Here is a 62758-nt window from a genome sequence, read left to right on the forward strand (position 1 = left end):
ACTCTAAGAAAGAGTAAACCTTTGATTCGTAAAACTCATAGTTATTTTGTCCGGGTCTTGACTAACCTTCAAGACTTAGGAAGCTCGGGTCGAGTCGAGGGTAAGATCCGTCGGAGATCTCGTCTTTTCGGGATTTTGAAGTAAGAGCTCTTTAGGAGAGAAGCACGCGTCAAAGGTATAAATCTTATCCTTAATCTTGTTTGATTAAGTTTATTATGCTTGTTTAATTGCTTTAATTTATGGGCGGGTCTTGGTGGGTTTCCTTCCGCATAGTGTCCGGTCACTACGAAACCCTACAATTGTGATTCCAATCAATCACTACTAAAATGTGCTCAATCAATATGTAATCAATAATATGATCGTCATCAGGTCGATCCTCAATCAAATCAATTTGTTTATCAATCGCTCATCACGAGAGTTAAAAAAAATTAATTGCTCATCACGGGGCTCAGAAAGATCAATTGCTCATCACGAGGCTCGAGTGGATAATCATAGGCAACCAATTCATCTTGTAGGACCCTCAAAATGCTGACGTGGAGACATCAGGATTCGTCGCGCATTGATAGGAGTATCGCCACGCGAAAGGGTTATCGCGGCGCGCTGGAATCGTTTTTCGGGTTTTCTTGTTCGCCATTTACGCTGATGTTCGTCATTCGCTGCTCACTAAAATCGTCCACTTTCACTCGTTTCTCAACCAAATAAACTCAAATTTGCTTCAAATCTTTGCATTTTTAATCCCCTACACTAATCAATGTAAGTTACCTTGAAACTCTCTCAATTTTGGCCTGAATTCGAACATGTTTGGTGCGAAAATCCCAAAAATCCGAATTGGGGTTTTCTTATTTGCTTAATATTTGTTGAAACTCTAGTCATGATTGCTTGTATATGATTGTACGTTAGTTTTTGAGCAATTTGAGACTATAACTGCTTGATTTGATGAAGAAATGAGTAATTTGTCATTGTTAAACACTCTTAGTTTGTAAGTACAATGCGGTTTGTTCTCGTGATTTTTCTTACTCCTCTGCTCTTGATTTGTTGCAATAATTGTCATAGACTTGTGAGAAATCATTTTGGTATTCAAGATCTTTGTTTTTAGTGCAAAGTAAAATCATGCTCTGTTTTGCATTTTTGTACTCTATTTTCACGAACATAGTATCATGCGGATAGACGAACTTAGATACTTTTAAACAAATAATTTATTATTGTTATATCAAAATAGCATGCCTTCACGTCGTCGTGGCTCAAGTTCACGTTCTCGCTCTACTCACCGAGAGGATTCCCTTATTCGAGAGGGGGAAGGCGATGAGGGTTGTGCTTCTACTAGCCGGGGGTGGACTCTTCCTGTTTGAGACAAGCTCACTTTGGCTTTTGAGCCTGCTCACCATATTTCCCAGCGGGTCTTGCTTGGTTTGTCTGAGGAGGGTATGCATTGCCACGGCTCGGGCAATGAGATTATCTCGTCTCTATACCTCCGCATCACTAGGAATGATGCAGTTAAGGGTCATTGGGAGTCATGTGCATTCACTTCCCTGCTTCGCGCTGCTAAGGCTTTTCAAACTTTCCACGAGAGTCGTTTCATCGTTTGATGCATCTTAGAGTTTTTATGGGAAGCTACGAACACTTTCCACTTTCTGTGGAGTGAGATGACTATCACCCCACTCGACTTTTCTACCATTAGCAGTTCCTATGGACGATCCACTACTCCTGACGTCCCTAGAGAATGAGGTTTTGTTGGGTCCTATTTTACATAGGGCCATTGCTAACGCGAGAGAGAAGAGTTCAACCATGAGATCGGTTCATACTTGGTTCCTGGCTCGCGGTTTTGATGACCACAAGCCTACGCTGGAGAAGCGGGTCCGCATTTTCATCCTTATCTTCTTGTCGGGGACTATCTCTCCTGATAGGGAAAGCCATGCTTTGTAGTGCTACCTGCGCAATCTTCCGTGGGTTAGCACCTTTGACTGGGTCGACATTGGTTATGGAGACCTTCTCTTGAGTCTTTGGCAGCGATGGCGTCAATCGAGTAGTAGATCGAAGGTCACCATCTGTGGTCTCTGGAAGGTAGTAAAGGTTTATTCTAATCTTGTGATTTCAACTCAAATCCTGTTATTTACTAGTTCTTAGAATTCTTGAATTCTTCTCATGTTTGGCTCTACGAGTATTTTCCTTCGCTGGCTCTAAGGAGGCCTAGAAGTAGGGCACTCCCTGTAGCCGCCAGCTGGCAGGAATGTGTTGCGGGTCCAGCTTTTACTACAACTGTCATCAAGGCTGCTATTCATGAGGTAAGGATGTTTCTTAGTTCTTATTTTCCTCAGTTTCTCACGAATTCTGACGTGTCTTTATATTTCAGCGCTCTAAGGTACAATATCGCCCTTGGCTTGAGTAGGGCGATTTTCGACGAGCTTCTCTGCTGACGGCTAAGAGGCGTATTTTTTGGGGCACCTTTCATGCAGTGTGGTACTTGGGAGAGAGGGTGGCCCTCCAGCAATCTTCAGATGTGCCTCTAGTTTCTGAGGATCCTTCTAGCTCAATAATGAGTCAAGAGGCGCTCCGGAAGTATAAGGAGGCGGTGCTCCCCAGATTGGCTCATATGCCTTAATGCGAGGAGGTTTATAGTCTTTATCATCTTCCTTTGACTTTTCTGTAGCCCCCAAGCAGTGCTAATTATTGGATAATCTTGTAGAAGGAGAGATAGCCTAAGGTTTTCGAGCCCCCACGCATGTCTATTCGCTACCAGGGGGTTTCATGGCCCTATTGATAAGATGATCCCTCCAGCTCCCGAGGAGTGGCAGATGGTGGAGCGATCCATTCCTCGTTCGACGAGATGGGTATGTTTGCATATTTTCCTTAGTTTCATGCATATATCATTTTCCTTCTTGACCCTGTCTGATCTTGCAATTCTCTCGAGAGACCATGGTGCAGTTGGCAGGTGGTGTCAATGCATGTCGATATCAATTGGTGTCGATGCATGTCGATATCAATTGGCGTGATGTCTTGCCGACTTACGAATGGTATTCAGCCGGTATATTTCCTTATTTATGCACATTTGTTCTATCTATTTGCTTTTGACTGACTTACAATTCTTTACCTTTGTTTCAGCCGGGTCCTTGGTTATGCCCTCGCTCGAGGCAGGGCGGCTCGAGGGAAGAAGGAGCGAGGCGTCGCAATAATTCTTTGAAGATCCCTGGGAGACTAGAGACTACTGGCCAGGCAGAGGGCAGCGATGGTGATAGCTCAGGTCGTGAGTCCTGCTTGACCGAGGTGTTTCCACTAGGTTTTGGTCCCTCGGTGGGCGATCGCATGTTGTTCTTCCCCGTGACAGGTGTTGCCAGCTCGAGTCAGGAGGTTAATCCCTGGACATAGGATTTTAACGAGTTCATAGGTCTTTCTTCTCGAGATCCTCGTCTGCCAGAGTCTTAGCTGTACGTGCATTTTATTGTTTTGGACTTTTGGACTTTGCTTGATGTTTGTACACTTTATTGACACTTATGATATTTATGTACATTCATTCAGCCTCTTATGTATGTATCTATTGACTCTGTTTATTTGCTTTATGTGCGTTTGAGTGAGTGCTATGAGTGTATGATTTTGTGACAAATTTTGCACAATAATTCTGTCAGTTTATTATTCATTGGAGGGTATCTGACTTTCTAGCCAAAAAGAAAAATGAAAAAAATGGAAATGAGGGAAAATAATTGTGTAATTATTTAAGGTGAAATTCCTAAAAAAGAAATTTCAAATCATCAATGGATTAAATCAAAGAGGCTGAATTGTCATAGGAAAAGGTGAATAGTTTTGGATAAGATGGGAAAGGTGAAAATAATTTGGATCGAAAATTAGATAATCAAAGTACAAGTTTAATTAGAAATCAAATCAAAGAGCAATTAGACGCGACAGTTACACACAGACGCCAGGGATCATCACGGCGCGATAGCCTTATCGAGGTGCGATGGCATTATCGCGACGTGATGATCCTATCGCGGCGCGCTGGTTTTGAGAAATCAGACTCCGAATAAAATTTAGCATCTGCATTGATTTTGGTTATAAAGAACCCCCGAATACATCACATTCAGCATAATTCAAGTCTTTAGCTTTCATATTCTTCTAGCCTCTATATTCTAGCGATCATAGCTAAAACTTTTAGTGAGATTACTCGTGAGTGGTGTTGATCTTTGACTAATAGTGAGCGAAAAGTGCTTGAATATTTCAATGTGAATGGCCTATTGGGTCTCAGAAGTGTAGAATTTGATAGCGATTTCTTTCATGCTGCAATAGAATATTGGGATCCCAACACTAATTGTTTTAGCTGGGAAACGATGAAATTAGCCCCCTGCTAGAGGAATTTGGAGCTATTTTTGGCTTCCCTCCTAGGCATCTTGCCGTAATCCCTACCATATGCGAGTATTATTATAGAGATTTTAAGCGTTTTTATAATCTTAGGGAAGCCCATTTACGTTCTATAGTTCATGGAAAATAAGTAGATCTAAGAAAATTTGCATCTTTTTTCTTTAATAGACCTAAGTCTAGTTCTTTTCACATATATAGAAGAAGGGCCTTTTTATTTTTCATGTTTAGTCAACATTTTTTCACTAATGGTAGTAATCATGCGGGTCAAGCTATATTAGTATCAATTATGGAACAAGTTGATGCTGGAAGAAATCATATGCCTACAATTGTTGGAGAAACAATTATGAGTTTAAATGAATTGAAAAAGGATCCCAAAGCACCAATGCGAGGATATCCTATATTACTACAGGTATAAAATCAATACTTTGGATTACAGAAATCAAAAATATTTAATTTTGTAATGTAATAATAAATTTATTCCCAATATATAATTTTTATTAGAAATAATTTCCATTGTACCGGAAGTTGGAAGCAATGGAAAAAATTTAAGTGAATAAAAAATAATCTGAGTACTAAAGTCGAAAAATTTTCGAACCAATTCGAATGCAAAATAAGTCGCAATTGTTCGTAGTTAATAAAAAAAACCGAACTTTTTTTCGCTGCGTGATGATACTTGATATGATGCGATACTGAAGCGTCGACTTTATTCTTCCTGATTGTGATTCCTTTATCGATTTAATTTTTCCAAAGGCTAGGTTTTAAATTTTTAAGTGGCCGCACCCTACAGAAGCGTTGCCTACGTATCCTTAGTATTTAGGAATTAGACTAAACGTAGCTCTCTTGAGTACGGAACTCATTAGATCATGGGTAGAACTGCTTGAGTTAGTCAAGGTTTGTCATATTTGAAAATTCATTGCGGTCCATATCTGTTAATTTTGCTGGGCCTCTAAACAAGATAGTTTTTACGATGTATGGTCCAGTCCAATTAGGCCTAAACTTGCCTTAGGGATCTTTTGATCATTTTTAAGTAGAATTTTCTATTTATATTGTGCTCTTATCCATTCAACCTCATCGAGTTTACTTTCCAATGATATGCGCTAGGAAGGTATTTCTAGCTTTACAGGTTGTACGACGTCCATTCCATAGACTAGGGACAACGATGTAATTCCTATGGATGAGCGGATTGACGTGCGATGACTCCAAAGAGGGAAATGGAGTTTAACAAGCCAATCCTTGTAATTTTTCGTCATCTTTTTTATAATCATCTTTACATTTTTATTGGCTGCCTCTACCGCGCCATTTGCTTGAGGTCTATATCGAGAAGAGTGGTGATGTTGAATACCATACTTTTTGAGTAGGTCTTCACACTCTGCTTGAAAGTGAGTATCATTGTCACTTATCATTTCATGTGGGAGTCCATATAGACATATGATATTTCTTTCTATGAAGAGTGCCACATGTTTTGTAGTGAGTTTCGGGGAGGATGTCGCTTCAACCCTCTTGGTGAAATATTCAATGGCAACAAGATGTATTCATGGCCTCCTAATCCAGGTGGAGTGATTTTTCCAATGATATCTATTCCCCAGGTTGAAAAGGGCCATAGAGATGTGTAAGTGTAAAGGAAGGAAGGTGGAACATATTGCAAATTGGCATATATTTTGAACTTCACACCTTTTCACATAATTGAGGATGTTTATGTACCATGGTTCTTCCTCATCCTCTTGGACTTCTTGTTCATCCTCAAGGGCTTGGACATAGGCGGGCTTATGCCTTTTCTCTATGGTTGGAAGAATTTGCTCTGTTTCTGTAGGAATTCTAACCATTGAGGCTAGTCTTGCTAAGGCGTTGGTGAATTGGTTTTCTTCTCTTAGTAGGTATGTGTACTCTACCTATTCGAGTTGAACGGTGAAAGTTTCCAAGTAAGTTTGGTATGGAGCTAGACTATTACTCCTCACCTTCTATCTTATGGAAATCTGGTTGATGATAAGAGATGAGTCTTCAAATATTCGAAGCTTTTTTACTCCAAGTACTTATGTTATCTCGAGGCCTACCACACATGCTTCATATTCTGTAGCATTATTGGTTACATTGAAGTCAAGTTTTATTGTTATTGAGATGTGCTCTTCATTAGGTGACACTAGTATGACTCCTACGCCACATCCTTTTAGATTGGATGCATTGTCAAAGTATAATATCCAAGTGTCATCCTCGGTGACCATTAATTCTTCATCCGAAAACTCATTTTCTTGCACTGGCGTGGAGTCTTCAAGTGGAAAGTCAACCAAGAAGTCAAAATTTGCGGATCCCTTGATAGAATTTTGAGGCACAAACCATAGGTCAAATTGAGCCAAGGTGACTATCCATATTGATATCCTTCTGTTAAGTGTGGACTTTTGGAATAGATAATTGAGAGGATCCATTCGAGACACCACATGGAGTGTGTGACCAAGCATAAAAGCCTCAGTTTCTTTGTGGCCCAAACAAGTGCGAGGCACAATTTTTAAAGTGGTGTACAACAAACTTCATATTCAAGCATCTTCTTGCTTAGATAGTAGATGGAGTTTTCTTTACCTTTTACTTCTTGTGCAAGCATGGCCCCCATTGTTTCCTTGGCGACTATCAAGTATAAACCAAAAGAAATTTCTTGTAGTGCTAGTGCTATTACAGGAGCATTTGCAAGATAGGCTTTGGTCCTATCAAAGGCTTCTTGACACTCATCGTCCCATACTACTGGTATATTATTTTTGAGTTTCTTGAATATTGATTCACATATACTGCGGTGAGTTTTGATATGAACCTACTTATGTATTGCAACCGGCTAATGAATCCTCGAATTTGTTTCTCGGTCTTAGGCGGTGGCACGGACATGATAGCCTTAATTTTAGTGGGGTCTATTTCAATCCTTCTAGAGCTAATGACATAGCGTAGAAGTTTTCCTGATGTTACCCCGAATGCACACTTAGCTGGATTTTGCCTCATGTTGTAATTGCGAAGTCTTTCGAAGAATTTTCTTAAGGCTGTGTGGTGACCAGGGTGATCATTAGATTTTACAATCATATCGTCTACGTACACCTCAATTTTTTTATGCATCATGCCATGAATTAAGGTAGTTGTTACTTATTGGTATGTGGCACCCGCGTTTTTCAACTAGAACGGCATCAGCGTGTAGCAGTAAGTGCCGTATGGTGTTATGAAGGTAGGCTTTTCCTTGTCTTCTTTTTCCATGGGAGTCTAATTGTAGCCTGCGTACCCATCCATAAACGAGAGAAGTGCATGATTTGCTGTATTATCTACTAGGATGTCGATGTGAGGTAGAGGGAAATCGTCGTTTGGGCTAGCCTTGTTGAGATCCCTGCAGTCAACACACATTCTTACTCTACCATCCTTCTTGGGAACTAGTACCACGTTAGTGACCCATTCTGGATACTTTGTTACCTTGATAAAACCTGTAGTTATTTGTTTTTGGATTTCTTCCTTTATTTAAGTGCTACGTCGGGTTTCATTCTGCACAACTTTTGTTTTATAGGTTTCATTCCCGGAATTAGAGGTATAGTATGTTGAGATATTTCTCTGCTTATACCTGGCATATCTTTATATGACCAAGAAAAGACATCGATAAACTCAACAAGTAGATTTATTAATTCAGCTCTTTCATCTTGACTTAGAGTTAATATAATTTTAACTTCTCTTTTAATGGTGGGATCTTTTGAGATGTTAACATTCTCAGTTTCTTCAATTACTAGTGTTTTATTCTCAAGTGCTTCCATTGCTTTAATTATTTCTTTGTTATTTTCATTATTAGCAAAGCAATACTCGTCATCATTGGTAAGGGAATAACACGAAGAGTAAGCGGAAGAAGTCATATTATTAAACTCTAGAACCATTACATAAAAAAGAGAAAGGTCAGTGGGGACCTGGCTATTAACTATTCTAGGGGTAAACTCTCAGCTAGGATTGATAGTAGGGGGTGAAACAACAAGGGATTTGGAAGACTCAAGAATAGAAGACTCTAAAGAAGACTCGGACTCAGACTCATATTTGGACCCAAACGACTCAAACTCATCAAACATATGGCCCTCTCCCGTAGTTATGTCTATCTTCCTTCCGCTTGGTGTGGTCAGTTTAGTTGGGTTTTGCGGACATGCTAAGGGACTCATCATTCCTATCAGGCTTATCCAAGATCCAACACCTGAAAGAGGTTACCTAACTAGAATCCTAATGCCCACTGCAAGTACCATCAAGGTAGGGGCCACACTACTTAGAGTTGTTGGAAACTGAAAGAGGCCATCTAATATTTGATTGATAACAATAAGCTCCTAGTGCCTCTTGTAAGTAAAAAGCCAAGTATCAATACCTCTCCACTTTTTGATGCATTGGCTATATCTGACGATCAAGATCCTTTTGATCCATCACTTCTTATCATGCCTATTAAAGTACTTTCCATGGAAGTTGTTGTTGTTGAAGAAGAAGAGGAGGTCTTCTTCAATGCAATGACCGATTTCCAAAGTGAGACTACCAATGAAGACATTGCTAGTCTCCCTAAAAAGGTTACCAAAAAAGGATGTTGCTCGCCTTTGTGATTCTCTTTATGCAGCCAATATTGAACTTCAATAACTTCTTAAAAGAGGAGAAACCTTGAAACTCGGCCCGTCCTCAAAAGAAGGTGTGACCCTTCTTCTTCTTCTCATTGACTAAATACCGTTAGAAGGAAGCCATTTATTTTCAACATTATCGAGCCATAAGAGAAAAGGAACAAGAAGGATTACACACCTATAGGCACCACTTATGAAAGAGCATTTGACATGCTATGTGATATGGATATGGTAAAGCCTCTTGAACCAAAGCCATTTGAATCCCTTACGAGAGTGGACAATCTCTATTGCAAATACCATCAATCTGGAGTCCAAACTGTTGGGTTTCGTGATGTCTAACATCACGCGGAAGGAAACCGACCTAAAATCCTCACACAAATTAAAGTAATTAAGCATGTATTAAAACCATAATCACATGATTAATAAGAATAGAGAGAAATAATCATTACCTTTGACGCGTGCTTCGCTCTCCCTAGAGCTCGGACTTGAAAGCGTAGAGTCCCGCTAATGTGCGAACCTCTCACGGCTAACACCCTCACTCCCCGAACTGACCCGGCCCTTACCCCGAAGCTTAGTGGAGGTTAGGTCAAATATAACTTAGAGTATTAGGACGAAGGTTTTCTCTTCTTGGAGATCCCTTCAAGTTCACAACTCAAGTGCTCTTTCCCTATGCCAAATGATTGGTATCTATAGGGAAAGGAGCCCTTGAAATCTCTTCTCCCATCAATGTGGGAGAGTTGGAAAAAATGCAAAATGGAATTTAATTTAATTCTAAATTAAATTAAATATCCAAATGAATCACTAAATGACAAGTGGCAAAGGGAAAACAAGAAGTTAGGTGAGGACCACATGGGGGGGACCATCCACCCCTTGCTCCCTAAGAAATCCTCACAACGGGTCCTCAGAAACACAATGCACCACTCACGGCACACCAGCTAGGCGTGGCCTGCCTTGGGTGCCAAGACTGCCTCGCTGGCAGCCTTGCTCCTTGGCTGGGCCCACCAGCTGGTCGCGTGTGCTGGCAGCCCAACAAGCACACCACGCATGCATGCAGGTTGCTGCTGGGCGTACTGAGGCTCCTATCGCAAGCTCTTGTGAGCTGATGCTGATGTTGCGCTGCTATCGCTAGCATTCCCTAGCTAGCTGCTGCTATTACTCGCAAGGCCTAGCTAGCATATGTGTGCTGCTGGCCTTGCTTGCAATGGTGCGGCTGGTGCTTGCATGCTAGCATGTGGGCCAGCAATGCTGCCCATACTGCGCCAGCTAACTAGCAATGCTAGCATACGATGCTAGCATGCTAGCTAGCTCGGCATTCCGCAGCCTAGCCATATTGCTCTAGCAACGACTTATGGTTTGGTCGATTTTTCCGTCTCATCGGTTCCTAAATTCGACTCGACTTACGACGCTCGATTTCGACGCTTTAAGCTCGAAACCCGACGTCTTTTTTCGTAATACTCTGTTGACTCATTTAATACTATGGATAAATTCGTCGTTTCGGTATGGTTACATGATTAGGTGTGACCCGAAGGTTTCAGTCAAGATTAAGCTGTAATATTAATTATGAATTAATATTACTGATCGAAAACGGCCTCCAGCTAGGCATTCCTATCACTTGACCTCACTGAATAATTAGCTTTCTAATTAATTCCGAACCCTCTATCGGAATAATACACTTATTCAAAGGACACCATTCCTTTCAAGCTCCCATTTGTCCTTCTGGGCAAGGGTGCTTATTTTGTATAGCCTATTTCCCATGTCACTTAATGTCTCTTCATGGACTATAAGGTAAGATTCTTCATCATCCTTATTACGTCTAGAATTGTTTCTCGATTTCCGAGTTCGACTGTCAATAAGTAGATGATTCCTAAAATCTATCTTAGCACGACCATGCATTATCACAGTCTCGCTCTTCGAGAGGCCTTGTAAACAACAAAGACATGTTCCCTACTATTAATAGGGGGACATTCCCAATCTTGCATTGTTAGCTTCCCTTACTAAGGCCTTAACCGCCCATATGTTTGAAAGGAATGGTGTCCTTCCAACAAGTGTATTATTGCGATAGAGGGTTCGGAATTAATAGAAAGCTAATTCTTCAGTGAGGTCAAGTGATCGGAATGCCTAGGTGGAGGCCGCTTCCAATAAGTAATATTAATGCATAATTAATATTACGGCTTAATCTTGACTGAACCCTTCGGGTCGCATCCCAATCAAATAACCGATCCGAATCGACGAATCAATTCGAAGGATTAGATGAGTCATTAGAGTATTACGAACAAAGACTTCGGATATCGAGCTTAGAGCGTTAAGACCGAGCATCGCACATCGAGTCAAATTTAGAATTCAACGAGACGTAAAATCAAGCAAGCGACAAGTTTGAGCCTAGTCTTAGCCTCGCATTGGCCTAGCCATGCAAGTGCTAGGCTAGGCGAGGTCACCAACCCATGCGCATCATGGGTGCCTAGCATCCCCCAACACACGCATATCGCATGGCATAAGTGTCGCAAGATACGTGCATGCGTGGCAAGGCGTGCTAGCATAGTAGCTCTAACCATTGCATCATGCTAGGCTAAGCACAAAGCCCTTCGCTAGCCCGTAAGCATCGCAAGGCCAGCAGCATTCTAGGCTTGCTTGGCCTTGCTATCGCAAGCAATGCAGGCATGCTGCCTTGCATGCTTACTAGCGTGCTAGGGCCTGGGCCTAGCCCATCATAGCTTTGCACCAAGCAGCAGCATCGCATAGCAGCGTGCTAGGCATGCTGGGCTATGCATGCGTGCTAGCAAGCAGCATCACGCAATAGCATCGCAGCGATGCATGCGTGCTAGCTGGCTGCGTATGTGCTGCGCGCTGGCTACGATGTGCTGGCTTGCTTGTTGTGCATGAGTTGTAGGCTGGCTGGGCTGCCTAGCCTTGGTGCTAGGCGCCAGCTGGTAGCCTTAGCAGCCAAGGCAGGTTGCCAGCCAGACAAGTGGTGGAGTGGTCCGGTTTTGAGTGGGGACCGGTTTCAAGGGCCTTACTTGATGAGCAAGATTATGGTCCCCCCCTTGAAATTGTCCTCACCTAATTCTTGCTCTCACATTGCCACTTAGAGCTTGTTGATTGATTTAGCATTTTATTTTGTTTTTGATTAAAATAAAATAAGGGAAAATGCAAATATCCCACATTGATTGTGAATGGGAAATCAAGGTTCATTTCCCTATGAATACCCAAGTTGGATTTTGGGAAGAACACTTGAGTGGAACTAAAAGGAATCTCCTTAGTAAAGTGAGAAAACCTTAAGTTCTTAATACTCTAGTTTCGATTGGTCAAGTCCCGACTAACCTTCTGGACTAGGACCGTTTGGGGCGGGTCGAGGGTGCGAGCCGTAGGAGGTCGTCGCACTTGCGAGGCTCGGGCTTTGAAGTAAAAGCTCGTGAATCGAGTGAAGCATGCGTCAAGGGGAAGAATGTCTTTTCCCTTTCTCTTTTTTATGTGTTAATTATGTGATTAAATATTTAGTGTGGAATTAAAAAGGTGAAATCAGAATTTGTAAGATTGACACAGATGATAATGTGGCCGATCCTTTGACTAAACCGCTACCTCAGGTGAAACACAACAAGCACATTGAGGCAATGGGAATCAAGCATGTTGGAGACTGACTTTGAAATTTCCTGTACATGTGTTTTAATTAAATAGGATGTTTAATGTAAGACACTGTAATGAAACCATTCATTTATGGAGTAATTAATTTTTGTGCAAAATTATCATTCACTCCATTACTATTTAATTGTGGTTTAGAATTAAATAATGAGTCCGTTCGATTTACGAAAATATTCAAAACAGGGTATCAAGACCATGTTTTGGATAAAGAAACACCTGTTAAGTGAACATTGAATATTTAAATCGAAAATTGTCCCTAATCGAGGTCATCTAATGGATGGACGATTGATGACCGCCATAGATTAGTGTGTAGTATGATTTACAGCACCGTTTCTTGTGCTGCGAGGACGTGAGAGTCATAAATCCTTTGCACAGGTACAGTTTCAAGCTGTACTGGATAAGACCTATGAGATTACTTTAAGGAATTTCAAAATAGTCATAAGTACATTTCTCATTATGACTATCGGAACCTGTTTCCTCCGATCATGAGTATTGTGAAGTTTTCTTGTTTGAGTACTAGACTCTTTGATGTTTCCTAATGTCTTTCGTAACTGGGGATCATAACGGGAACACTCGGGAGACTAAGTCCTCTTAGTAAGAGGAACTTATAATGCAAGACTGGGATTGTTCCCCTATTAAAAATAGGAAAAATGTTTTGTTGTTTACAAGGACGCTCGAAGAGCGAGACTGTGAAAATGCATGGCCATGCTCAGATGGATTTTAGAAACCATCTGCTTATTGACAGTCGAACTCGGAGATTGAGAAACACTTCTGAACATAATAAGGATGACGATTAATCTTACCTTATAGTTCACGAAGAAACATTAAGGACAACTGGGAGATTGAAAGGAATGGTGTCCTTCCAACAATTGTATTCTTCCGACAGAGGGTTCAGAATTATTACAGAGTTAATTCTTCAGTAAGATCAAGTGATCGGAATGCCCAAGTGGAGGCTGCTTCCGATCAGTAATATCAAGGCACAATTGATATTACATCTTAATCTTAACTGAAACCTTTGGGTCGAACCCAATCGAATCACCGATCCAAGACAACGAATTAATCCGAAAGGATTTAATGAGTCGACAAAGTTTTACAAATACAGACGTCGGATATCAAGCCTAGGGCGTCGAGACCGAGCGTCGCAAAATCACAAGCGACAAGTACGAGCGTAGCTGTAGCACCACAGTGGTCTAACCATGTGGATGCTAGGCTAGTTCGAGCTAGCATGCACCTAGCATCGCCCAACACGCATGCTAGGCCCTTGCGTGCGTAGGTGCACTGGCTGGGCTAGCAATGCGTGTGGCGCATGTGTGTGGGGTGCGAGGTTGGTGCGTGGTGCAAGGCTGATGCGTAGTGCGAAGGTGGTGCGTGTGGCTGGCGAGGCAAGGGGCTAGCATGCGTGGCTCGCTAGCAGCACGCATGCTGGCTATGCAAGCATGTGCGAGAGAGGCGAGGGCCTGCACCAGCATCAGCACGCACCAGCGCCAAGCATCGCCCAGCCTTGTTGATTCATTTGCAATTTAATTTTTTTTTTTTGAATTAAAAATAAATTGAACAAAATGCAATTCTCCCACATTGAAGGGAGATGGAAAATCAAGGCTCCCTTCCCTATAAATACCCAAGTTTTGGGTTTGGGAAAAAGCACTTGAGTTGAACTCAATAAGGCATCTCCTTGAAAGTGAGAAAACCTTTAAGTTCGAAATACTCTAGTTTTCTTGGGTCTAGCCCCGACTAACCTTCGGGGTAGAGATCGCTCGGGTCGGGTCGAGGGTGCGAGCCGTCGGAGGCCTACGCACTTGCGAGGCTAGAGCTTTCAATTTTAAGAGCTCGTAAGTGAGCAAAGCACGCGTCGAGGGTAAAATCGTCTTTTCGCTTTCTCTCTCTTTTGTTGTTAAATTATGTGATTGCATGTTTAGTTACATTAATTAGTGTGCGGGTCTTGGGTGGGTTTCATTCCGCGTAGTGTCGGATACTACGAAACCCTACAGCGGTATCGGAGCCGCGCTCATTTTAATTATTGTAACTAATAATTAATTGAGGTGATTTAAAATGGATTGAAATTTCTGGTTTTGCTTTCTAATTAGATTAGAAGCTCGTTTTAATTAGTTTTAATCTCGTATTTATACTAATTTTGGCTCATGAACCCAAATTTCGACCCAAAAATAGTGAATTTTGGGTGGAATCGATGTTCTAAATCATTTTTTACGCTTGTAAGGACTGTCCAGAAGCCAAAATCCACCCAGAAACATGTTTTTCGATGAGTTTTTCGTTTTTGACGAAAAATTTTAAATCTTTAAACCTTGATTAATTATGGCATGTTAAAGGTAGATTATATGTATGGTTGTATCACTAAACTATTGCAATAATAAACCTTATTAAGCATGTTTATGAAGTCATATTTGGTGCTTAATTTGGTGAGTTCATTTTTCACATAAACTTGTATTTTCACAATTTTGCAAATCAATTGCTTCAAGTATGAATGTTTATAGTGAATTTGTAATTTTGAAATCCCTTAAAATGTTAAAGATCCAATCTTTAATTGTTTATTTAGTTTGAACTTTACTTTCTAAATTCCATGTTGAACTATTTTTGGATTTAATCATTTTTGGATTGATTAAAATCCTAAAAGTTCAAAACTTGTGATTGAAATTTAATTAATCTTCATATTGGAAGATGTAATTTTTCAATTATACACGAGTTGTTGTTGGAAATTTTTCATTAGATGAATGAGTTTATTTTTCCAACCCCTTTAATTTAGTAAAATCTCATTACTAATTTATGTATGGTTAAATTAATTGTGAGTATAGCCCTTCAATTTCTAGCATCAAGATGAGCCTAAAAAAATGTAAAGAATGGTTCTTGAATTTATTTTGGTTTGTGCACTAAAATTGAATTTATTTAAGTTGGACTTGTTATATTTTCATTTTGCTCTAAATTGTTTCTAAAATAAATTTAGAATCAATTTTTTATCACACATAAATCGGGATTAAATCCCGAGACAAGTGCACGCAAATCAAGGCAAGGACCGCTAAAAAAACACCCTTGGGCTAGCCGGGCTGCTCATGCAACCCACATGTGGCTGCCAAGGTGCGTGTGTAGGCTGCCTTGCCCCCTTGATTCGCTAATGTGTGGTGTGTGCAAGTAAGTGCACACTTGGTGCTGCGGTGTGTGTGCATTTGCTGCGGTTTTGTGCGACACAAGGGGCAGCAAGCCAGCAATGCTAGCAAGCAACCATAAGCTGTCAGTGCCAGCAGCATGCAAGCATGCGTAGCATGCTGCGAGGCTGCTGGTGCCACCAGGCGTGGGGTGCGCTGCTGGTGCCAGCAGGCCAGCACCCAAGCACGCAAACCAAGGGGCCTTGGTGCCTAGCAAGCCTAGCCCCATGGCTTTGATGCTAGGCACTTGGCCATTTTGTGGGCTATCATTTTGCGTGCCGTTTTAATTATTTAATTTAATTATTTTAACGAGGCTAGGCCTCGATTCCTCCGGCACTTGCAAAATTATTTGGCAAAATATGGGTTAATCGGCAAAGTTAATTGGATTATTTAAGCTGGATGCGGAATTTAGTGGGAGCTTCGTTATTACTTGAGCTAATTTATTGTGTTTTATTCACATAATCAGTAAACAACTTTGACTAGTTTTAATTAGGCATGTTAATCGGATTAACCACCTAAGTTAGTTACTAGTTTGCGCGTTTTATGCATTGTTACTTGTTTTTCGTTGTAAAATGCATGGGTCATTCACACATAGTGAATGGATGAATGGAATGTATATTGTATCACAGGTTTTTGTGAAAGTGGCAACTAGTGGGGCCGGATTAGGATAGTAAATACGGACTACAATCTGTTATGTATTTTTGTAAATCTAAATACGGTCTACGTACTGTTGCGTATTTTTGTACCTTAATATTTAGATTAATCCTAGTCATAATAACTAGTAATTGCATATTTGGTGGAGATGTCTCGAAGACGGCGTTTCTAAGAAGACAAGCCAAGAAGTTGCATCGAAGACCCTTGAAGACTCGAAGACTCAAGGGGTCATGCTAGTTGCCAAATGCATCTTTTACTTATGTTTTCTATATATAATTGTGTTTATATATGAATGAATGGTATGTTAGATGCATGTTTAGGATTTCAAATGTTGCGATGATTAATTAAGTTCACTTAAATCAACCAACATAGAAACCCTAGGTCCCTATAATATTGAGCCAAATTTGTCATTCCAAGAACAACACTTGCCGAACTAATGCGCGTAGTGATGGGCTACGCCAAAGCAATGCATCACTACTTCCCTAGGCACATAAGGTATACTAGGTATACAAGTTGGTCTTGGTTAAGCTCAACGATATCAGTAAGGAGTCCTTAGATATCATGGCAATGTAGATAAAATGTCAAGGAAGCATTAGATGCGACGTTTTATCGAACCAAGAGTAGCTTAGAGCTATTAGCAATTGGATTGCTTACCCTAAAATATTAAGTGTTAAGACAAGCCAAAGCATGCTTAATAATTTTTTAATTTTTGGGATCTTGGAATCGTTTTATTCTCGCCTAAAAGGGACAAATTTTAATGCGTGGATAAGACGTGTAATAAGATTGAAAATTTGCATGTATGCTTTAAATTTCAAATTTATTATGTTAGTATCTTGATAAATGGTTATACTTTGCACTTATATTTGTAGAATTCTAAATCAAATTATATTGTTTTCAATGATTGGTAAAGGAAATCTTTGAGGATGGTCCTCAAAGAAAGGAAAAGCAATTCTAAAATACAACTCTCATAAATGACTTTTATAAATAAAGTCCGAAAGGATGGTTGATAATCATGTATTCAAAATACTAGGTAGTTTTGATGAACATGAAGTATTGAGTTGAAAACTCAAATTGTCAATAGTTGACAAACAACATATCTTTTCGCTTCATACACTAATGAGTAGAACTCATTGATGTAGTAATTCAAGCCTAAATTAAGGAAAAGATGGAACTTTGTTTTACGGCGCATTAGATGCTTAATTATGCCTAACAAAGTATAAAAGTCAAAACACTTAAAGAAATGGTTCTTAAAGTTATGAGATGATGTATGATAAGAAATATAGGAAACAAGGAACAAAGAAAAGGGATAAGATTCCTTTTCTACCCATGAGTTCATGTTATTAACTTAGCAACTTGTTATCTTCACAAGTATCGGATACTGCTTGAGTGTTCCACTTTGAAAGTGACCTTAAACAATTGAAGTTAAGCTAAGTTATTGACTTACAATCTTATAATAAAGCAAGAAATGCTACATCAGTTATAAGGTCATTTGTTCTGTTTAAAGATCTTTTAAGCTAAGGCTGGAACGAAGAATGGTTATTATGTTCCATAATCAGCAAGCGATCCGTTTACACACGGAAAGACTCACATTTAAAGTAAAAGAGCAATGAGTCTAAGCTATGAGTCAAGAATGCTAGATTATAAATAAATATTTCCCTAACATGAAAACTCACAAGGTTCAAGTCATGGACATGATTTGTGTTCCAAACATCTTTAGCAATATCACATCGACAAGAACATACTCAAGGATCTATTAGATAGACTCTTGATAGTTGATCGATTCGAAATCTTTCTAAGGCAAGCAAGTCTTACTTGTTGAAATCGACAAAGAAAGGAGCTATTGTGCTTGGTATAGACAATTGACTCCGAAAGCTAAAGAGAATTCCATTACTTCAGTGTCTCACAAGAATTTGAAAGAATATGGCTATATTCATCAAATGTGAACAAACTGGACCTTGAGTAGCTCAAAAGTTCAGTGAAGTATAGAATCGACTTGGCAAGATATCAAAACGTCTAGATTAGATAGAGCAATGTTTGTTTGATCCAAGAGTGATCATATCAAAGTTATGAAATTGAAATTTCATAATTAGCTCTACAAAGAATATAGTATGTCTTGACGGAGACCTCGATGCCATTTGGAAATGACTCGAATGATGATGGATCAAATCACTTCCTATAAAGTTCTTAAAAGATTTGCACAAATGACTAGTGTTACACTAAACAAAATTGTCAAAGCTAAAAAGGACACCATAGTTAGTTATGGATAGAAATAGTGTCTAGCGTCTTTTTAGGTATATGTCTAGGGCTCTTAGCTCAGTGAGAGTTCACTGGCTCAGTAAGGGCTAAGGTAGCTCGAGTGGGAGTTAACTGTTTGTTTCATAACGAAATTTTACCCAAAGACCATATACATGTCTCTTTGTAAGCATTCAAGTGAGACTACGGGCATTATTTCCACAACCCAACTGAGAACATAGTATTTGTTGCTCTAAGTGGTGTCTTTTTGGAAAGTAACACATTTCCAAAACGACAAGTGGGAGGTAAATGAACTCGATGACTATCGAGATTAGAAACAAATTTAAAATGAGAATCTCTGAAGACTTTAGAAGGGCTTCATGAGAATGATTGATCAAGAATACTCAAAGGACTTCACAAGTGCCGTAAATGAGAATTCAGTCCTCACAAAACTTTAGAAGTGTTGGAGTAAGATCAATATAATCAAGGGCTTTAAAATCACCTTGAAACTCAGTGTTTAATTCAAATACCAGTATAAGTATAAAATTCACCAAAGGCTTGGATTGAATCCTATAAATTTCTATTAAGTTAGAAATAAACCTAAGACTTATTTACTATTGGATGGTAAGGGAATAGTGTCTTGTAAATTAGCTAAGACAAATCCAAATTCCGAATAATAGTTAGAGGCCATATAATCCGAAATAGACTCCATGTTTGAAAATCATGTTTGAAACTTGATTAATTTGCATGAAGGGTGAGACCCATCAATTGCAAATAAGTTTTCAAGGAGAAAACTATCAAATGTGGAAATGTATACGCATACATAGCTAGATTAGTTAAAAAGGTTACAATTAAATTCACAGAGTTGATTTAATAAAACCTATTCACTAATCGGAATGCTTAAGTCTTTTCGTGATTATTCTAGCAAAATTCCGCATATTGAATATGGCAAAATAGACAACAAAACCGCCTTCCTAAAATGGGATTTTGGAAGAGACTATGGATATAGTCTAAGGGTTTTGTAATTCTAAATAATGCTAGATTTGAAAGCAAGCTCAAGAAATCCATTGTGGGATTAAATGAAGCATTGCATGTAGGAATTGGAACGTGTATTCTCATAAAGTTAATAAAAGGTTTGGCTTATGGAGAAACATAGAAATTCTTATGGATAAGAAGTTTAGTGGGAGCAAGAGTCGATCTTGTAAGGTCCAACAAGAAGTTTATGAACTCTATTGTGAAATGATTATCAAATGCTAAATGCTTAGATTTGAGAGTATTTTCGACAATGGACCAAGAGAAAGACGATACTTAGTACATATTGGGAACTAAGATCTATTGTATAGACTCAATAAAGTGTTTAAACGAGTAAAGGAACTTACCGTGATAAACATGAAGGACCTGAAAAGACTTTCGACCCATATGTATAAAACTAAGTAAATGTTTGAACTAAGTATAATCTAGGCTTATACTAAATCAAACAAGAAAGACTCTTAGAGAGACTTTCAACCGTATCATATAGCAAACAGTTTAGCAAGAATCGGTGAAACTAGATGAGCTAAAAGGTCACATGAATGGAATAAATTGGGAATAATTCTGCAATTGAAACCATCATGTATGCTATGATATGGAGTCGTCACTCAACTTACATGCTTAGAGCATGATAAGTATAAAATACCAATCAATTTAAATCTAAGTAATGGATAGTTAGATTATGATCAAGAACATCCAAAGTACTTGGATAAGTAAAAGGGATGAGTTCTTGACGCATGGAAACAAATGTAATTTGAGAATTGATGTTGCAAGCACATCCTTAGCAAGGATCGGATCCTTAACAAGGAAGCCATTTATGAGCACGAGCTAAAATGCTCCGTGGCTTGAGAATGGTAACATGGACGCGAATCCATGTGTAATGTGCGGAAATTTAAGGTAAATTTTCATGATCACAAGTGATTATGGTATCCCAAATCTTTTGTGAGCCGTTTGGAATGAAATCCAAGCAAAGCACCATCAGGAAGTCTACTAAAGTATATGTTGAGAATATTGTTGCCTTAAAGGCAATAATAAGAAAGTTGTTCAATGGAAAGTTCGTTGTTGAACGTTGATGATTGTATGTCAAGTTGAAGATCTCAAATCATGAAAATGAGTGGGAGCCATCACTTGGACAATAAATCCTAAATCACATATAATCCATAACACTCTCAAATTTTATCATCTTATTATGAAAGTGTTCGATAATGAAGATGCTAAGATTTGCAAAGTAATTATAACTAAACCTATGCGATAAGTGTACGACAACATTCACAATTGCATAAAAGAAATCAAGCATATTACATATGGGTATGATTTCTATAAATGTTTTGTCAACAGTATTACTCTTAAAACATTTGGGGAAAACCATTTATCATAAGATGAAACGTTGAAAAGTTTCATAGTGGAATAAATTTTTTTACTAATAATTTCACAAACTAATTAATTGTGGTTTAGAATTAAATAATGAGTCCATTCGATTTTTGAGAAAATTCAAAATAGGGTATTAAGACCATGTCTTGGATAAAGAAACACCTGTTAAGTGAACATTGAATATTTCACTCGAAAATTATCCCTAATCAAGGTCATTTAAATGATGGACGATTAATGTTCACTTGAGACTAGTGTGTAGTATGATTTATAGCAACGTTTCTTGTGCTACGAGGACATGATTGTCATAAATCATTTGCACAGGTATTGGTTTGGAACTATACCGGATCAACCTATGAGAACACCTTAAGAGATTTAAAATCGTCATAAGTATATTTCTCATTATAGCTATCGGAACCGTTTTCTTCGACCATGAGTATTGTAAGTTCTCTTTTTTGAGTACTAGTCCGTTTTGATGTTGTCAAACGTCTGCCTTAAATGGGGATTATAACGGCAACACTCGGGCGGCTAGGTCCTCATATTAAGGGAAGCTAACAATACAAGATTGGGAATGTCCCCCTATTAACAATAGGGAACATGTCTTTGTTGTTTACAAGGCCTCTAAAAGAGTGAGACTGTGAAAATGCATGATCGTGCTCAGATGGATTTTAGAAATAATCTGCTTATTGACAGTCAAACTCGGAAATCGAGAAACACTTCTGGACGTATTAAAGGATGACGAAGAATCTTACCTAATAGTTCATGAAGAGACATTAAGTGACATAGGAAATGGGCTATACACTAATTGCACACTTGTTCGGAAGGACAAGTGGGGGATTGAAAGGAATGGTGTCCTTCCAACAAGTGTATTATTCCGATAGAGGGTTCGGAATTATTAGAAAGCTAATTCTTCAGTGAGGTCAAGTGATCGGGATGACTAGGTGGAGACCGCTTCCGATCAGTAATATTAATTACAGCTTAATCTTAACTAAACCCTTCGGGTCGCACCCGAATCGAATAACTGATCCGAGACCACGAATCAATCCGAAGGATTAGATGAGTCAATAGAGTATTACGAACAAAGACGTCGGATATCGAGCTTGGAGCGTCGACACTGGGCGTCATAAGTCAAGTCAATTTAGATATCGACGAGACATAGAATCAAACAAGCGACAAGTACGAGCCAAGCCGTAGCTCTAGCCATGCGAGTGCTAGGCTAGGCGAGGGCACTAACTGTAGGGTTTCGTAGTGACCCGACACTACGCGGAAGGAAACCCACCAAGACCCGCCCCTTAATTAAAGCAATTAAACAAGCATAATAAACTTAATCAAATAAGATTAAGGACAAGAATTATACCTTTGACGCGTGCTTCGCTCCTAAAGAGCTCTTACTTCAAAATCCCGAAAAGACGAGATCTCCGACTGATCGTACCCTCGACCCGACCCGAGCGTCCTAAGTCTTGAAGGTTAGTCAAGACCCGGACAAAATAACTATGAGTTTTACGAATCAAAGGTTTACTCTTTTCTTAGAGTTGCCTTTTTAATTCCACTCAAGGTTGTCTCAAATCCCAATACCAAGCTTGGTATTTATAGGGAAATGATCCCTTGATTTTTCATCCTCCACCAATGTGGGAGAATGTATTTTGCTAATTAATTTATTTCTAAAATAAATTATTAAACAAAACTAATCGCAATGCAACAAGTGTCAAATAGAGAGAGAAGGTTAGGTGAGGACCATAAACCTTGGGGGGGACCATTGCCTTGATCCCCAAGGCATGCTCTAAGCCAATTCGTCCCCACTCCCTCAAACCGCCACATACAAGGGGCATGCTGGGCTGCTGCCAGCTAGTACGCCAATTCGTCCCCACTCCCTCAAACCGCCACATACAAGGGGCATGCTGGTGCTAGGCCATGCTAGGCGCTGGTGCTGGCCAGTGCTAGGCGCTGCTGCTGCTGGCAGCCTAGCACTGCCTATCGCACCATGCACACTCTCTCTCGCATCGCATCGCTAGCACAGCCAGCATTGTACGCACACGCACCAGCCCACACGCATCAGTGCACCTATGGTGCGAGGCTGCTTGTGCGAGGCCTAGCATCAAGCTGGCGCGCAGCCTCTCGCATGTGCTGCGATGCTTGGTGCTGCCATGCGAAGGCTAGCACACAAGCATACGCACATGGCGCGCCACTGCCAGGAAACCAACCATGCAAGCACTTGGTGCTTGCGATGGTGCTGACAGGCCAGGCACGCACGCACGCAGCACCAAGTGCTTGTCATGGTGCGCCTGGTGCGGCCATTGCCTGCGATAGGCGCCATATGCACCCAGGCACCACGCTAGCATGCTTGCTAGCTGCTATAGGTTGCCTGGTGCCTGTGTGGCTTGCGATAGCTGTCATGCGCACCCAGGCACCCATGCTAGCATGTTGCTAGCTTGCAATGGGCTGCCAGGGCGCGCCTAGGCTGCGATGGTGCCTAGCACACCATGGTGCGCCTAGCACACACATGGTGCACCTAGGCATGCTATGAGCTAGCCTAGCCTAGCTACGGCTACACTCATACTTGTTGCTTGTGATCTTGCGACGCTCGGTATCGACGCCCTAGGCTCGATTTCCGACGTCTGTATTCGTAAAACTCTATCGACTCATTAAATCCTTTCGGATTAATTCGACGTCTCAGATCGGAGATTCGATTGGGTTTGACCCGAAGGGTTCAGTTAAGATTAAGCTGTAATATCAATTGTACCTTGATATTACTGATCGAAAGCGGCCTCCACCTAGGCATTCCGATCACTTGACCTTACTGAAGAATTAGCTCTGTAATAATTCTGAACCCTCTACCGGAATAATACACTTGTTGGAAGGACACCATTCCTTTCACTAACCGCATGCATGGTAGCAAGGTGGGCATCGCACTCAGCCACTCGTAGCACGCAGCAGCTGGGCATCGCCCAGCACTCGCACATCGTATCGCATGAGCATTGCAAGCAGCGTGCTATGCGTGTATGTGTTGTGGTTGTGCGTGCTTGCTAGCATATAAGCACCAGCCACTCGCAGGCCTCGCCTAGCACTCTCGCTCAGTAGCACACGCAACGCATCGCAGCAGCAGCCCGCAATGCGTGTGTGGCTTGCTGCGCGCATGCGATTGCAGGCTAGCCAGCCAGCCCAGCCTTGGTGCTAGGTGCCAGCTGGGCAGCCTTGGCAGCCAAGGTAGGCTACCAGCCAGCCATGCGTTGGGGCCAACTTTCAGTCAAAGGTGGACCGGTCTTAGTGGGGTGTTTAGTCCTCCCCCCCCCCCACGTTAATGGTCCTCACCTACCCTTGTTCACCATGTGCCACTTGGAGCTTGTTGATTCATTTGCAATTTAATTTGTTATTGAATTAAAAATAAATTGAACAAAATGCAATTCTCCCACATTGAAGGGAGATGGAAAATCAAGGCTCCCTTCCCTATAAATACCCAAGTTTTGGGTTTGGGAAAAAGCACTTGAGCTGAACTCAATAAGGCATCTCGTTGAAAGTGAGAAAACCTTTAAGTTTGTAATACTATAGTTGTCTTTGGTTTAGCCCCGACTAACCTTTGGGGTAGAGACCGCTCGGGTTGGGTCGAGGGTGCGAGCCATCGGAGGCCTACGCACTTACGAGGCTAGAGCTTTCAAGTAAGAGCTCGTAAGCGAGCAAAGCACGCGTTGAAGGTAAGATCGTCTTTTCTCTTTCTCTCTCTTTTGTTGTTTAATGTGATTTCATGTTTAGTTACATTAATTAGTGTGCAGGTCTTGGGCGGGTTTCATTCCGCGTAGTGTCGGACACTAAGAAACCCAACAGGCTCTAACACGATTTCCGCAAAGTTAGAAATATTTCATTAGAAAAAAAACAAAAAATTCACAAAAAAAATGAAAAAAATGGCATTTTCAAGCACAAATCAACAAGTTGTTCCACTATTCAATGGTGATAATTACGAATATTGGAGCATTCGGATGAAGGCTGTTTTACGTGCCTTTGGCATTTGGGAAGTTGTTGAAACCGGCATACCGGCAACACAACAAAATGAAGGACAACCAGCTTCAAGAGAAATTGATTGGAAAAAGAAAGATGAAGAAGCATTAGCCAAAATTCATCTTTCTACCACAGACTCGATATTTCCTCGAATAATGAATGCTACCTCAATAAAACAAGCATGGGATACATTGAAAAATGAATTTCAAGGAACAGAGAAAATGAAGGTTGTCAAACTACAATTGCTTCAACTTAAGTTTGATCATTTAAAAATGGGAAAAGATGAAAGTATAAAAGATTATTTTTCTAGAGTAATAGAGCTCGTTAATCAATTAAAAGCCATGGGTGAAATTATAATGGATCAACGAGTGGTGTAGAAAATGTTATTAACCTTGTCAAAAAGGTACAATAAAGTCACTCAAATAATTGTAGAAGCAAAAGATCTCACTACATTATCCCTTGTGGACTTTCTTGGTTCTTTACAAATTCATGAACAAAGAATGAATATTAGGGATAATAAAACAACATCTACAGATGGTCCAGAAGGAGCTTTTCAATCAAGACATAGACCTTCTTCTTCCTCCTCTTCAAAACCTCAAAATTCAAGAGGAAATTTCAAGCAAAATAATTCATACAACAATAAGGAGAGAGATCGAAAAGGTAAATTTCCTCCTTGTAAAATTTGCAAAAATACAAATCATGAAGAAAAGAATTGTTGGCATAAGGGAAAACCACAATGCAACTATTGCAAGAAATTTGGTCATATTGAAAAAAAAAATGCAGGTTTAAAAAACAACAAGCAAGTGTTTCAGAGACAATTGATGATGAAGAAGGATACCTTTTCTATGCCAATCAAAATAATAACAACAAAAGAGATGATTGGCTTATAGATAGTGGATGCACAAATCATATGACTAAGCGGTGTGATATTTTCATCAACATTGACACATTCGTTAAAATCCCTATCGAAATGGGTAATGGAGCAATGGTGAAATCTGAAGGCAAAGATAATATTTCTATTGAAACAAAACTAGGCACAAAGCTGATTAATGATGTTCTTTATGTCCCTAGTTTAAATCAGAATTTGCTTAGTGTTCCTCAGATGATTCAATGGATATTTCGTTCACTTTAAGGATGAATCATGTGCAATATTGGATCCACAAAGAAATCAAGTTGCAAATGTTAAAATGCAACAAAAATGTTTGGCAATATGCAGGAAAAGAAAAGGTAATGCAAGCACAAGGAGATGAAGTTGCATAGATATGGCACAAGCGTTTTGGTCATAGTAATTTCCAAAATCTAAAACTTCTTTCGCAGAAAAATATGGTGAAAGGAATACCGCTGATCTCAAATATAATTGGTGTATGCAATGGTTGTCAATTAGGAAAAATGACATGGCAACCATTTCCAAAGGGACTAGCGAGAAGAACGATTAAGAAATTAGAACTCGTACATACAGATGTATGTGGTCCAATGAAAACTCTTTCTCTCGATGATAGCAAATATTTCATCTTATTCATTGATGATTTTTCTCGAATGACATAGGTATACTTCATGAATGATCGTTCTGAAGTTTTCAAAATATTCAATAAATTTAAAAATTATGTCGAGAAAGAATGTTCATCACAAATAATGAATCTTAGAAGCGATAATGGGAAAGAATATACCTCATTAGAGTTCAACAAATTTTGTGATGAAGAAGGTATACATCATCAACTTACTGTTCCATACACATCGCAATAAAATGGTGTAGCTGAAAGAAAGAATAGAACTATAATGGAGATGGCAAGATCAATGCTCAAGGATAAGGGAATGCCTAACAAATTCTGGGCAGAAGCGGTTTATACTTCCGTATATCTTCAAAATCGACCCTCAACAAAATCAATAGAAGGTCGAACACCAATTGAAGCATGGATGGGATATAAACCATCTATAAGTCATTTAAAGTGTTTGCATGTGTATTTTATACTAATGTACCTAATCAAAAAGGTCATAAACTTGATAAGGACCTCTTTCCCGGCTTGAGAAAGTAACTTCTCTTTCCACCCTTGCATCTTCTTCCACACCCGCTCCTTCAAACACGAGAAAGCTGCTTTCTTTGATCTACCGATCATCGCCGGGAGTCCCAAATATTTTTCATGCCTAGCTACTTATCTAACCCTAAGCACCGAAAGAATATCTCTTCGCCTAGTAGCCTCCACATTTTTGCTAAATGACACTTCAGATTTATCAAAATTAATCTTTTGTCCCGAAGCCTCTTCATAAACACTAATGATATTAGTAATTTTAGAGCACTTCTAAAGTGTCGCTCTAGCAAACAGAATATTGTCATCACCTAAAAATAAATGGGAAATCCGAGGAGCTCCTCTACATACCCTTGCCCCATGTATCAACTTTCGTTTGTTGCTTTCGATAAAAAAAAAACTAGAAAAAGCCTCCGCACACAATAAAAATAAGTACGACGATATTGGGTCCCCTTGACGGAGGCCCCTAGATGGAATCACTACTAGAAAACAGCCTATTTCCGACGAAAAAATTCCGTCGGAATCACCCTGAATTCCGTCGGAAAACACGTTTCCGGCGGAATTTCCGTCGGAATCGGTTGTCAGAAAAGGTTTTGGAGGAAAAATGACCTTTTCCGACGGAATTCTTTCGTCAGAAGAGGATTTCCGACACCGGAAAATGCTTCAATGAAATTAAAAAAAAAAAAAACAACCACATCGCACTACCACCGGCACGGCGTATCACCACCAACAACCCCTAACTAACCCTAACTCCAGACCATCGGATCGCCACTCTCCCCACCCTAACTCTAAACCCACCTAAGCCCATAGCCACCACAAACCCAGCGCCACCCACCACCACCACCACCGACCCCTAAACCAGTCCCACCTAACCCAATCCCTGACCGAACCCTAACCAAAACCCCACCAAACCCATACCTCGATCCAGCCACCTAAAACACCCAAACCCAGCGCCACCCACCTGAGACCACTGCCACCCACAAACATAACCAAAAGATCACCGCCATCGACAAACTCTAAGCCTAGATCTACACCACAATTACTCGAACACAAACCACCCACCACCACTGCAGTTTCTTGACACAAACCACCCACCAATCCGCCGCCACCGCAATTCAACCACACATCACCATAAAATAAAATAAAAAAATCTCAAAAACCAAAAATAAGTAAGAAAAAAAACATACCTTGAATTTCACCAACAAAACCCCGAAATTGGCTTGAATTTGGGTTTTAAAGGTCAAATTCGACCATGAAAAACCTTACTTTGTTCAAAAAATTAAAACCCCAGTCGTTTTCATGCGTGAGGTGTTGCGAACTTTTACCCATTAGCGATTTTGTGAGAATGAAAGAAAGGAGAAAGGAAAAAGAAGAGGACGAGAGAACAGAGGAAGGAGAAGAGGAAAGAGAATAGGAGAGAGAAGAGAGAATCAGAGAAGAGGAGTAGAGGAGAGAGAATCAGAGAAGAAGAAGGAGGCGGAAGAGAGAAGGAGAAGAGAAGAGAGAAAGAGAAGAAATGGGAGAAGAGGCGGAATGGAGAAAGAGAACCGGTTTAGGGTTTGTTTAAATGGGGTATTTTCTTTGTAAAAAAAATTATTTTCTGACGGAAAATCCGTCGGAAACTGTATTTACGACAAAAAATCTGTCTGAAAATACATATATTCCGACAGATTTTCGACGGAATTTTTGAATTCGTCGGAAATTTCCGACAGAGTATAAATCCGTCGAAAATTTTGAATTTTTCGACAGAAAAACATGTCCGTCAGAATTCGGCCTATTTCTAGTAGTGAATCACCTCACCATCAATTTTCCCGTTCCACTTAAAGGCATAACTTACACTCGACAAGCAATCAAGAATTCGTCTCAGCCAAGCATCATTAAACCCGAACTTATACATAACCCTCTCCAAGAACGACCGTTCGACTCGATCATAAGCTTTACTCATATCGAGTTTGAGAGCCAAATTTCCAGTCCTCCCTTTACCCTTCCTCTTCATAGAATGAAATATTTCAAAGGCAACTATAGCATTGTCCGTAATCAACCTCCCCGGCACAAAAGCACTTTAATGATGAGAAATAATATTCGGGAGAATCACTTTGAGCCTATTTGCAAGGGTCTGGATATAATCTATATGGAACAAAACAATCTACGTCTGTCAAATTAATGAAATTATAATGCATGTGCATATTAATTACCATATACCACAACTAATTAAGGAGTTTTTTTATTTGTTTTTTTTTTACGGGAAGTAATTAAGGAGTTTAACTACTCTTACCCCCACAATAATATACAATATGAAACTCAACATCTCAATAATTAAACACTATACGTCTGCCCAAATAAAATGATAAAGAAACATCAAGTTGTGTTACGGGGCCCGATGGAATCCCACCGCCTGTTGGATGTCCTGAAAGAGCAAGTTTCGCTAAATTTATACATAATTCCATGCAATTTGATTTAATTTAAGATTAGTAGTACATTAGTTATATGATGTTTTCTGTGTATATTCCCTTTCTTCAATTAAGGGGTCACGACAACTACGTGGTTGTATTATTTTAAAAAAACAAAACCTACTAGGCTTCGTATAATAGTTACTCTAACTACATCTAAAAAAAAAAAAAAACCATCCTTCTCTTCTTCCTTAATCATATCATCAAACATTCAAACAAATTAAAAAGATGAAGACTGCAGCTAGTTTAATAGTGTTAGTAACCATTTTGATGGTTGTCACCAAACCTCAGCCTATCTTGGGTGTCCGGGAAATCCCTGACCCCGTCTCAACCATCCTACTCAAAGATATTGTTGAGGATGTTAATCATCCTCTTACTTGCCATGATGTGTGGAGAGCTTGCACACCATACATCGGCCCGTGTTGTGACCCATATCATTGTGTTCCGATCACTCCGGTGACTTTCATGTGTGTACCGAATCCGTTTGTTACTGGTATATGAACTTCATACTCCCCCGACTATCACTACTTCATAGTGTGACTACCATAGTCGATCTATGTTTAAGTAGTTGTACTAAATGTACCACCTCTACTATGTTGCTTGAGTGTTTCCATTTCTTCAACTTTTGCGATTGTTGCAACGAACTATGTTGTGTTTTTAAGTTACAATCCATGTTGAATGTTGTTATGTGGTGTGTTATGTGTGTTGGAGAAGTTAATAAAACGTAGTAGTTCTTTTCATACTAGCTATGTTTTTAATACTTACAACACTTCAATGAAATGCAACCATTAAACATCTTTTAATTTCATTAATTAAAAACTTTTGGAAAATTGTTATTCTGAAAAATCAAATCTATCAATATCTCATATACTGCCTCCAGCTTATTATAATTTGCTTCTTTTTACAGGTCTCTCAAAAATATGTTTCACATATTACATCCATAACTAGGGATTCTAACACGCGAATGCACGTCGTATGGTTAGCCCTTTGACAAAAACTACTACCAGTGGCCTTAATGCCCTATGCCTGTTTGCATGATATTTATTATAACTTTTTGCACATAGGCGATAAATGTGTTGGATGTTGTGTAGTTGTACAATGTTGAAAACTTAAGTAGAGCTACTTTGATTTAGCGAAGGAACGATAAAAATAAAATATATATCAAGTTCTAGAAATTTAAATGTACATCAAGTTAATTTTAAGTACTTATTGGGACAAATTGAATAAAATAAACAAGACATCACACAATTATATAATTTCTTGTACTCCATATAATATTAAAATTAATTTAGAGTCTCTTTAATACTTTAGTATTTAAATTTCAAATAGGAAAAACATAAAGAAATAGAGAAATTAAACGATGGCTTTAAATATTGAAATAAACACAACTTTTTATTTACAAGAGTAATTAATCAATTTAGGGTATTCCAGAGACAATTTTATGGTTTTGAAATGAAATGGGAGTATATTTCAAAAAAAAAATGGGGTAAATATGCAAAAGAATTTTTTTTTTTTTTTTGAGATATAAATATCGATGCACTATTCATAAGAGTTTTGTTAAACTTTTTATAAGGTAGGTATATGTGCAGGTAAACATTACAATATAAAATTTTAATATAGTTAAAGTATATGTCAAAGCAAACCTAGTAAGATCCATATAAATATAATTTTTTTTTTCCTTGTCAATATATGTATGCAAAAATTTACAGTGAAACATGATAAATTTTGACTAATTAGTAAAGAAAATCGAGCAAACGACTAGAGATGGCAAGAGTAATTAACGAAGCCTATTGTTCATAGGTATAAACATCATATATAGCCAAATTAAATGCGCGTATTTGAAAAATTGTAGTAAAAGTCAAGGTATAGCAAGTGTTAAGAAGAAATAGGGGAAATACAAGAGCAACAATCATACAAAAAATTTGATATAGTGAAAGTATGAAGTATTAGGGGAAGAGCTCACAAGCCTTTGCAATTAAGAAAAATAATTTTATTGCGTACTCATCATTTAGTTCACAAATACTTATAATTGGCTGGTCACTGTGATCAATCACAAATACTTATAAGCGGTCATATATATCTCAACGGTTTTCTTCCAACGGCCAATAAACCGTCGTTGATTCTCCAATGTCAGCCCAAGCAGCGCACGAGTATCCGCAGGCACTACAAGTCGCACGCCCGCCGTCACGAGCTGAGCAACGAAGTTTTCAAGGTTTTTGAATCCTAAATCTGATTTTAATATAGGTTAGACTTTAGTTCTGGTTTTACTTTTTCAAATCTCAGATTATAACTATTTTTTGATATAATTGTAATTTTAATTTATAATTTCAGTGTATAATTTTTGAGATATGTGTAATTGTTTATATTCAAATTGTTGTATGTATAATTTTTGTCATTTTTTTTTTGGATAATTTTTATTGGGGATTTTTATTCTTTTGCTTCTGTTAAATTTTTTTGGTGTGGTGTGGTGGTGGTGGTGGTTTGATGGTGGTGTGTAGTGGGTGTATGTGGTGGTGATATGCTGGTGGGTTAGTTGATAAGGGTACAGTGGTTGTTGATCGATGTGAGATTGAGAGGATGGTTGGAGGCTTCAAGCGATGGCAGTGAGGTTAGTTAGTGGTCTAAGTGAGAATAAGGAGGATGGGTGGTGGTTTCGGCCAATGTAGGTGGTGTCGTGGTGGTGGGTTGAGGATAGAAGAGGATGGAGTGTGGAGAGAGCATACAAAATAAATAAAAAATTAATAATAAATAAATAAATAAACCAACTATAAATTGACATTTCATTAATGTGACCGGTTGTAACCCAATTATTACCATCCATTATTTGGATTTAAATGATTTTCTTCTCCAGCAACAGGCTCAACGTGGTAGCATCGTGCGGAGATTTTGACTTTTTATAAAATGGGAACGGTTCAAAAAGTTATAGAAAAAGCAAGATTATTGCTTGTTTTGTGAATACTACAACAATTGGGATTATACTAAGTTAATTAATAGCTGGGATTAAAATGAGAAGACATGCAATAATTAGATTATTCACGTTAATTTTTTCTCAAAAATAAATAATCTAAAAAAATCAAATAAAAAATTGGTGAATTAAATGGATAAAAATAAAACAAATTATTTCAGATGATATGAAAGAGCACAAAAAGATTATCAATAATGTCGAAAGATGTCAAGGTGAAGGCTACAAGTCAATTAAAAAACCAAGAAAAATGTTGTTTAGTTTCAGTTAAAACAAGAGAAAATACTAGTTTATAATAACCTTGACTTTATGTTTATCAAAGGGTGTATATGTAAATTACATTTAAATTTGGTTAACTACTGTTTTTTCTCTCCTCCTTCAACATTTTGTTGTTTTATGATTTTCTCTCTCCTCCTTCAACCTTTTGTTGTTTTTTCTCTCCTCTCTCAACCTTCAATTTCAATGGTGGAAACTAGACATTTTCACTACGACATCGAACAAGTCGAAATCAATGGAGGAAAGAAAACAAATTATTTTCCGACAGAATATTTCGTCGGAAGTATTAAATTCCGACATAAAATAATTCCGTCGGAAGCAATAAAAATATAACCAGGGTGCTTTAGTTCTTCGTATTTCACGAAATAGAAAGAGAAAATAGGAAAAAGAGAGAACAAAAGAAAGGGAGAAAGAGAAAGAGAAAGAGACCCAACAACCACCAGAATATTCGCCGCAACCACCTCCGGCCTTTCACCGCAACCACCGGCCGTTGACCGCCGTCCCCTTGTGACTGCCAGGCCGCCGCTCAGTAAGTAGTTCTGCAATTTTATTTTTTTTGGTTAAACCCTTACCACCATACCTTCTTCTACAGCCACCCCCGTTCCTCCTTCATTGTTGCGACCAGATCCACCTTCTGCCGCCCCTGACGCCGCCACAAGGTTAATGTTGTTGTTGTTGTTTATTTTATTTTTTTTTAATTTTTAAAAATTTACCTGCACTAAACCTTAACTACTTCATCGCAGCCTCCGACCTCCTCCCCTCCTTCGCCGAGACCAGATTCACCACCCTTTCCCCCTACTGAAACTTCCGGTAAGTCCTCCTAATTTCCCCTTTTTTCTTAATGAATTAATTTCCTCCACCGCCCTTATTTTGTAGCCACCACGGACGCCACCTCCACCAAGCTTGTTGTGCAGCCACCACCGAGATGTCCTCTACCCATAGTGAGTTATTTTCCCCATCTTTTCAATTCAATTTTATTTTGGTATAATAATAAACGCTTACTTATTTTTTATTTTTTTTTTTATTTTTTTGTAGGATTACAATTACTTAGTTTAATTGTCAAAATGAAGTGTAGATCTAAAGGTTAGTCACATTACAAACCCTAATATAATGTATGTTAGTTTAGTTTATTTTAATATTATGTAGTTTAATTTAGTTTAGTTTTATATAATGTATGTTAGTTTAGTTTAATATTATGATATGTTAGTTTGGTTGGGTTTAGTTTAATATGATGTATGTTAAATTACTTTAGTTTAATATAATGTAGTTTAGTTTTGTTTAGTTTAATCTAATGTAGCTTAGTTTAGTTTAGTTTTATATAATGTATGTTATTTTGGTTTAATATTATGATATTTTAGTTAGTTAGGTTTTGTTTGATTTGGTTTATTTTAATATTATGATATTATAATATGTTAGTTTAGTTTAGTTTAATTATTACATATTTGTTTAGTATAATGCATGTGCCCTTCACTTTATATATTTTGTAAATGAATCATTTGCATCATTGTATGCCTAGATACTCGTTCAAGGTATACACATTAGGAGTACATCTTGAATAGTCCCCGGTTGGGACTGTCCTTGTACACTTATTCTCACTTAGGTATTGAATGTATGCCTTGCTATTGATTCTAGGGAATATCCAGGCTTCTCAGTTCTCTACAATGTTCTCTGGGTACATATGTGGGTGTATCTAATCGCCTACATCGTGTACTTGGAGAACTGTAAGGAAATGCTGCCGGATTTTCCATAGAATTGAAAACCTGGCTTACATTCAATAGTGGGATTAAACGTATAAAGATGGGTTAGGTTGGAGTGATAAAGACCCCTGCACATCATTTCAAATCTCATTTTCATTTTCCATAACACTTTGATGGAAAATGAATATTAAATACGCTTTGTGACTAATGTGATTACACATGTGCGTGAGTTGTGTAGAAGTTATAATCATGAAACGAACAAAACGTATCTGGATGTATGAATGGAAGGTTGGGCTTTCTATTAATCTAAAGTTCGTGAAATGGGTTGATGATTTCATTCAGTACGTCAAAGATCATCCAAAGAGTAGTAACCCGAATGAAGTTAGGTGTCCATGTTTTAAGTGTAAGAACAAATGGCTTTGGGATGCGGAAACGGTTAAAATTCATTTGTTTCGCAAGGGTTTTGTACCTAATTACTATGAGTGGATGTGTCATGGGGAAGGGTTTCTAGGAGTTCCTGAAGTGCGGTCCAATGAATATCGTGAAATGGTTTTCGATGCTTTTGGTCATACTCAAGATTAAGGGCATTCTGAACAGTCTAGTGTTTCATCAGAGGAGGAGCCTAATGCACAAGCCAAGCATTTTATGGATTTGTTGAAGGATTTTGAACAACCATTATACGAAGGGAGTTCATTGTATGTACTGTTAGAGATGGCTGCTAGAATTACTAGTCTAAAGTGCGAGTATAATTTGCCCCACAGATGTGTTGATGGGTTTGCTTCTTTGGTCAATGAAGCGATTCCTAACAACAACCATATGGCCGACACATTTTATGAGGTAAAGAAGATTGTGAAGGGCTTAGAGCTGCCTCATGAAAAGATTCATGCATGCCCGAAAGGATGTATGTTGTTTTGGAAGGATGATGTTCAGCTATCTACATGTAAGGTGTGTGGTAGCGACTGATACAAGAAGACTTCTAAAGGTAGCTTGGTGTCTTTGAATGTTTTATTTTATTTCCCGATTACACCTAGGTTGCAAAGGCTCTTTGTAACCAAGAACATTTCGGAGGAAATGACATGAAACTCGAAAAACCCTCGAGTATAAGGCACAATGGCACACCCTAGTGATAGTGAAGCTTGGAAACACCTCGATAGTTGCTTTCCAGACACTGCCTCCGAGGCTCGTAATGTTCGACTTGGCTTGTGTACAGATGGTTTTGCTCCTCATGGTAAGTTTGGGGGACAATATTCTTGTTGGCCTGTCATTTTGCCCCTTATAACTTGCCTCCATCAATGTGTATGAAAAGATAAGTCATGTTCCTTTCATTGCTCGTTCCTGGTCCTAAAAACCCTAAGGGCAACTTGGATGTGTACACGCAACCGTTGATAGAAGAGTTGAAACAATTATGGGAACTTGGCGCAAATACTTACGATATTTCGAGGAAAAAGAATTTTAATCTTCGAGCAGTCATCCTATGGACCGTTAGTGACTTCCCGACTTATGGTATGTTGTCTGGTTAGACCACATCTTGTAAGAAGGCTTGTCCATATTGCATGGAGAAAAGCAAATCATTTTGGCTCGAACATGGTGGTAAAGTTTCTTGGTTTGATTGCCACCGCCAATTCCTGTCGACAGAGCACCCTTTTCGAAATAGTAGAACTGCATTTTGTAAAAACAAAGTCGAAAAAGGTGCACCTTCACACATCATGTCAGGAGAGGAACTGTGGGAATGTGTGAAAGACCTTCCAAAGGCTACAGACAGGCCCGAGGCACTTAAACGCCTCAAAAAAAGCTAAAAAGGGGTGGTTTAAACACAGCACACTGTGGGAGCTTCCATATTGGAAGCATCTACTCATTCGTCATAACTTAGATGTCATGCACATTGAAAAGGACTTCTTTGATCAGTTAATTCACACTATAATGGATGTGAAAAAGCATACATGCGACATGCCATCGGCTCGAAATGACATTGTCAAATATTGTAAACGGCCGCAGCTTCATCTTCAGGAAGACGATAGAAGAAAAGATTTCATACCAAAGGCTCCACGCTCTTGACAAGGCTCAGAGAAAAGTTTTGTGTGAGTGGGTTAAACAGCTGCGGTTTCCTGATGGTTACGCCTCCAATTTGAGCAGATGCGTAGATTTGCAGGTATGTAAGCTACACGGAATGAAAATCCATGATTGTCAAGTGTTCATGGAGAGGTTGTTGCCCATTGCTTTGAGGGAATTGCTCCCTGGTCATATTTGGAATGCAATTACAAAAATCAGCCAATTCTTTCGCGATTTGTGTTGCTACACAATCACAGTTAGTGACATGGAGCGATTGGAGAAAAACATAGCTGAGATCCTTTGCAAGCTTGAGAAGGTCTTCCCTCCTGCATTTTTTAACTCCATGGAGCATTTACCTATTCATTTGCCATGTGAGGACAAGTTATGTGGTCCTGTTCAATATAGATGGATGTATCCCTTCGAAAGGTAAATCAAAGACCCTTTCACATCCTCTTTTTTACTTCCAATTCATTGTCATGATTTGTTTATACATTTATATAACTATAATTGTAGGTTACTCAATCACTATAACGAAAAATTGGGAACAAGGCTCAAGTTGAAGGTTCTATATGCAATGCTTATCTCACCGAAGAGATAGCAAACTTCTGCTCTAATTACTTCCAGGTTTCAATTGACACAAAAACATGAGATTTCAGTCGAAATGTGAATGCCGATGTGGACTCCACAGTGGACAACAATGAAATACCAGAGTTGTTCACGGTGGATAGCGGACGTGTGTCAAATGAGGGTAAAACTCGGTTTTTAGATGAAAAGGAACTCGAGTGTGCTCATTTGTTCGTTTTACGAAACAGCGGCATTCTTGGTGGATAAGAAAGGTATAATTGTATTCATACGTTATGAACAATTAAAATGATTACAATGTTGATTTTCCACGTGTGTTTGACCTCGTAGGAAGTTTGACGACTACATTCTTGGTACTCAACCTTATCTGCGTAGAGAAGAAGTCATGGAGAAATGCAAAGCTGAATTCTCTGATTGGTTTCATCACAAGGTGATATAAACGGTCTAACCGTGACATAATTATGAATTTTACATCTTGCACTTCAATTTATTCAATTCATGAACTGTGACATTAATATTCAAAACGTTCGTAGGTGGTTGAAGAGAAACCAAATTCGGATGTCCTGCGAGCGTTGTGCATGCATCCTTTCAAGCGAGTTCGAACTTGGAGGCAGATTTTTGTCGGTGGATTTAATTTCCATACACATGCCCATGGAAAGCACAAATCTACAATGAATTATGGTGTGTGTGTATCAAGTGAGGATGGTGAAGAGTACTTCGGCATTTTAGAAGACATAATTGAACTTGTCTACACTGGTTCCGAAAAAGAGTACAAGACTATTTTGTTTAAAGTTGGATGGATTGTGGTAGGGGAATGAACATACTTGAACAATACAAGCTTGTCGAAGTAAATCATACTAAGAAATACCCAAAGTATGATCCCTTTGTTTTATCTTACCAAGTGACTCAAGTGTACTACGCATCATACCTTAGCCTGAAACGGGATTGAATTCAATCGTGGGTTGTGTTTAAAACACAAGCAAGGTCAGTGGTTGATGCTCCGGTGGACTTAGAGTTTTTGCAAGCACCATCCAACAAGTACATGCAACGCCTTGCCCACCGAATGACATTCCAGACTATGCCATAGATGATAATGATGAAGATGATGACGATGGCTTTGTTATCTCAAGCGATGAAGATGATGAATCTAGTATCGACTCTAGTGATAGTGACGAGGATGATGACATCAATGTATTATTAGATGATAGTAGTGATGAGATTACTGATTAGGAGAATATATTAATCTCCTTTAAGAATTTGCTTGTTATTGTAAAATCAAAATATGACTTGGTCTTATATTAAATCTTTACTGTTTGTATAAATTTTTTTACATTGCACTATACTTGTAATTTATAATATCATGTCATGTTACTAACATCTATTTCAGGTGGTCATGGCGGGGGGTAAAGATGGAGAATTATCAAGGAAAACAAAGGGGAAAGGGAAAGCTCCCGCCGTTGTGAACGACGACCATGATGAAGAAATGGAGGATGCAAAGGCACATGATTTGGGTGCCACTCTGGAGCTCCCCTTCACCCATCCACAGGATCAGACACAAGAGCATTCAGAGCTGCCAGTATTAGACCCTACTACGTTTTGGTACGTACGTACATTTAATGAATTGGACTTATGTTCTTATTTTCAAAAATTTAACCTATTTATTACTTCTAACATTGTTGTTTCTCGTTTATTGTAGGTTTGATAATAACAAGGTGAGGAGTGCGGTCTCCGATATGCTAACTGGATACTATCGAGACCCTTGGAGGAACTATGGAGAGGTAGATGAAGGAACGAAACAACACTGGTGGAACTTGTTCAGCGTATGCTATTTTTAACTTAGTTAATACATGTTTTATTAATTGTATTAATTGAGTTGAGTTTATAACTTTTAAAGTTTTATCATTTGCAGAAACAATTCACATGGACACCTCAATTGAACGAGCATGTGAAGGTCACTGTTGAAAGGAGGTTTGCAACTCGCCTACGTGACATGTTCCACATAGTCACACACAAGATGAATGGCGCCAAGCCAGGCTGGCTCAATGAGGAAGTCCACAAGAAAATGATGGACATTGTTGCCACAGATCTAACGTATAAGAAGAGGTCGGCCATAATAAGAAGAACAGAAGGGGCGGTTCGATGGAAAATGTGGTCGAACCAAGCCACTATCAGGGTTCTATGTCAGTTGTCCAACATGCAAAAAGCAAAAAGGATGGTAAGTTTGTTTAATAGGCAAGTAAAATAGAAGGCATTTGTTTATTACAATGTAATGGTGGTGTGACATTTATAACGATGATTTTCTGTATGTATAATCAAAGGCGACGAAGAATAAAGGCCAGCTACCAACAGCTCTTGAGCTTTTTCTGAAGACGCACTTCAAGGATGTGCCTGGGAAAGGCACAGTGCTAGTCAACACCAAAGCGAAGAAAATTGCGGTAATAACTTCAATATAACTTAGAATCAAACATATTTGTTCATTTGCTAAGAAATGAAGAAAATGGGCAAAATAGAAGTCACCTAGGCCATTTGGTTCTATTTTGATGAAAATGGTTCCCAAAACTTAGTCAATTGCTTTTTTTTGTCATTTCAATCCCTATACACCTAAAACTACCTATTATTGACATGTTATGAGAAAGAAAGAGTTCATTTGCTAAGAAATGAAGAAAATGGGCAAAGTAGAAGTCACTTAGTGATGTACACGTTTTATACATTGATTTATCCCGATTTTACATCATATTCTTGCATGGTTTTAGGCTCTTTAGAGCCGTTTCTCGCTAACAATCTCTTCTCTAGTGTGTTCGATGTGTTTTTGTGAGTTTTATAGGAATTTGGAGTTTCTTGGATGATTCGGACACGTTTCGGGTGTTTATAGGAGATGTTAGTGAAGCAAAGAGGAAGAACAAGCTAAAAACGGACTACAAGCTACTTAATTCTCCTGTGCCCTGTTGGGTAGTGCATGCCCAGTTGGACCGGGCACTGAGGAGTTGTGGTTGGTGCTCGAAATACAAAGGCAAGAAGCAAGAATTTGGTAGCTGCATCACGCGCCCGATCGGGCTAGGTCCGCCCGATTGGACCGGGTGCGTGGTGGTGGAAGGCGCCACAAGAACAAGAGCAAGGCAGCAAGCAGGAGGCCAACGTTTGAGCCTCGCGCCCGATCGGGCACCACCTGCCCGATGGGATCAAAGGAAAAGAAGGCAGCGAAGGCAGCGCAGCTTAGTACTGCATCCTGCCCGATCGGACGGTGCTCGCCCGGTTGGACCGGGCACAGTTACGCGGAAACCGGATTTGTTATTTTCGAATTTTTATCTCATTAAGGGTATAAATACCCCTTGTAATCATTATTAGAAAACAGCAGTTAATTCCTTAAGCTTTATTTCTCTCTCTAGAACCCTAGTTACTCTCTTTCATTGCAATTTAATTACTTCATTAGATTTGAGTATTGTTCATCAACAATTTGAATTATTTCAATTGAAGCATATTTGGTATTCATCTCTTTTCTCTTCTCTTTCAATTATTATTGTTTTTAATTATGTTTTCTCCATTGATTATTGTTTTAGGGTTTGCTAGTATGCGTGAGTAGATTCTCAATCTGGGATCTTGCAAAGCCCAGATATGATTAATGCTTAGGTTAATTCTTTAAATTGTCCAATAATTCCAATTGACATGCTTAATTGATTGTGTTTATGCCAATACTAGATTAGGAATAATTAGTATTGTTATCATCCCTTTGTTCTTATTGCAACGGAAGTTGAATATTAACGGGATTTAGGTATTTCAATTAAGGGTTTGAAGATCATCATGGAAATAGTTGATTGAATGATTAGGAAGTTAAGTATTGTGTTTAATGTCCCTTATTTGCTTGATTCCATGGAAATAGGCTTGATAGTTAATTTGGGAAGCCATTGATAACTCAGAAGAGACCTTTGGTATTTTATAGGGAATATTTTTCCTCTTGTCGATTGAATTGTTATTGGGGGTAGAATTATTTATGCATTGATTATATTCGTGGTAATGCTTGATCTTGGATGCCTTAGTTCATTGATTCATTATATTCATTAGATTGGTTAAGTTCTTCATACATTAGTTATAGTATACTTCACCATTGATTTGATACTTTCTTAGTGATTATTTAAGTCTATTTAATTAGGTGAACCTTAGTCTCTTGGGATTCGATCCTTACTTGCCCGTCTACATAGTAGTGGTCTCGTTAGGTTATTTTTGTTAGGTACACGACACACCTATCACTTAGGCCATATTTGGTTCTATTTTGATGAAAATGGTTCCCAAAACTTAGTTAATTGGTTTTTTTGTCATTTCAAGCCCTATACACTTAAAACTACCTATTATTGACATGTTATGAGAAAGAAAGAGTTCATTTACTAAGAAATGAAGAAAATGGGCAAAGTACAAGTCACTTAGGCCTTACTTGGTTCTATTTTGTTGAAAATGCTTCCTTAAACTTAGTAAGTCGCTCCTTTTCATATATATATCTTGTAGGAGGCCTACCAGAAGAAGGTTGAAGAGGCAAGCACTCAAGGGATTCGGAAGAGTCCCAATGAGTTGTACTGGGAGATCGTGGGTGATCGCAACAAGAAGGGTCGTGTGAAGGGACTTGGCCAAATTAAAGTACAGAGTTGTACTGTGGCAGCCGGATGGGTCGAGTTTCCATGTCTTTACAACAGTACACGCCTTCCATTGTTTCTCAGATGCAGGATCAGATGGAGCATAGGGTGCAGGCTCTTCTCAGTGAAATCCGGAGTGAATTGGAAGTCGAGATGGAAGCCCAACTTCAAGCACAAATGGCAGCAATGGAGAGGAAAAACCAGGAGAGGTGGGATGAGTTTATGAGTCGTTTCCCCAGCGACACATGTTCCACCATTCAACCTCGGCCTCGAGACCCCATGGACGACCCGGGTAATGGTGGAGCAAGCAGGGTACTCCGGGTGTAGCTTAGCTTTAGTTTATGTAGTATGTACATGTACTTAATTTGGATTATGTTTTATGGCTGCATACAATGTATATATTATTTTTTTTATATATATAATGTTTTGTAATTAAATCATTAATTTAATTTTATCGTGAATTATGTGCAGGAGGTATAGGTTTCGAATTGTGGTACTTCCAAAAAAAATCGATAAATTTGTTAAATCAACAGGTGAAATTCCGACGGAATTTCTGATGGATAATCCGTCAAAAACTCCTTTTGTTGTGACGGAAAATTAATCCGTCGGAATATTACGATAGATTTTCAGATGGAAAATTCCTTCGTAAAGTCTGTATTTTCCAAGCGAAAATAAATCCGTCTGAAAATTGCGACGAAATACTGCATCGTAAATTTCCGACGGATTAAAATTCCCTCGCAATATACAGAAATTATGACGGAAAATTCCGTCGGAAGTGTAGTTTTTTTACGACGGAATATTCCGTCGAAAGGGTGTAAATAACGACGGAAGTTTGCGACGGATTTCCAATTTAAGTCAATCCACGCTCCAACAGATGTAATTCCGACGGAATTTGCGTTTCCGACGGAAAATCTGTCGGAAAGGGCGAATTTCCTACAAAACGTTTTGCGACAGACCTATCCGGAGGAATTTCGTCAGAAAAGCAATTTCCGGCGGATTTTCAAGTGATTCCGACGAATTTTTTCCGTCGAAAAACGGCTGTTTTCTAGTAGTGTATGTGTGTATTAATGAGTGTGAGTGATGAGCTACGTGTGTTTATAAGCAATGTGAACAATTCTTTTGTATTCATATCTAATAACTGATGTGAGTATAAGACTGAGGATTTGCCTGCTTAAATGCTTTTGCGCTAGGATCTGATAATTATGTTCACTAATCTGATGTTGACAGATAATATAATTACATTGATGCAAAGAATATACTCCTTGTTAATATGACAAATTATGAAATGGAGGTTAGTTAATAGCTTTAAGTTATAATGCTTCTTGTTTTTGGTAGCATATAATTAGTGAATTAGTGCACATATGGTCCAGCAAGTTCTTCCTAGAATTTCCTCATATCAACTGATGTAACGAAAGTGATTATCAGACTTGTTTAAGGTAGTAGGAATGCAGGATTAGCATAAATATACTTTGTTCGATGTAATATACGAGTTTTTTATAAACCTTTCGTTGTCTTTCAATGTATCATGGTAATTTGTCCCTACATATTGATCAGAAATACAGAAACGCGTCGAGCACCTAAGGTTAAGCAAAGGAAATGACATTAAGTGCACAGACAGATCATGTAAAATTTAATAACCTGATATATGCCTAATTGCCTTGTTTGAATCCTGGTTACACTAATTCTTTCTGATAAGATTCGAGTGCTTTGGGTGTATGTATGCAGCAGCTCTGTTCCTGCTGTTGCTGGTGTTGTTTCTATCATATTTAGCCAACACTCGAGACTTATGCTCAGCGTTTGACAGCAACCAGCAGTCCGGCAGATCTTGTATACAATAGGTATATTTTTACTAAAGCGTTTAGTCACTTCAAAGGTTTATAATGTACTTCTTCTGTTTTCTTTTAAATGCAACACACCTTTTTGACACGCTTTTTTAGGAGGTGATTCGAATAGGTAAACGAGCTACTTTATCAAAATAATTTTAACACCACGATTAGAGAAGGGTTAGCTAATATGTGTATAAATTATTTTGATTAATTTGTCTGTTTACCTACTCTAATCACCTCCTAAAAAAGCGTGGAAAAAAAAAGTGTGTTGCATTTAAAAGAAAACGGAGGAAATATACATGAAAATTCGTCGGTTGATTCAACCACTTCATACATAAATGACATAGTTATTGACTCATAGAAGAGACATACTAAACTCTATCAGTGACTCAATGAGAAGCAAAATAAACCAGCAACCCTTTTCGGTTAATGATTTTGATTTACTTTTAAGTATTTTATATTTACTTTTGAGTTTCATGATTTACTCTTAAGATATTTTGATCTACTCTTGATTTCTTTATTAGTTATTTTGATATCTCTATTTACTTTTGAGGTATTGTGATTTACTTTTGAAATGTTTTGATTTAATTTTTATCTTTCTAAATTACTTTTGAAGTGTTTTGAATAACTTTAAAGTGTTTAAAATCAAATTAACTATAAGGTATACAATATCTTTGTTTGTATACTTTAGAGCTAACTTGATTTACTTTTTTAGTTAGGTTGATTTACATTAAAGATATTTTGGATAACTTTAGAGTGTTTTATATTTACGTTTAGAGATAACCTATGTATGAATCGAACCGACACCTCTATGCATTCGCATAGTTCTCTACCACTTGAGCTAATAAGTTTACTATAAAGTGTTTTTTATTTACTTTAAATTGATTTTTATTTACTTTTAGAGAAAACTAATGTAGAAATCTACCTTGACTTTGAGACTATAGATTATGTAAGCACTCCTTAGTATTAGTCAAACCATTCAAGTACTTTTTGCTACCTCATCATAGTTCATAGTATCAGATTCAAGATTGCCATGACTTTTCTGATAAAAAAAAGCAGAATGCAAGGTCCTAATATCACACACCCTAGTTTGACATAATCATTTTTATCATCACAGTACTAACTAGAAGCTTTACTATATTGTTCAGAGTATATTGTTCAGATTACTAACTAGAAGCTTGACAATAGAATATGAAGCAGCATAATGTCAAACCCATGGCTAACATAGTAATCAATCATTGTTTTTGGACTATCAAGAGCCATGGAGGGATCTACAAATGCAATTATAGATAGATTTATGTGTAATTGACCTTCACTTGTAAATTTAGAATGTCTAATACTTTCCATACTACATTTCATATTCCATTCTTCTAGCCCAAAAAAGTGCAGCCTTGTCTCTGCCATTTCAAGTATTAGCAACTACGGGGAATACCCTTTACAGCCCTGAAAATCACTAGTTTAGCATGATCTCTTATCATCAAGCTTATAATATTATTTGCAAATTTCAAATGTAGCTAGATAGATGCATGTCACGAATCCTCTGTTGCATCCCTGGCCTTCAAACTAATGAAATTTGCAATTCAAGGTTCTTTATTAAACCAACAATCAATTAATAAAAGCTTGATTGATTAATAAAAGGGGACTTTTGAGGTGGATATAGGGGAAGCAATGGCAATGAGGCACTGCTTACTGAGAGCTAAAGAAGCTGGGTTTAGGGACTTTGTTCTTGAAACGGACAATATAAAATTGTTCCACCATATGCAGAAGGGTATCATAACCCCAAATGCTTTTGGTAAAGTGGTGATGGATGTTTTGAAGCTCACCAGAGATTGTAGAAGAGTGGTGTTTTCTTTTGTTAAAAGGGCGGGAAATGGAGTAGCGGATAGATTAGCGAGATTAAGTTACAATTATAGTGAGTGTCGTGTTTGGCTCGAAGAGTACCCTCTTGAACTTCAAGAGACTATTTGTAAGGATATTGCAAACTTGATACTTTCATAAATGTTTAAGTGTTGGGTTTGTGTTAAAAAAAAAAAAAAAAAAAAAAAAGAGAGAGAGAAAGGTAATGTGCATGAGATTGAATGAGAACCGCATATTTTATCTGAATCCAACTTATAAGTTCTTAGTTCCTATTATTCTTGAGATTCTCATCATAACTTGGTTATATATATAGAGCAAATGACAAGGATGAAAAGTAATCTAGTGCGTACAAATAAAATGATCTAGTGGCTCTTGTTTTAAGCTTCATTAATGGCAAAATTGTAAGTAATACTTTTCCCAATTTGATTTCTCTTTCTCTTCGCTGTGTTCCTCTCTCGGCCTGTTCATCACTCTTCCCCATTATTTTTTTTTTCTCAGAGTTTAAAAAAAACGGGAAAAAAAAAACCCTATTTCTCTCCCCTCCTTAATTATCTCTTATCCCACCACCTTTTTTTTCTCTCATATTTCAAAAGGATTTACATGACTATAATAAATGTCGTGGACAATATATAGTAAGAATACAAGTGATTATATCCAAGAGTGCAATTAAATATGCATAAGTTTTAAGCTATATGTTTTATTATGTAGAAAATGTGCATAATTTACAAATTATATGCATATTAATCAAGTGAAATATGCAATTTCTCAGTACTAAAGATGTATATTTGAAATATTTGAATTATTTGCACATATTATTGAATATTCTCTAAATGATCAAGGTATGTCTGATTTAAAGTTTTGCCAATTGCTCGTTGTTTTCCATAATTCATCATTTAACGATACGAGTTCGGGAGTGCAATTCAAAAATACTCAACAAAATAATGAAGCCTGGAAATCTGATCCAAGTAGCGAAGCCTAGAAATTTGATGCTTATTACTGGGTTTGCAATTTTCTCACAACTACATTTACTTTCTTATCTTTATTAAATAAATAGTATTTCTTTTTTTAATTTTATTAGAATTTTCACAAATTCGATTTTAGAAATTAAAATTTGAATATTCAACAATTCAAATTAGATTACTAGATCTTGCACCTTAAAGTATATTTTCATAAAGTGTAATAAATCAAAGTATTTTGGATCTCTTTTCCATTTCCTATCCAGAAATAGGTTGATTCCAAAAATTCTTGGAAATTATTGATTCGTCTAGTATTTGAATATGTATTTATTTTTTTTTACTAGAACTAGATCGAAAATTAATCTAGTGAAAAAAAATTCTAGACCCAATGTCGCATTCAGTTAAAATTTATGATACATGTATAGGGTGTACTCAATGTGTCCGAGCTTGTCCCACGCATGTATTAGAAATAATACCTTGGGATGGATGTAAAGCGAAACAAATAGCTTCTGCTCCAAGAACAGAAGATTGTGTCGGTTGTAAGAGATGTGAATCCGCTTGTCCAACGGATTTTTTAAGCGTTTGAGTTTATCTATGGAATGAAACCACTCGCAATATGGGTCTAGGTTATTGATATAATTCAGAAAATTCCATTTGAATCCATTTATTCTATTTGGATTTTTTTTTACCGACAAAAATCCGTACCAAAAACGAAATTTATTTCTTTTGGGGTACGGGTTTTTTGTCCAAGTATATCTTGTCTTTACCACGAATTATTTTCCCTGGTTAACAACAATTGTAATTTTGCCCATATTTGCAGGTTCTTTAATTTTCGTATTTCCTCAGAGAGGAAATAAGATTATAAGGTGGTATACTATATGCATTTAGGTTTTGGAGCTCCTTCTAATAACTTATGCATTTTGTTATCATTTCCAACCGGATGATCCATTAATCCAACTGGCTGAAGATTATAAATGGATCAACTTTTTTAATTTCCATTGGCGATTAGGAATCGATGGACTTTCGATAGGACCTATTTTACTAACAGGATTCATTACGACTTTAGCTACTCTGGCCGCTTGGCCAGTTACTCGAGATTCGCGATTATTCCATTTCTTGATGTTAGCAATGTACAATGGTCAAATAGGATTATTTTCGTCCCGAGATCTTTTACTTTTTTTCATAATGTGGGAATTAGAATTAATTCCTGTTTATCTACTTTTATCCATGTGGGGGGAAAGAAACGTCTCTACTCCGCTACAAAATTTATTTTGTATACTGCGGGGGGTTCTATTTTTCTATTAATGGGAGTTCTGGGTGTTGGTTTATATGGTTCCAATGAACCAACATTAAATTTAGAAACATTAGTTAATCAATCGTATCCTGTGTCATTAGAAATAATATTCTATATTGGATTTTTTATTGCGTTTGCTGTCAAATTACCGATTATACCTTTACATACATGGTTACCCGATACCCACGGAGAAGCACATTATAGTACTTGTATGCTGCTAGCCGGAATCTTATTAAAAATGGGAGCGTATGGGTTGGTTCGGATCAATATGGAATTATTACCTCACGCTCATTCTATATTTTCTCCTTCGTTGATGATAATAGGCACAATACAAATAATCTATGCAGCTTCAACATCTCCTGGGCAACGTAATTTAAAAAAAAGAATATCCTATTCTTCCGTATCTCACATGGGTTTCATAATTATAGGAATTAGTTCTATAACCGATACCGGCCTTAATGGCGCCATTTTACAAATAATTTCGCATGGATTTATTGGTGCTGCGCTTTTTTTCTTAGCAGGAACTAGTTACGATAGAATACGCCTTGTTTTTCTCGATGAAATGGGTGGAATAGCGTTTCCAATGCCAAAAATATTCACACTCTTCAGTAGCTTTTCAATGGCATCTCTTGCATTACCCGGCATGAGTGGTTTCATTGCGGAATTAATAGTATTTTTTGGACTAATTACCAGCCAAAAATATCTTTTAATACCAAAAATTTAAAGCCTCAATTAGTATTCCTATTATTCTTGAGATTCTCATCATAACTCGGTTGTATATATAGAGCAAATGACAAGGATGAAAAGTAATCTAGTGCGTACAAATAAAATGATCTAGTGGCTCTTGTTTTAAGCTTCATTAATGGCAAAATTGTAAATAATACTTTTCCCAATTTGATTTCTCTTTCTCTTCGATGTGTTCCTCTCCCGGCCTGTTCATCACTCTTCCCCATTATTTTTTTTCTCAGAGTTTAAAAAAATCGGGGAAAAAAAAAAAAAAAAAAAAACCCTATTTCTCTCCCCTCCTTAATTATCTCTTATCCCACCTTTTTTTTCTCTCATATTTCAAAAGGATTTACATGACTATAATAAATGTCGTGGACAATATATAGTAAGAATACAAGTGATTATATCCAAGAGTGCAATTAAATATGCATAAGTTTTAAGCTATATGTTTTATTATGTAGAAAATGTGCATAATGTACAAATTATATGCATATTAATCAAGTGAAATCTGCAATTTCTCAGTACTAAAGATGTATATTTGAAATATTTGAATTATTTGCACATATTATTGAATATTCTCTAAATAATCAATGTATGTCTGATTTAAAGTTTTGTCAATTGCTCGATGTTTTCCATAATTCATCATTTAACGATACGAGTTCGGGAGTGCAATTCAACAATACTCAACTAAATAGTGAAGCCTGGAAATCCGATCCAAGTAGCGAAGCCTAGAAATTTGATGCTTATTACTGGGTTTGCAATTTGCTCACAACTACATTTACTTTCTTATCTCTATAATTAGAAGTTAGAACTGTTAATAAGCTTTAAAGAGTTTGTTTCGGTGAAGATGAAAATGAAAGTAAAAAATGAAGTGCATAGTTTTTGGAATTAAATGTGCATAAATTTTGTACTAAATGTGCATAATTTTTGTACTGAATGTACATTTTGCGCAAATAAAATGTGAAACGTTGGATTTATTAGTACGATCAAGATTCCTTCTCATCCTTCTCATTTTAAGATCCTTCTCATTGGATCCCAACCTTATATATATATACATATACATATATATATATATATATATATATATATACATATACATATATATACATATACATATACATATACATATACATATATATATATACATATACATATACATATACATATACATATACATACATATATATACATATACATATACAATATATATATATATACATATATATATATGGGGTTACTAAATGCTACAATGAACTTACTCACATCCCGGTATTAAATTATCTCTTTACCCTTATAAATATACTTCTTCCTTTCTTTGTCATCCCTCAACCAACTTTCTCACCACCACTCCATGCCCCCTCTTACCACCCTAAACCCTAAACACCGTAGCCACAACCGCACCTAAACGTCTGCCCAGATCACTGCACCATTGCAATTTGTAGACATCCCTAATTTGCGCAGCCACCACCGCATCAACCTTTGTCGGCCTTGAAACATTGAGATTCAACGAGAGTTATGTTGTGGCGTGGGAAGGAGGCTCATCTGCCATAAAACAAGGGGGACAACGCCGGCATTTACTGGCGCCTTTAATATGCAACTGTACCATGGTATGGTTAGACCACTATACCATTGTGTAGGCACCTGTAATAGGCAATCATACCATGGCACATTTGCATATTATAATTGCTTATTGTAGGCATCCGACCACTTCTGAATTTGACAAAAAAAAAAAGTTCGATATATACCTAACTCGTCAACGTCGAAGGTTTATCATCCTCACCAAGTGTCTCCGATATGTATGCGTACCGTGTCGGCTCATTTAGGTGGCTGGAAAGTTCAATGTTGATAGTCGCTGTCACGACATGGGTAGTGGAGCTTTTGGTCAAGGTGGAGTTGTGGTGGTGTGGGTGGTGATACCTTGGATGGTCAAGGTTTGTAAATGGATAATGGTGTGAGATCAAGTTGTGGCAATTATGTAATTGTAAGTAAGGATGGAGAAATTGTCGTCATTTAATACTGCAACGTGATTATTATTATTATTATTATTATGATTATTATTATTATTATTATTATTATTTACGGCATGAGTAATTTCATTGTGGCAAATAACATTTCAGAAATAGACTGTATTTTGCCAAGTACTCCCTACATTGTTTTTTAAGTGCCCCACTTCCTAAAAATGACCTTTTTTTAAAGTGCCCAATTACCAAATTTAGAAACTTCACTCACATTATTATTTCTTGTTGGGTTTTGCGGTGTCCGACACCGCGCGGAAACAAAATCCGAAAACCGGATCGCATGCATAATAATTACAACATAAACAAAACCATGCAAATAAACAAAAACACAAACACATAAAGAGAAAAGAGAGAAAGAAGCTCACTCTAGACCCGTGCTTCGCTCACTCAACGAGCTCAAACTTGGAAAGCTTCAAGCTCCGCAAGTGCGAAACCTCCGACAGCTCACACCCTCTCTCACCAAACCGAAACCGGTCCCTACCCCGTAGCTTAGACGGGCCTAGACCAAAAATGACTTAGAGTTTACGAACTAAATTTTTCTCGCTTTTGGAGACCCCTTAGAGTTCACTAACTCAAGTGAAAATCCCAATACCCAATGATTGGTATTTATAGGGAAATGTTCCCATGATTTACCATCATCTTTCATTGTTGGATAGTTGGTAATATGCCAAAAAGAATGAATTAATTTAATTTTAAATTAAATTAAAAACATGAGCAATAATCAAATGACAAGTGTCATCACACAAGAAAGCAAGTAGGTGGGAGGACCACCTTTGTAATACCCCGTATTTCTATACATATTTTAATTTAAATAAGTATTATCTTAAAAGTATTTAAATAATTCGAAATGAATTATGTAGGGGTTTTCCTTAATTTAAAAAGAATGATTTTCATTAAAAGTGTATTTTTAATTATTTAATAATCTTGAAAATATTTTACTTATGATTTGGAAATATTAGGGCATATTATTTTATAAAAGATAATTTTTAATAGTCAAAGTTTTAAAGAAAGTCAAAATCCTAGTTTGATTAGAAATCCTAGTTTGAGTAGGAAAGAGATTATTAAGGATAATAAGTAGGAGGTTATGAGAGAGGTTATAAATACCCATCATATGCCTAGGGTGGAGTGCACCCAAAGGTAAATTCTCTCTCTCCTCTTATTTTATTTTTCCCTTAATTTTCCCCTTCCCCTTTAATTTAATTAATTTAATTATTTATTGTGTAACCACCACCACACAAGCCACACACCACCACCACACACGCCTGGCCACCACCACCAACCTTCGTTGGCGGTAGCAGCCACCAGGCGGCGCGGCAGCGGCGGCCTAGGTGGTTGCGTATTGCCTATTCTCCGTTCTTAATTTTTAATCACGTTTAGATTCTAACTCGTCCAATTTTTACAAAAAAAATAGTGTTTTTTCGTGTGTAAACGGCGTTTTAAACAAAACTCCCTACCTATGGTAGTAATCACCACCCTCTCATGGCCAAATTCAGCCTCTAAATATGGTTTTCAGGTAGTTTTTGATTTTTAACAAAGATTTAATGTTCTAATATAATTTTCAAATTTAGTTTTTAATCAAAAAGCCCCAAATTGAAAACCCTAGGTTTCTAAATTAATGTTTATTGATGGAATTTGATTTTGGTTGATTAAAACTATTGAAATTAATGTTTTTAAACTAAATTACAGCAATTTTATAAGTTTTAATAATGCTGGAATTTTTGTACATAAGCTATAATTAAGTTTCTTGAAAGGATTTTTAATTATCCATTAATTGGGAATAAAAGTAAGGGTTTTAAATAAAATTTCAGATTTATTTTAGAGGGTTTATGAGTGATTTAAAGAGAGTATATATTGCTGGAAATTTGTGTGAAAGAGGTATTAATACTTCTTTATAATTTTGGTATTGTAGGAGACTTTAAGTTGAGTAATTTCTAGCATTGTGGCTAGTTGGAAAGATGATTTAAGGTACGTTCGTGTACTTGGTGATTATTTGAATATGTAGAAGCATGCTAGGTTTTATTTAATTAATTTCAAGTAGTATCATGATAGGTGTTGGTTGGAATTTGTTGATTGGATTGATGAATGATTTTGTGATGTATGGATTATTTGTGGTGAATTGGTGATTGGAATTAATTATATTGACATGTTGGTTATGAACCACACTTTTATTAATAGCATGTTAGAAAGCATGTGTAATTAAACTAAATGTTTAATTTGGTTTGGAATATGAAAAGAGAATTTTATTATGGTTCATATAATTTTTATTGATGCTATAAGCATGAGGAAGGAGCTATTTAAGTGTATATGTACACGAGGATTAAATTATATTTTGGTGCCCAAGTGCACTTAAGGTGTTTCTAAATCCGATGGATAGGATTTGCGGCGCATTATGCGTTTATGGAGTCTTTGACACTGAGGTAGATTAAAAAGGGTTCAACTATTAAAATTATGTGGACACTAATTATTCAAGAATTTAAACTGGTATGTTTGATTGCCTGAATGATTTATTATGTTTGGTTGTGTTGTGTTTGAGAGTCATCACCAAGTCTAATAATATGTAAATAACGTAAAGTGAAAGAGATTACGCACCAAAACTCTTGGAACGTATATACCTTGAGTATGAACATATGGAGGGAGTTATGCGACTTTATATTTGACCATAACTTCTACTGGGAGTACAGGACGCTGTATTTTCCTTTTTATTATGTGTAGGAATTCTGCCACTTACGAGTGGTTTATTTTATACTTTCAAGGTTAGCTCCCGTGTTAGTACCCTTTTATTGGGGCAAGTTAGGGGGGAAACCCATTCGATGCGTAATCAAGCTAAATAATTGGACTAGATATTGTCTAGTTAGGTGTTGAGTGTCTTGTATGCTTGTGGACAGGTGCAACAAGGTAAGTTGTGTGTTGATAGGATGAAAGCATGTTAGTGTGTTTTGTTATGCTTATGTACTCAGCATTGTTGATTGTGTGTTTGCATGTTTGTTTGGACTTGCCTTTAACTTGGCCCTACGACGACCCATTTCTAATGGCGAGTAGTGGGGACAAGTTGAGAGAAGCTTTCAAGCGATGAAGCATATAAAGCATGATGGGTCTGAGCGAAGAGGGTTACATGTTTCTTTGTTTGTTATTTATTGTATTGAATTATTTATGTAGTTGTTGACACTAACATTAGTTAATGTTTATATTTAATTTGATTTTAAAGGGCCTTTAATGGTTCCAAGTTATTGTTTTAGTGTAAGTTGGTTTTAAAATTTGAGTTGATTTTATTAAACAATATTTCATTTGAGTTTTTAAAAGATTGTCTTCCGCTGTGTGTCTTTGATATTTGCCTTAGTCGTTTTCACGGTGGCGGTAATGTCTTAGATTTTCATTTTTCGTATTTTAAAAGGGCAAAAAGGGTATTTTAAAGAAAAGGAATTTCTAAGGTGTTACAACCTTAGCTTTGGAGAACAAGGCAAAGGGCTGCCCCAAACCTACTCGGTCAGCAAGGGCAGCTGCCCGGCCTTGGGCAGCAAGGCCAGCCACGCTGCCAGCCTTGCGCCACAAGGCTAGGCCTGCTGGCCACTTGCCGCTAGACCACAGCAGCTGTCGTAGGCCAACGTGCATATCATAGGCCCAACAGCAGCAGCCGAGCCTTAGCAGCAGCACTGCAAGAGCTAGCCTTGTTGCTGGCCTTGCTAGGCAGGCCCAGCTAGGGTTGCCTTGGTGTGCAGGCCACTAAGCTGCCCTAGCCAGCCCGCAAGCAAGGTCATCCTAGCTGGGCCTTGCGATGGTTGCGGTGATTTAGTGGTTTGGTGCTTGCGGCCCCTAGTCATTTACCTTCGATCCGAGGCATGGCTAGGGCTTGTGTTATGCTTGTAATATTAGTACGATACGTCATTTAATTATTTTCTCGTCTTTGTTAATTCCTAAAATTGACTCGACGCTTGACGCTCGGCTTTGACGCTCTAAGCTCGGAATCCGACGTCTTAGTTCGTAAAATCTCTATCAACTCATTTAATCCATCGGATTAATTCGTCGCTATGATTCGGTTACACAGTAAGGTGTGACCCGAAGGGTTTAGTCAAGAGCAAGTTGTAATATTAATTATACATTAATATTACTGATCGGAAGTGGCCTCCAGCTAGGCATTCCGATCACTTGACCTCACTGAATAATAAGCTTTCCTAATTAATTCCAAACCCTCTATTAGAATAATACACTTGTTTGAAGGACACCATTCCTTTCAATCTACCACTTGTCCTTCTGGACAAGTGTGTTGTTTTTGTATAGCTTGTTTCCTATGTCACTTAATGTCTCTTCATGAACTATAAGCTAAGATTCTTCATCATCCTTATTACGTCCAAGAGTGTTTCTCGATTTCCGAGTTCGAATGTGCATTTTCACAGTCTTGCTCTTCGAGAGGCCTTGTAAACAATAAAGACATGTTCCCTACTGTTAATAGGGGGACATTCCCAGTCTTGTATTGTTAAGAGGCCCTAGCCGCCCTAGTGTTGCCTTTATAATCCCCTTGTACGACAGATGTGTGACAACATCAAAACAGACTAATACTCAAACAAGAGAACTTACAATACTCATGGTTGAGGAAAGAGGTTCCGATGGCCATAATGAGTAATATACTTATGACGATTGTTAAATCTCTTAAAGTATTCTCATAAGTCGATCCGGTATATTTCCAAATTAATACCTGTGCAAATGATTGATGACATTCTTGTCCTTGTAGCACAAGAAACGGTGCTATAAATCATACTACACACTAATCTCACGTGGTCATTAGTCGTCCAACTTTCAAATGACCTTGATTAGGGATAATTTCGATATTCAACGTTCACTTAATAGGTGTTCCTTTATCCAAGACATTGTCTTCATACCCTATTTTTAATATTCTCAACTCGAATGGACTCATTATTTAATTCTAAACCACAATTAAATAGAAATGGAATAATAAATTGCGAAAAATTAAGATTACTTCATAAATGAATGGTTTAACTCAGTGGTTTACATTAAAGTCTCCAAAACTTAAATCAAAACACATAAACAGGGAATTTAAAGCCAATCTCCGACATGCTTAATTCTCATTGCCTTATCGTGTTTGTTGTGTTTCACTTGAAGCAAAGGTTTAGTGAGTGGATCGGCTACATTGTCGTCCGTTCTAATCTTGCAAATTCTGATTTCACCCTTGGAACTTTCATTCCTTTATCATGTAAAATCGCCTCATGACATGTTTTACTTTCTGATGATCCCTTGGCTCTCTGGCATGAGCAATAGCCCCACTATTATCACAATAGAGGTCTATTGGTACCTTTATTAAGGGGACAACACCAAGTTCACTAACGAACTTACGAATCCAAACTGCCTCCTTAGCTGCTTCTAAAGCTGCCAAGTACTCGGCTTCAGTTGTGGAATCTGCAGTCGTGCTTTGCTTAGCACTCTTCCAACTGAACGCTCCTCCATTAAGACAAAACACGTATCCTGATTGCGAATTGAATTCGTCTTTATCAGTCTGGAAGCTTGTGTCGATATAACCTTCAACAACCATATCCTTACTCCCACCATAAACTAGAAATTTATCCTTGTTCCTTTTCAGGTACTTTAGGATATTCTTGGTCATAGTCCAATGTGCCTCTCCTGGGTCTGATTGGTATCGCCTTGTAGCACTCAAAGCATAAGATACATCCGGCCTTGTACATATCATGGCATACATGATCGATCCAATAAGCGAAGCATATGGAATCTTACTCATTCTCTCTCGCTCATCAAGTGTCTTTGGACACAGTTTCTTGCTGAGAGTTATGCCATGAGACATGGGTAGATGGCCTCTCTTGGCTTCCACCATATTGAATCGTGCCAATACCTTATCAATATAAGTACTTTGGCTCAATCCAATCATCCTCTTAGATCTATCCCTATAGATTTTGATTCCTAATATGTACTATGCCTCTCCCAAGTCCTTCATTGAAAAACACTTTCCAAGCCAAGCCTTTACAAACTCCAACATTGGAATGTTGTTCCCAATAAGCAATATGTCATCGACATATAAGACAAGGAATGCGATGTCACTCCCACTGACCTTCTTGTAAACACAAGACTCATCTGGATTCTTGTTAAAAACAAACTCACTAATGGCTTCATCGAATCGCAGATTCCAACTTCTGCTTGCCTGCTTTAGTCCATAATGCACTTCTTAAGCTCGATACCTTTCCCAGCATTGTTTGAATCAACAAAACCTTTGGGTTGTGTCATATACATAGTTTCTTCCATATTCCCATTAAGGAAGGCGGTTTTGACGTCAATTTGCCATATTTCATAATCATAATATGCGGTAATTGCTAGGATAATCCGGACGGATTTAAGCATGGCGACTGGCGAAAAAATTTCATCATAAACAACCCCGTGAATTTTCCTGTTACCTTTTGCCACCAGTCTAACTTTGTATACTTATACATTTCCATCTTTGTCGGTTTTCAACTTGAAAATACATTTGCAACCGATAGGTTTATAACCTTCAGGCAAATCAACCAAGTCCTATACTTGATTTTCAAACATGGAGTCTAACTCGGATTTCATGGCTTCTTGCCATTTTGCAGAGTCGGGGCTCGTCATAACTTGTTTGTATGTCGCTGGCTCATCTTCATCCATAACTAGGATGTCTTGATTCTCGGTCAAGACAACACCGAGGTATCTATCTGGTTGAGATCTTGCATTGGCCTTTGCGACCTATGCAAGGTAATAGATTGAGCATTTGTATTGTCATATTGACTTTGAACATTGTCGGTTTGACTTTGACCATTGTTTATTTGACCTTGACCATTTTCAACAGCTGCTTCCAAAGCACTTTCATTGTCAGTTTTGTTAGGTTGACTTTGTTGCTCATCTTCTCAAACTTCATCAAGTTCGATTTTCCTCCCACTTGTCATTTTGGAAATATGCTCCTTTTCCAAAAAGACACCATCTCGAGCAACAAATACTTTGTTCTTAGATCGGTTGTAGAAGAAATACCCCTTTGTTTCTTTTGGATATCCTACAAAGAAACATTTGTCAGATTTTAGTGCAAGCTTGTCAAACATGAGTCTTTTGACATATGCTTTGCAACCCCAAATCTTAAGAAAAGACAATCGTGGAGGTTTCGTCATCCATAATTCATATGGAGTCTTTTTGGCAGCTTTTGACGGAGCGCGGTTCAGTGTTAGTGCCGCTGTTAGAAGTGCGTGTCCCCAAAAAGAGATAGGAAGATCGCTAAGACCCATCATGGATCGAACCATGTCTAACAAAGTTTGATTTCTCCTCTCGGATACTCTGTTCCATTGTGGAGTTCCGGGAGGTGTCAATTCTGAGATAATACCATGTTCTTTCAGATGGTCGTCGAATTTGTAGCTCTAATACTCGCCACCTCGATCCGATCGAAGGGCTTTGATTTTCTTACTAAGCTGATTTTCCACTTCACTCTGAAATTCTTTGAATTTCTCAAAGGATTCAGATTTGTGTGACATAAAGTAGACATAGCCATATCTACTATAGTCGTCTTTGAATGTGATAAAATAGCAATAACCGTTTCTTGCAATTGTGCTCATTGGTCCACATACATCTGTGTGAATGAGGCCCTATAAGTCACTAGCCCTTTCTCCCAACTTGGAGAACGGCTGCTTTATCATCTTGCCAAGTAAGCATCCTTCGCAGTTTTTAAACGACCCTAAGTCAAATGAATCAAGAATCCCTTCATGAAGAAGTTTCTTGATGCGTGTGATGTTAATGCGGCCAAGACGACAATGCCACAAGTAAGTTTGATTCGACTCAACGGTCTTAGCCCTTTTGGTGGTATCATTAACATTATTAACCTGTTTGTCTAGTGAAAGCACATAAAGACCATTTTCTGAATGTGTCGTACCATATATAAAACATTATCAAGATAAAATGAACAACTATTGTCTTTTATCCAAAATTCAAAACCCTTGGCGTCCAACGCCGAAATTGAAATAAATTTTTTGGTAATGTTTGGAACATGATAACAAAATTCAAGTTCTAAAACAAGCCCAGAGGGTAAAGACAAACTGAGTGTTCCAACGGATACGGCTGCAATCCTTGCTCCATTGCCTACTCGAAGTTCCATTTCTCCTTCACTAGCCTTCTACTTTTCCTTAGTCCCTGAGCATGGAACAAAGGTGTGATCCACATCCGGTATCTAATACTGATGAGTGCCATTTTTGGCACTCAAATGGCATTAGTTTGGGATGATTATAGTTACTTTAATAGCTTTCTTTATGCTTTTTCCCTTAGTTTTAATCTTTTATTCTCTAGTTTGTCTCATTCTAGTCTTTTCTACCCTTTTTCTTGTATTTTCGTGGATTTTATCATCTTTTCCTTTTTACTTGTTTTCCTTTCTTTATTTTCAGGTCTAAGGTGAAGTCCAAGGCCCTTCATGGTGATTCCTCGGGTTAGAAGATGCTCAAAGTGCAAGGTGGAAGCTCTTATATAGCTCACAAAACAAGGGATGGCTTACTCCAAGACTTGATGATTGCGCCCTCATTCTGCGCTCACATGAAAATATGGTGTTGAACCCACCGTTAACTTATTTCAGGACTGCCATACCTAATGTCGATCAAGAGGAGCGCACCACTTGCATTGAAGAACGCACTAAGGAAGTCCCCTGCTCCAGTGGCTCGGGCGCGCATTCATCAGGCGCGAGCGCGCAGACTTCACTCGTGGGCGCGCCACGTAAGCTCCCTGTTCCGTACCTCGTTCTTAGCGGTCGCGCATTCCAAAAAGAGGGCGCGCCTGTACGGGTTTCTTTTGGACGTCCACTTTATTTCTCCTTAGTTAGTTATTCTATATTTAGGTTTCCCTTCTATTTTTGAGGGAGAGGCTAGAGAAGCTAGAGAAAGAAGTTTTTGGATTTAGTTTCTAGTTCTTAGATTTTAGAGAGAGAAACTTGAGAGAATTTGGATGATTTCTACATTTGATTTCCTTCTACTTTGAATGCAAGCACAATTTCTTCGATTTGATCAAAGTTTGTAAGACTCTTCTTCTTCTTAATTTAATCTTTTGCATTTGATTTTGATTAATTGTTACAATTTCAAGTTTATTGATTGGTTTGATTCTTTATTGTTTGTTTTGCAATGATGATGATGATGATTTTGATGATTAGTTTAGTTTGGTTCTTCAATTTCAACATGCTTAGTGAGTAGATTCCTAGCTAGGGTGATGGTGAAGCATGCATGAACGATGGATCATTGCTAATTGATGAATTTTGATTGATTAAATGATGTGATTAAATTGGTTGGTAGAATTGTGCAAGTGGTTGAATTGTTAAGGAGTAGCTAACCTTGATTTTCAAGATAGATTGCATTATGATTCCTAATGACATGAACCTTAGATTTAGGGATTGCATTTATTGATTGAATTTGATTTGTGATTCTTCTTGCTAGTCATTCATTGAGGAAACCTAGCTTGACTTCTAGGGAGATAACCTTTTGAATTCTCTTGATTGCAATTACCATTTTTCCCTTGCAACATTTGGTTGATCAATTTTCCCCTCAATTCGCATTACTATCTTGATTGTATGTGGATCCTAATCCCTAGTGCTTTTGATATTGAATTCCCTCTTAGTCTAGTTGTTTGAGACCATTTTTAGTCATATTCAACATCCTTCTTATTCTTCGAAATAGCTTGACCTTAGGCTATAGTAACCTTTCTCCCATTCCTCGTGGTTTGATCCTTGACTTACCCTATACTTGGTTTAGGATTGGTCGAGTGTTTATAAATTTTGTTGATAAGGTTTTAAGCATTTAACGACGTGTTTAGACATTCTATCAAATACCCATGAAGCTTTGCTAGTAAAGTTAAGGTCTATAACATATGTACCTGATCCAAAAGCAACGGTACCGTTCTTCTTATCCTCCTTGAACTTGAGGCAATCCCGTTTCCAAAGTCCCTTCTTCTTACAGTAGAAACATTCGAAATCGAATTGAGATGACGCTACCTTCTTTTCCTTGTTGCTCTTAGTAGCTTTTAACTTAGGCGGAAAGGTCTTCTTACCTTTCCCCTTGTAGCCCTTCTTCTTGCCCGAGCGCTTGAATGGCTTGCCCTTCTTGACCACAAGTATATCATGCTTCCCCTCGTCCTTGAGCGTTTTCTCAGCCTGCTTCAACATCCCATGAGCGTTTTCTCCATGTTGTGCAGATTATAGTTCATCTTGAACTGATCATAGCCCTTGTGCAGCGAATGGAGAATATGTCAATTGCCATCTCGTTCGAGTACCCAACATCAAGCCTTTCCATGTTCTCAAATAATTAGATCATTTTAAGTACATGTGGCCTGACCGGCTCTCCTCTCTTGAGCTTGCTCTCAAGGATCTGCCTATGGGTCTCAAACCGCTTAGTTCGGGCCTGCTCTTGAAACATGTTCTGAAGCTCAGAAATGATTTCAAAATTCGTATCCTTCTCAAAGAAAGTCCTTTGGAGATCTGGAGACATTGTGACCAACATGATGCACTTGACATCCCGATTGGCAGCGTGCCATCGGTTTAGGGCAGCCTGTGTGACCTCCTCATTAGGAGCGTCGGGCATTTCCTCATCAAGGATGTATTCCTTTTTCTCTTGCATGAGAACTATACGCAAGTTCCTTTGCCAATCAAGGAAATTTAGCCCACTCAATTTCTCCATGGAGAATTGAGTGTAACGAAAATTGGTTGTTGTTGGTGTTAATTGCAGACATTTTTCTACAAACGAAAGAATTTGCAATGAAAAATCATTCATAAAACCAATAAGAAAGAAATTTAAAGAACACATGCAAACTTTCAATCTTATTAAGCGTTTTATCCACACATTTAAAATTGTCCCTTTTAGGCGAGAATAAAACGATTCCAAGACCCCAAAAATCAAACAGTGATTAAGCATGTTTTGTCTTGTCTTAGCACTTAATATTTTAAGGTAAGCAATCGAATTGCTAACTCTAAGCTATTCTTGGTTCGATAAAACGTCGCATCTAATGCTTTCTTGACGTTTATCTCCATTGCCACGACGTCTAAGTACTCCTTACTGATATTGTTAAGTTTAACCAAAACTAACGCGTATACCTAGTATACCTTACGTCCCTAGGAAAGTAGTAATGCCTTACTTTGGCATAGTCCATTACTATTCACATAAGTTCGGTAAGTGTCATTTTGGAATGGAAAATTTTAACTCAATTTTATAGGGACTTAGGGTTTCTATGTTGGTTGATTTTTAAGTGAACTAAACTAATCATTCAACATTCGAAATCCTAAACATGCATCTAATATCGCAATTATATATAAGCAAAATATATAAGGCATAAATAAAGATGCATTTGGCAACTAGCATGACCCCTTGAAACTTGAATCTTCAAATCTTCAAGGGCCTTCATTGCATCTTCTTAGCTTCGTCTTCTTAGAAACGTCGTTTTTGAGACATCACCACCAATTATGCAACTACTAGAAAAGCTAGGACTAATCTAAATAATTTTTTACCTAAAAAAATACTTAACAGCACGCAATCTGTATTTAGATTTACAAAAATACAAAACGAAACGCAGTCCATATTTACTATCCTAGTCGGGCCCCACTAGTTGCCATTTTCTAAAACCTGCATTAGAATATCAATTCCATTCATCCATTCATCCATTCATCCATGCCATTTTCTAAAACCTGCATTAGAATATCAATCTGTATTTAGTTGCCTAGCCTCGTTTTAATTAAAAAACAAAAAATTGCAAAACCGATGCCAAGTACCTAGCCCCGAGCCAAAAGGCCTAGGGGATTGGCTAGACACTAAGCATGGTGCGCAAGGCCTGCCGCACACACGTGGCTTGCGCACCAAGGCAGCCTTGACGCGCGCCACTGCTAGCCACAGCAGCTGCCAAGCAGCTCCGGGCCTTGCGGCATGGTGCAAGTGCTCGCACCCTAGCCCAGCAGCACTTGCTAGGTGCTCCTATGGGCGTCCTAGCAGCGTCCGCTGCTGGCTGCATGGCGCATAGTCACCCGCCCAGTCTGCTACCCCTCCCCGTACACACTCACGCTCGCAGCCACACGCATCTGCACGCCCGCACTCCCTCGGCAGCAACATGCGTGCTGTGAGAGCAGTCTTGCTAGCCGAGGGTGGTGCTTGAGGCATGGGGCCTCGTTTCACATGCTCATTCCTCAGAATTCCATTCCGAATTTTTTGTGTGTGACTTTCAAATTAATTCTAAATTGATTTCAAAACTAATATTGAGCAATATTGAAAATAAAACAAGTCCAACTTAAATAAATTCAATTTTAGTGCACAAACCAAAATTAATTCAAGAAACATTCTTTAAATTATTTTTGGCTCAACTTGATGCTACAAAAACTGAGGGCTATTCTCACAATTTATTTAACCAACATAAATTAATAATGAGATTTGACAAAAATAGTTGAATAA

The 62758-nt window shown here is 38.0% G+C and overlaps 1 protein-coding gene across 1 annotated transcript; it reads left to right on the forward strand.

Annotated features, from left to right (window-relative positions):
- The first annotated feature begins 31928 nt into the window (after positions 1-31928).
- LOC110698009 lies at positions 31929-40513 on the forward strand. Its single transcript, XM_021875408.1, has 7 exons — positions 31929-33374; positions 33459-33656; positions 33751-33798; positions 38431-38642; positions 38740-38863; positions 38953-39258; positions 39362-40513. Exons 4-7 carry the CDS (start codon positions 38437-38439, stop codon positions 39494-39496), a joined length of 771 nt encoding a protein of 256 aa, XP_021731100.1. The 5' UTR covers positions 31929-33374; positions 33459-33656; positions 33751-33798; positions 38431-38436; the 3' UTR covers positions 39497-40513.
- Positions 40514-62758: the final 22245 nt, after the last annotated feature.

Source organism: Chenopodium quinoa, unplaced genomic scaffold (assembly GCF_001683475.1).
Source record: "Chenopodium quinoa cultivar QQ74 unplaced genomic scaffold, ASM168347v1, whole genome shotgun sequence".
Lineage (NCBI taxonomy): Eukaryota > Viridiplantae > Streptophyta > Magnoliopsida > Caryophyllales > Amaranthaceae > Chenopodium > Chenopodium quinoa.

Excerpts from the sequence above, each read along its gene's own strand:
- LOC110698009 (XM_021875408.1), top strand. The coding sequence starts at position 38,437 with ATGGCGGGGGGTAAAGATGGAGAATTATCAAGGAAAACAAAGGGGAAA. Across the intron at positions 38,643-38,739 it reads TTAGACCCTACTACGTTTTG|GTTTGATAATAACAAGGTGA; the intron begins GTACGTACGTAC and ends CGTTTATTGTAG. Across the intron at positions 39,259-39,361 it reads TGCAAAAAGCAAAAAGGATG|GCGACGAAGAATAAAGGCCA; the intron begins GTAAGTTTGTTT and ends GTATAATCAAAG.